This window comes from Gadus morhua, chromosome 18 (assembly GCF_902167405.1).
Source record: "Gadus morhua chromosome 18, gadMor3.0, whole genome shotgun sequence".
NCBI classification, from domain to species: domain Eukaryota; kingdom Metazoa; phylum Chordata; class Actinopteri; order Gadiformes; family Gadidae; genus Gadus; species Gadus morhua.
In genome coordinates this window covers 3572236-3637235 of record NC_044065.1, presented here as the reverse complement: position 1 = coordinate 3637235, position 65000 = coordinate 3572236, and the positions used below count along the sequence as shown (strand labels likewise).

Here is a 65000-nt window from a genome sequence, read left to right as displayed (position 1 = left end):
CCAGAATAGGGAAAGACGACTCTTCTACTCACTCCGAAATGTGTTGGCCCTGGCACCTTTGTAGTGTGTGTGTGTGTGTGTGTGTGTGTGTGTGTGTGTGTGTGTGTGTGTGTGTGTGTGTGTGTGTGTGTGTGTGTGTGTGTGTGTGTGTGTGTGTGTGTGTGTGTGTGTGTGCCTAATGTATAAAGACTGGCTGCGTAAGGGCTTTTCACATCCTGGCTTTGAGTCTCTTTTTGGGTCAAGATTAAAGGGAAGGCTCCTTCAGATTCACTGGATTCTCCCCCCCCCACCACACCACCTTGTTTCCTCCAATTATGTGTGTGTCTGTGCCTGGCGTGTGTGTTTGTTTGCGCTTCACTTAGTCCATTTTGTTGTTAGCGTTTTGCTCAGAAGCTAGCTAGCCGACTCTCTCTGCTTCGGTCTGTCTTTCCCGCTCTGTCACTCTCACTCTGTCACTCTACCTCTGTCACTCTACCTCTGTCACTCTCACTCTGTCACTCTCACTCTGTCACTCTCACTCTTTAACTCTCCCTCTGTCACTCTCCCTCTGTCACTCTCCCTCTGTCACTCTCCCTCTGTCACTCTCCCTCTGTCACTCTCCCTCTGTCACTCTCTCTGTCACTCTCCCTCTGTCACTCTCCCTCTGTCACTCTCCCTCTGTCACTCTCCCTCTGTCACTCTCCCTCTGTCACTCTCCCTCTGTCACTCTCACTCTGTCACTCTCCCTCTGTCACTCTCACTCTGTCACTCTCCCTCTGTCACTCTCCCTCTGTCACTCTCCCTCAGTAACTCTCACTCAGTCACTGGAAGCTAGCATACAGTGATCAGGAAATGACGTAGTTATTAGATGAGGGGATTGCATTTAACGTATCCATGCCTTTCCCTCTGTGTGTGTGTGTGTGTGTGTGTGTGTGTGTGTGTGTGTGTGTGTGTGTGTGTGTGTGTGTGTGTGTGTGTGTGTGTGTGTGTGTGTGTGTGTGTGTGTGTGTAGATGCGTCAGGGGGCCTTCCTGGTCAACGCGGCCCGGGGGGGTCTGGTGGATGAGAAGGCCCTCGCCCAGGCCCTGAAGGAGGGAAGGATACGAGGGGCCGCCCTGGACGTCCACGAGACGGAGCCCTTCAGGTGACACCTCTCTGTCTGTCTGTCTGTCTGTCTGTCTGTCTGTCTGTCTGTCTGTCTGTCTCTGTTGTCTCTGTTGTCTCTTTCCATTTCTCTCGCTATTGCTCTCTCTCTCTCTGTGTCTGTGTCTGTGTCTCTGTCTGCCTTTATATTTCTATTCAAGAGAGCTTTATTGGCATGAAAAAGAAGCGTTCTGACAAGATTGGAGACTCAAAGTGCTTTATTGGCATCAAAAGTGGACGTTTAAGTTACCTAAGCACAAAATGTATGGTATTATATTTCAGGTAATCTCTGTCTCTCTGTCTCTCTCTCTGTCTCTCTCCCTCTCTGTCTCTCTCCCTCTCTGTCTCTCTCTTTCTCTCATTCTTTCCCTCTCTGTTTCTCTCATTCTCTCCCTCTCTGTCTCTCTCTTTCTCTCATTTTCTCCTTCTCTGTTTCTCTCATTCTCTCCCTCTCTGTCTCTCTCTTTCTCTCATTCTCTCCCTCTGTTTCTCTCATTCTCCCCCTCTCTGTCTCTGTCCCTCTCTGTCTCTCTTTCTCTCAAACAATCATCCATTCACTTTATAGTGCCTGTTATTTTTGGTTTATTTCTTTAAGCTGAAGACAAAATCAGTTTAAAAGCGACAATAAAGAACAGAACGACCAAAGAGGGAGAAGTAGCAAGCAGGAGAAACCAACCGTTATCATTTAGTTTTTATCAGAAGATGTCTGAATCTAACCCCAGATGCCGCTGTGTTGTTTGTGTTGTTGTGTTGTTGTGTAGCTTTGCCCAGGGCCCGCTGAAGGACGCGCCCAACCTGATCTGTACCCCCCACACGGCCTGGTACAGCGAGCAGGCCTCCCTGGAGATGAGGGAGGCGGCCGCCACCGAGATACGCCGCGCCGTCACCGGTACGCACACACACACACGTGCACACGTGCACACACACACGTGCACACACACACACACAGTCGCAGACAGACGTAGACAAAAAACACGCGCGCTCGCACACAAACACATTCTCTATCTCATTCACTCAGACACACACACACACACACACACACACACACACACACACACACACACACACACACACACACACACACACACTACATGATCAGCGATATGAAGACTGTGAGCCTTACAGGCCTCACACCTGCAGACGACCACACGCACGCACACACACACACACACACTGGTTAAACGGCCTGACTCTGTGCTGTGCCTTGGATGTGCGTTTGTCTAGGGACGCTCATTAAGGCACCGCCCCCTTAAACGCCATGGCAACAAGTCGAGAGGGACTTTAGTTCCACTTGATTTATGACCAGGTACTCCTTCTTTAACTCTGTGTGTGTGTGTGTCTGTGTGTGTATGTGTGTCTGCTTCCGTGTGTATGTGTGTGTGTGTCTGCTTCCATCTGTGTGTGTGTGCGTGTGTGTCTCTATCCTAGGCCGTATTCCTGACAGCTTAAGGAACTGTGTGAACAAGGAGTTCTTCGTGTCTTCGACGCCGTGGGGCGTTATCGACCAGTCTGTCCACCCGGAGCTCAACGGCGCTTCCTACAGGTAGGCCTGGAGAACCACAGCACCGCCTACACAGACAGGGCACTCAGACGCTGAGGAAACGGCTGCAGGCAGATCGTTGCTCTTCTCTTTAGATGCTCATTTCAGTCCGTTTAATGTCAACAGTATTCTGATTTGCTCTTGTACGCCTAGCGGCCATCTTTGTTCTAACTAGCTAGGCGGGGGTAACTGCATGTGTAGTTCGCATTATATTGAGAACATTTAGCAGACGCTTTTATCCAAAGCGACTTAAAATAAGTATGTTTGTCGTAAGAAATAGCTGACAATATCGCTGTCGGTACAGTAAGGATGTTCATAGAGCCAAGCGCCAAGCCCTAACGATCGCTAGGTTAACCCGTTCCCCGTAGACAATAAAGATAGCTAGGATAAGATGCTACACAACTAAGTACTATAACTAAGTACAGCATACAATAAATGCGTTGATTGAGTGCCAGGACGTACGAAATAAGTGGGAGGGGTGGGGTGGGAGGGGCTGGCTATGCAGAGGTATTCAATTACCCTCTCCTAGCTAGCTTTAATGCTATACTGTTAGCCAATTGATTGTCATTGTTGGATTGTTTTAAGGTGTGGGAAATATTAACAAACACTAATGGAGTTTAAGTAGGAGTTTAAATCAACAGACCTCAAGTGGTATAAGTGCTATCTATTTACAGTTATGTTGTATAACTTGATGATTTCTCGTAGTAAACAACCTGCTTAATTCAAAAAAACCTTAAGCGGAAAGCTAAATTAGCTAGTAGTAGACATCCGACCCCTCCCCCAGCGTTCTCTGGCCGGCCGCCATGTTTGTAGTCCCCTCCTCCTCATCGGTCTCACCTTCATGGCCCTCATCGTCATCAACATGTCCGCCTCCATGTGCTTCTCTCATGCAGCACAGGGAACCAAACTATCGCCGCGCTCACTACCGGAAACCCCCAAGACAAAATTAAAGCCTAGGTCAGAAGCAGGTAAATGAAGCCCTCCGTCCCCCCCACCAGAGAGATGACATCGCCCCTCCCCCCCCCCCCCCCCCCCCCCCCGTCTGTGTGTACACCTGAACGCCTCCACTTCCTGTTTCACCTGTCCCCCTTCCGTCCATTTCTATTACCTCCATGTTCCCAATAGGTGATACCACTACCCCCACCCAACATCTCCCCCAGCATCACTACACCACCACCCCCATCATACACCACCACCCCCATCATACACCACCACACGCATCACACCCTACAAACACCCAACCCCATCACCACCCCCCACTACTCCACCATCACTACACCATCACTACACAACCACCACTACAGCGCCATCACTACACCTTCACCACTACACCACCAACACTACACCACCATCACTACACCACCACCACTGCACCACCACCACTACACCACCACCACTACACCATCACTACACCTTCACCACTACACCACCGTCACTACACCACCAACACTGCACCACCACCACTGCACCACCAACACTACACCACCGCCACTACACCACCGTCACTACACCACCATCACTACACCACCACCACTACACCACCATCACTACACCACCACCACTACACCACCATCACTACACCACCACCGCTACACCACCACCACTACACCACCACCACTACACCACCATCACTACACCACCACCGCTACACCACCATCACTACACCACCATCACTACACCACCATCACTACACCACCATCACTACACCACCACCGCTACACCACCACCACTACACCACCATCACTACACCACCATCACTACACCACCATCACTACACCACCATCACCAGCCAAAATCCCCTAACCCTCCTACACCATCACCATCGCCCACCAACACCTAAGACTCCCAACAACCAACCCCACCCACGCCCCCACCCAACACCGCCCGGCTGTGTGGGGGTGGTGTCCATTTGGTTTTGGGTCCCTCCCTGTAAGCATTCCCACTAGCCTTCCCACTAGCATTCCCACTAGCATTCCCACTAGCATTCCCACTAGCATTCCCACTAGCCTTCCCACTAGCATTCCCACTAGCCTTCCCACTAGCCTTCCCACTAGCATTCCCACTAGCATTCCCACTAGCATTCCCACTAGCATTGCCACTAGCATTCCCACTAGCATTGTCACTAGCATTCCCACTAGCATTCCCACTAGCATCACCACTAGCATTCCCACTAGCATTCCCACTAGCATTCCCACTAGCATTCCCACTTGCATTCCCACTAGCATTCCCACTTGCATTCCCACTAGCATTGCCACTAGCATTGCCACTAGCATCGCCACTAGCATCGCCACTAGCATTCCCACTAGCATTCCCACTAGCATTGCCACTAGCATTGCCACTAGCATTGCCACTAGCATTCCCACTAGCATCCCACTAGTATTCCCAGCGGGGGCCTTTGTTCCCCCAGACCCTCGGTATACTGGGTGGCCCTCCGCTACCCAGTTAGAACGGGGGGGCCGGTTCTGTTGAATGAGGCGGCTCTCGACCGTCGGTTCTGTCGTACTGTCTCGCTCTCCGGGTCGTTCCTGTGTGCTCCTGGTGTGTGCAGACTGCCCCATGGGCCTCGGGACTTGTGTGGTTTTTTGGGGATATATATTGAGCTATGATATCATGCATATTTAACATACGGTATATATATATATATATATATATATATATATATATATATATTAGAGCTGTCAAGCGATTAAAATATTTAATCGTGATTAATCGCATTAATGTCATAGTTAACTCACGATTAATCGCAAATTATTTTTCTATGCTAAATATCCCTTGATTTTTTTGTCCCATAATTCTTCTCATTTTAATTCTCTTATCAACATGGTGAAGTGCATCGGCTTGCCTTGTGCAAATGATTTTTTATTGATAACAACATTGGCATATACACGGATCAAAACAGGACGATACAAAAAAAGAGCCTATAGTGCAATTAAACGACTGCTTTGAACAAATGTCATTTGAACATAGCAGTCAGGCTACTGCTTCTTTGTTTTGAGCCAAAGGAAAAAAATAAATAAAAGGTATATATTTTTTTTTAATAAAATAATTGCGTTAATCGCGCGATAAAAAATTTAACGCCGTTAAATTTGGTTTGCGTTAACGCCGTTAATAACGCGTTTAACTGACAGCTCTAATATATATATTATATATGTATGTATGTGTGTGTATATATATACTGTATGCTGATGGTGATATGAAATGTTCAACCGTTTCATCTCTATTGTCTGTGTGTCTGTCGGAATGTGTCTGCACATAAACTGCGTGTTTGTGTGTTTTATTTTACAATCAATATTATCAAGTAATCCTCGACGACAAGTTCCTCGTTTGTGACGTATCGGTGCTGACACACAAACACCTCCACTCGGTGGTGCGCGCAGACGTAAAAAAATAAATAATTCTGCGTCCAACCCTAAAGCGCCCCTCGACCCCTGCAGACGGACGCTAACCTCTGACCCCTCCCCCGCCCCCCCAGGTACCCAGCGGGGGTGGTGGGCGTGGCCCCCGGCGGCATGCCCGGGGCCCTGGAGGGCATGGTGCCCGGGGGGGTGCCGATCGCCCACAGCCTGCCCTCCGGCACCCACCCGTCCCAGGCGCCGTCGCCCAACCAGCCCACCAAACACGGCGAGACGCGGGAGCACCTTACCGAGCAATAGCCCCGCCCCCTGACCTCCCCCCCCCCCCCCCCCCCCCCCTCCTCTCCCCCCCCTCCTCCATCCCCCCCCCCACCCTCCCTCCTGAAACAACGACGGACATCGACAGCGTTGTCGAACACGATTCCGGAAGCGGTCCGACGCTTTGGAAGCGGAACGCCGGAGTCAGAAGCCCCCAAGCCCCCCCGCACCCCAGGGGTCAAGACTTGAGACACGCGCGCACCTTCTCCGCCGCACATGCCACCAGCCGGAGGGGGGGGGGGGGGGGAGGTGTGGCGGGATGGGCGCAAAGTTTATACTTTGACCCTTTCCTTTTTTGTGGAGTTTTTTCCTTTAGTTTCTATCTGTCGTCGTCTCTGGACTTTGGGTGTCGGACTCCGTGTTTCGTTTTAGTTTGTTCTGTTTTCTTTGGGGCCTGCCGGTCGCTCTGGAAGATCGCTCCGGTGTTTTGTTTTTTTTTGCTTTTGTCAAAGCGATTCTGGAGACTTGCGAAAGCCGCGCATTGATGGACATCTGCACACACACACACACACACACACACACACACACACACACACACACACACACACACACACACACCCCTCTCTTCCTCTACATCTAGGACTGCACCGCAAAGCTTCTGAGAAAGAGGAAATACAAACTGTTGCATTTTGTGCTACTGGACTTCAGCCAAACATATACACACACACTCTCTCACATTCTCACACACACACACACACACCTCAAAACCTGCCCCTGAAAAGTTACCACTCATACAAAACACACACACATACCCACACGCTCTTTTCCTTTATAATTTTTGTTCTCACTGCCTCCCCACTAAATCTGTTTCCGTATTGTCGCCTTTTCTCGTTTCCTTTGAGCTTTCGTTTGACAGGAGCAAATGAGACCCGGAATAGATTTTGAACATGTATGCGCGTACCCAAATATATATTTACCTCATCAAATTCAAACAAAGGAAAAGGCTAGATCTCTTTCCATTAATGGTAATCTCAAGAGCGCGTTTTAACCCTTTCCTACGATGGAGTTTCAATTGCCGAGATAGTTTGCTGTTCTGGGGGATATTACGTTTATAACAGCGGTTATGAATAATATCAAAATGATAATTGAAAGCTCTGTATATTACCCAGCACTAAAACAGACAAAGAAATATATAGATAAATATATATTTACCTGCTAGGTACTACCGGACTATTTGTGATTGCTTTTTTTCGTTGAGTTTGATACCAAGTAGTTACTTGTATGTTGTTTTTGTTGATGAAGTGTACGTCACAAATGATGCGAAAACGCGAAGGACCGCTCTTCTACGCCCTTCTTAACGTGGAGGCTGTTCCCCATGTCAACATAATGACGACCAGCAGGTGGCGCCACATCTCACCCTTTGTTGACCGCAATCATTACAAAATTATTTTCTTTCCCCCCCCCCCCAAGGGCTCCCAAGAGACTCGGTTCTCGCGTTGGACTGCTCCGCAGGCAGGAAAGGGTTAAACAAATAAACTCCATTCCTTAATGACTCAGGAAACACTTTTTTGCGAATTCTACTTTTTTTTTCTTGATCTCCAAAAGTTATGTTTTGTGGAGAAAAAAAAAAGAATGACTTATGAGTAGTATGGCTATTTCTCTCCCCTCTTCTTCATTGTGGTATTTTTATATACAAGACATACGACACATCCTATGTTTTGGTGTTGAAAGAGTTTTAAAGAGTCCTGTTAGATTTGTATTGCCTAGTTAAATGTACCTATAACCATAGTCCTATGTGGTCCACTCTTTTCTATTATTCTATTTTGCTTCTATTGAAGGCCAGGTTCATTGGGGCCATCCAGTACTCTGAGAGCAATAGCAGAAACTCATACGTAGTGTCGAGACGATAGAAGAGGCAGCCAGCAGTATGGTTTACTTTTTTTTTGTTTCTTTTTTTTAGTTTGAGTGTTTGTATTCGTTTCTTGTACAAGGTGAACATTAAGCATTCAGTGCAGTTCAAATAAAATACTCAAACATGAGGAACAAAACGGTTTGTCTGTCTCCTCCAGTAGGGCCGAGCTCTCTGAGTGGCCAACGACGTGCGTCGCGACGTAGGTCGCATTGGTCTCGACGTAGGTCGCTGCGTTGGTCGCTCGTCTGGCTGCTTTCAGTCGATGTGGTCGCTGGCTGGCTCACTCAAAGTCTACATGATCAGTTGATTTGCATGGTATTAACGTTTTTTTTGCGACAGTTGAAGTACCAGAAAGCCATGCTCTCTGGCGAAAGCTACCTACAGCTCTTTATTGCTAATATTGTTTTAATATTTTTCTATTGAAGTACAGTTTAAAATGATGAAATCGTTGGTCTATCAGTATCAATAAAATATATTAGTCGTAATTTGGGGCGTATTCAAATAATGTATTTTATATATTATATATAGCCTATTTGTTTTGTTAAATGTCATTAAGCCTAATAACGTATATTATGCACAAAGTTCTTCGTTATAGAGTGATAGACTTAAATATATGTGCAATAATATGAAGCCAATGCCACAGTTGTACAAGCGGTAGTCACGCTGGGTTAGTAATCATGAAGGCCGGTGTTTGATTCTCTCCACGGACGGGTATATTTTTGCTCTTTTAGTCAAACTTATTGACGCAATCGGCCTCTTTCATTTAACATTTTTGTATGTTTTGGTACGATGGTATGATAATTATACGACGTAATGACGGGCTGCGACGCCTCGCTGGTATCGGCTGGCGGGCTGCGACGACAGGCCAGCCACGGCTGGCCGCTGTCTGCCGCCGGCCACTGGCCGCTGTCTGCCGCCGGCCACTGGCCGCTGCTGGCAGCTGGCCACTGGCAGGCTGACCGACTAGGTTGCGACCATAAATGCGTCGCAACCCTTTTGGCGGCAAATAGGTCGCAACCAACCAGAGGTATGACTGAATGAGCGACCTGTGGCAGCCAGCCATTGTCACCATGGCTGCTACCACAACCAAAAGCCTATAGTTATCAGCTAACATCTCATTGAACAGAATAAATACACGTGCGTCAGTGTAATAAAAACGTACATACAATAATATATAGCTTAGATATTGATAGACCAATAAGCCTTTTTAAAATATAGACAAGTAGGCCTCTTGGTCTATCCATCTATCTTTAATTTTAAATTAACTTTGTAATACAGTGATGTGTACGAATTTGTATTGATTAGGCTATATTGTACGCTATAGCCTATTGGTTTGTTAAATGACCAAGACTAATAAAATATCCTATGAGGAAAGATATAGTATAATATACTTTGATATAGGCCTAAGTGTAGCAATACTCAACACAAAAGCCACAGTGCGTCAGCAAGTGGTATTAATGCTAGGTTAGTAATCAAGGGGTGTGTTTGATTCTCTCCAAGGTCAAATAGATCTTTGCTCTTTTAGTCAAACTTACTGACGCAATCGGCCTCTTTCATTTTAACATTTTAGTAGGATTTAGTACGATGGTTTGATAATTATACGACGTAATGACGGGCTGCGACACTGGCTGGTGTCGGTTGGCTGGCTGCGACGACAGGCCAGCCGCTGGCTGCCGCTGGCCGCTGGCTGCGGCTGGCAGCTGGCTCTGGCAGGCTGACCGACTAGGTCGCGACCATAAAAGCGTCGCGACCCTTTTGGCGGCAAATAGGTCGCAACCAACCAGAGGTATGGCTGAATGAGCGACCTGTGGCAGCCAGCCATTGTCACCATGGCTGCTACCATAACCAAAAGCCTATATGTTATCAGTTAACATCTCATTGAACAGAATAAATATACGTGCGTCAATATAATAAAAAATAATAATATATACCTAGCTTAGATATTGATAGACCAATAGGCCTTTTGGTCTATCCATCTATATTTAATTAATTTTGAATTAACTTTGTAATACAGTGATGTTTACGATATTTATATTGATTAAATTGTATAGCCTATTGGTTTGTTGAATGTCAAAGACTAATAAAATATCCTATGAAGAAAGTTATAGTGTAATATATTTTGATATAAGTGTAACAAAACAAATAAAAACTCTAATTCACAGACACAATACCGTAAAAAAAAAAGTAAAAATAAATATATAATGTGTCACGAATCATGATAGTCAAGTATTCAAATGTATAAACCAAAGAACAAAATATAAAAATTGAAATTAGAGTTAGAGTTTTCTAAAAAAAAGTGTCAATAATATTTTGCACAATTTAAAGGGGGCCAGTGACAATACAAATCTATAGTAGGCCTATATAAAAAGTGTGTGTAAAGTGGCCCAATCATCAAGTATGTATGCTAACTCTAAGAATGTTTTGCAGCCAACAGACCAAAAACAAAAACTGTAATGTACAGCATATGATAAAATCCAACCGCTTTCCATATTATAGGCACTATGTATTCCTGGGACCAGGGAGCACAATTCAGGAAGGTGGAATGAATAAATACGCACATTTTTCCAATTCAGATCACTCGTGGAGTTGCTTTTATTCATTATAAACATTATAAACATTATTAAAACATTCTAAAAACATTATAAAAACTATCCCTCATTCGCCCCCTCCCTCAGAAATTGGGGCGTGAAGGTGCCTTCAACTTTGGCTGGCTCAACTGGGACAATTGCTGGGTCAATTGAGGGGAGGGGGCTGATTTGTCAGGCATTGAAATGCTCATTATGTGGGAGTGGCCAATTCTATCAGTGGCCACATCAACACAGATGACAAAACAACTGTAAACGGTCATACAATTGTTAATCAACTATTAATATATAATCCATCACTGTATTACTAATTATAATACACACGCCTATCGTGGCCTTTACCAATATATTATTTTAGGAAGGCCTATGTTTTTATAGCACTGACGGACGTATATTTATTCTGTTCAATGAGATGTTAGCTGATAACATAGGCTTTTGGTTGTGGTAGCAGCCATGGTGACAATGGCTGGCTGCCACAGGTCGCTCTTTCAGCCATATGGTTGGTTGCGACCTATTTGCTACAAAAAGGGTTGCAACGCTTTTATGGTCGCGACCTGGTCGGTCAGCCTGCCAGAGCCAGCGGTCAGTGGCCAGCGGCAGCCAGTGGCCAGCCAGCTGGCCTGTCGTCGCAGCCAGCCAACAGACACAGCCAGCGTCGCAGCCCGTCATTACGTCGTAATTATCATACCATCGTACTACTAAATCATACTAAAATGAAAGAGGCCGAAGTTTGACTAAAAGAGCAACAATAGATCTGACCGTGGATCAACCCCTTGATTACTACCATAGCATCACTACCACTAACACCACTGTGGATTTTATGTTAAATACACTGTTACACTGACGACCAATAAAAAAGAAACAGTGTTACCCCTTTTTTTCATGACGACCAATCAGGGCCGTGGCACCAAATCCTGGGCCCTGTATACAAGAGATACTGATTGCCCCCCCCCCCCCCCCCCCCCCGAATTCCCCATACGAGCCTCCTGCGCTGAGTTGTTGAGGGGGGGGGGGGGGGGGTAGAGAACAGTTGTTGACGGGAGGGGACGTGGCCGTGTGCGACTCCTAACAATATGGGCTAGTGGATAATTCAATTGAAATAAAATGCTTTTATTTTTTTATTATTTTTTTGCCATGGGCCCCCCCTCTGCCTTGGGCCCCCCCACAACTGTCCACCTTTCCCCCGCAGTCCGACGGCCCTGCGACCAAAAAAAAACGACAGTGTTACCCCTTATATTTTATTTGACAAAGACAACAGTGTTACCCTTTATGTTTTTTTTCATGACGACCAATAAAAAACGACAGTGTTACCCCTTATGTTTTTTTTCATGACGACCAATAAAAAACGACAGTGTTACCCCTTACATTTTATTTGACAAAGACATCAGTGTTACCCTTTATGTTTTTTTTCACGACCACCAATAAAATAAACAGTGTTACCCCTTATGTTTTTTTTCATGACGACCAATAAAAAACAACAGTGTTACCCCTTATGTTTTTTTTCATGACGACCAATAAAAAACGACAGTGTTACCCCTTATGTTTTTTTTCATGACGACCAATAAAAAAACAACAGTGTTACCCCTTATGTTTTTTTTCATGACGACCAAAGAAAAACAACAGTGTTACCCCTTATGTTTTTTTCATGACGACCAATAAAAAACAACAGTGTTACGTTTTTTTTCATGACGACCAATAAAAAACAACACTGTTTCCCCTTATGTTTTTTTTCATGACGACCAATAAAAAACAACAGTGTTACCCCTTATGTTTTTTTTCATGACTACCAAAAAAAAACAGTGTTACCCTTTATGGTTTTTTTCATGACGACCAAAGAAAAACGACAGTTTCACCCCTCATGCTTCATTTGATAAAAATGACAGTGTTACCCCCTATGTTTTAATTAATATATATTGACAGTGTTACCCCTTACGTTTTTTTTCATGACGACCAATAAAAAATCATGACCAATAAAAAATGACAGTGTTACCCCTCATGTTTTTTTTCATGACTACCAAAGAAAAACAGTGTTACCCTTTATGGTTTTTTTCATGACGACCAATGAAAAATGACAGTTTCACCCCTCATGTTTCATTTGATAAAAACGACAGTGTTACCCCCTATGTTTTAATTGATATATATTGACATCAATAAAAAAACAACAGTGTTACCCCTTATGTTTTTTTTCATGATGACCAATAAAAAAACGACAGTGTTACCCCTTATGTTTTTTTTCATGACGACCAATAAAATACAACAGTGTTACCCCTTATGTTTTTTTTCATGACGACCAATAAAAAAACAACAGTGTTACCCCTTATGTTTTTTTTCATGACGACCAATAAAAAACAACAGTGTTACACCTTATGTTTTTTTTATGACAACCAATAAAAACCGACAGTGTTACCCCTTATGTTTTTTTTATGACAACCGATAAAAAACAACAGTGTTACCCCTTATGTTTTTATTTCATGATGACCAATAAAAAAACAACAGTGTTACCCCTTATGTTTTATTTCATGACGACCAATAAAAAACAACAGTGTTACCCCTTATATTTATTTCATGACGGCCGATAAAAAACAACAGACTTATGTTTTTTTTCATGACGACCAATAAAAAAAAGACAGTGGGGAGAAAGACAACTGATAAAAAACAACAGTGTTACCCTTTATGTTTTTTTTCATGACGACCAATAAAAAACAACAGAGTTACCCCTTATGTTTTTTTTCATGACGACCAAAGAAAAACAACTGTGTTACCCCTTATGTTTTTTTTCATGACGACCAATAAAAAACAACAGTGTTACACCTTATGTTTTTTTTATGACAACCAATAAAAACCGACAGTGTTACCCCTTATGTTTTTTTTATGACAACTGATAAAAAACAACAGTGTTACCCCTTATGTTTTTTTTCATGACGACCAATAAAAAAACAACAGTGTTACCCCTTATGTTTTTTTTCATGACGACCAATAAAAAACAACAGTGTTACCCCTTATATTTATTTCATGACGGCCGATAAAAAACAACAGTGTTACCCCTTATGTTTTTTTTATGACAACCGATAAAAACCGACAGTGTTACCCCTTATGTTTTTTTTATGACAACTGATAAAAAACAACAGTGTTACCCCTTATGTTTTTTTTCATGACGACCAATAAAAAACAACAGTGTTACCCCTTATGTTTTTTTCATGACGACCAATAAAAAACAACAGTGTTACCCCTTATGTTTTTTTTTCATGACGACCAATAACATTTTTGCAGGGATCCGAACATGAACTGTTTAGAGTGTTAACCTCCGAACTTATCAATGCACCATCAAGACACCGGCTAAAGTCATCGGAAAGGTTATACTTGACTTTATAATTCGCATGAAATAGAGATATGAGTGTTCCAACAGAGGTCATCAACCGGACTTGAACCCCGGTCTCCAGGGGGTTAGCTCACAGCTCTCTCCACTTCCCACTAAGATTTATAATTTAAATGTGTCTGAGGTTATATATGACAATAATCAATCATCAATAAAGAGGATATACAGGCCATTAAAATGTATGTGTGTGTTTCTATTATTTGCCTTATGTTTTTTTCAATGATGACCAATAAAAAACAACAGTGTTACCCCTTATGTTTTTTTTCATGACGACCAATAAAAAACAACAGTGTTACCCCTTATGTTTTTTTTCATGACGACCAATAAAAAACAACAGTGTTACCCCTTATATTTATTTCATGACGGCCGATAAAAAACAACAGACTTATGTTTTTTTTCATGACGACCAATAAAAAAAAGACAGTGTTACCCCTTATGTTTTCTTTATGACAACCGATAAAAACCGACAGTGTTACCCCTTATGTTTTTTTTATGACAACTGATAAAAAACAACAGTGTTACCCCTTATGTTTTTTTTCATGACGACCAATAAAAAACAACAGTGTTACCCCTTATGTTTTTTTTATGACAACTGATAAAAAACAACAGTGTTACCCTTTATGTTTTTTTTCATGACGACCAATAAAAAACAACAGAGTTACCCCTTATGTTTTTTTTCATGACGACCAAAGAAAAACAACTGTGTTACCCCTTATGTTTTTTTTCATGACGACCAATAAAAAACAACAGTGTTACACCTTATGTTTTTTTTATGACAACCAATAAAAACCGACAGTGTTACCCCTTATGTTTTTTTTATGACAACTGATAAAAAACAACAGTGTTACCCCTTATGTTTTTTTTCATGACGACCAATAAAAAAACAACAGTGTTACCCCGTATGTTTTTTTTCATGACGACCAATAAAAAACAACAGTGTTACCCCTTATATTTATTTCATGACGGCCGATAAAAAACAACAGTGTTACCCCTTATGTTTTTTTTATGACAACCGATAAAAACCGACAGTGTTACCCCTTATGTTTTTTTTATGACAACTGATAAAAAACAACAGTGTTACCCCTTATGTTTTTTTTCATGACGACCAATAAAAAACAACAGTGTTACCCCTTATGTTTTTTTCATGACGACCAATAAAAAAACAGCAGTGTTACCCCTTATGTTTTTTTTTCATGACGACCAATAACATTTTTGCAGGGATCCGAACATGAACTGTTTAGAGTGTTAACCTCCGAACTTATCAATGCACCATCAAGACACCGGCTAAAGTCATCGGAAAGGTTATACTTGACTTTATAATTCGCATGAAATAGAGATATGAGTGTTCCAACAGAGGTCATCAACCGGACTTGAACCCCGGTCTCCAGGGGGTTAGCTCACAGCTCTCTCCACTTCCCACTAAGATTTATAATTTAAATGTGTCTGAGGTTATATATGACAATAATCAATCATCAATAAAGAGGATATACAGGCCATTAAAATGTATGTGTGTGTTTCTATTATTTGCCTTATGTTTTTTTCAATGATGACCAATAAAAAACAACAGTGTTACCCCTTATGTTTTTTTTCATGACGACCAATAAAAAACAACAGTGTTACCCCTTATGTTTTTTTTCATGACGACCAATAAAAAACAACAGTGTTACCCCTTATGTTTTTTTTCATGACGACCAATAAAATACAACAGTGTTACCCCTTATGTTTTTTTTTATGACGACCAATAAAAAACAACAGTGTTACCCCTTATGTTTTTATTTCATGATGACCAATAAAAAAACAACAGTGTTACCCCTCATGTTTTTTTTCATGACGACCAATAAAAAAACAACAGTGTTACCCCTTATGTTTTTTTTCATGACGACCGATAAAAAACAACAGTGTTACCCCTTATGTTTTTTTTATGACAACCGATAAATACCGACAGTGTTACCCCTTATGTTTTTTTTATGACAACCGATAAAAAACAACAGTGTTACCCCTTATGTTTTTTTTCATGACGGCCGATAAAAAACGACAGAGTTACCCTTCAAGTTTTCCAATATATAATGACCGTGACCCCCCTGTCGACATTTTTGCAGGGATCCGAACATGAACTGTTTAGAGTGTTAACCTCCGAACTTATCAATGCACCATCAAGACACCGGATAAAGTCATCGCAAAGATTATGCTTGACTTTATAATTTGCATGAAATAGAGATATGAGTCTTCCAACAGAGGACATCAACCGGACTTGAACCCCGGTCTCCAGGTGGTTAGCTCACAGCTCTCTCCCCTTCCCACTGAGACTTGTAATTTAAATATGTCTGAGGTTATATATGACAATAATCAATCATCAATAAAGAGGATATACATGACATTAAAATGTATGTGTGTATTTCTATTATTTCCCTTATGTTTTTTTTAATGACGACCAATAAAAAACGACAGTGTTACCCCTTATATTTTATTTGACAAAGACAACAGTGTTACCCCTTATGTTTTTTTTCATGACGACCCATAAAAAACGACAGTGTTACCCCTTATGTTTATTTCATGACGACCAATAAAAAACGACAGTGTTACCCCTTATGTTTTATTTGACAAAGACAACAGTGTTACCCCTTATGTTTTTTTTCATGACGACCCATAAAAAACGACAGTGTTACCCCTTATGTTTTTTTCATGACGACCAATAAAAAAACAACAGTGTTACCCCTTATGTTTTTTTTCATGACGACCAATAAAAAACGACAGTGTTACCCCTTATTTATTTTTTAATGACGACCAATAAAAAACGACAGTGTTACCCCTTATGTTTTTTTTAATGACGACCCATAAAAAACGACAGTGTTACCCCTTATGTTTATTTCATGACGACCAATAAAAAACGACAGTGTTACCCCTTATGTTTTATTTGACAAAGACAACAGTGTTACCCCTTATGTTTTTTTTCATGACGACCCATAAAAAACGACAGTGTTACCCCTTATGTTTTTTTCATGACGACCAATAAAAAAACAACAGTGTTACCCCTTATGTTTTTTTCATGACGACCAATAAAAAAACAGCAGTGTTACCCCTTATGTTTTTTTTTCATGACGACCAATAACATTTTTGCAGGGATCCGAACATGAACTGTTTAGAGTGTTAACCTCCGAACTTATCAATGCACCATCAAGACACCGGCTAAAGTCATCGGAAAGGTTATACTTGACTTTATAATTCGCATGAAATAGAGATATGAGTGTTCCAACAGAGGTCATCAACCGGACTTGAACCCCGGTCTCCAGGGGGTTAGCTCACAGCTCTCTCCACTTCCCACTAAGATTTATAATTTAAATGTGTCTGAGGTTATATATGACAATAATCAATCATCAATAAAGAGGATATACAGGCCATTAAAATGTATGTGTGTGTTTCTATTATTTGCCTTATGTTTTTTTCAATGATGACCAATAAAAAACAACAGTGTTACCCCTTATGTTTTTTTTCATGACGACCAATAAAAAACAACAGTGTTACCCCTTATGTTTTTTTTCATGACGACCAATAAAATACAACAGTGTTACCCCTTATGTTTTTTTTTATGACGACCGATAAAAAACAACAGTGTTACCCCTTATGTTTTTTTTATGACAACCGATAAATACCGACAGTGTTACCCCTTATGTTTTTTTTATGACAACCGATAAAAAACAACAGTGTTACCCCTTATGTTTTTTTTCATGACGGCCGATAAAAAACGACAGAGTTACCCTTCAAGTTTTCCAATATATAATGACCGTGACCCCCCTGTCGACATTTTTGCAGGGATCCGAACATGAACTGTTTAGAGTGTTAACCTCCGAACTTATCAATGCACCATCAAGACACCGGATAAAGTCATCGCAAAGATTATGCTTGACTTTATAATTTGCATGAAATAGAGATATGAGTCTTCCAACAGAGGACATCAACCGGACTTGAACCCCGGTCTCCAGGTGGTTAGCTCACAGCTCTCTCCCCTTCCCACTGAGACTTGTAATTTAAATATGTCTGAGGTTATATATGACAATAATCAATCATCAATAAAGAGGATATACATGACATTAAAATGTATGTGTGTATTTCTATTATTTCCCTTATGTTTTTTTTAATGACGACCAATAAAAAACGACAGTGTTACCCCTTATATTTTATTTGACAAAGACAACAGTGTTACCCCTTATGTTTTTTTTCATGACGACCCATAAAAAACGACAGTGTTACCCCTTATGTTTATTTCATGACGACCAATAAAAAACGACAGTGTTACCCCTTATGTTTTATTTGACAAAGACAACAGTGTTACCCCTTATGTTTTTTTTCATGACGACCCATAAAAAACGACAGTGTTACCCCTTATGTTTTTTTCATGACGACCAATAAAAAAACAACAGTGTTACCCCTTATGTTTTTTTTCATGACGACCAATAAAAAACGACAGTGTTACCCCTTATTTTTTTTTTAATGACGACCAATAAAAAACGACAGTGTTACCCCTTATGTTTTTTATAATGACGACCAATAAAAAACGACAGTGTTACCCCTTATATTTTATTTGACAAAGACAACAGTGTTACCCCTTATGTTTTTTTTCATGACGACCCATAAAAAACGACAGTGTTACCCCTTATGTTTTTTTTCATGACGACCAATAAAAAAACAACAGTGTTACCCTTTATGTTTTTTTTCATGACGACCAACAAAAAAACAACAGTGTTACCCCTTATGTTTTTTTTCATGACGACCCATAAAAAACGACAGTGTTACCCCTTATTTATTTTTTAATGACGACCAATAAAAAACGACAGTGTTACCCCTTATGTTTTTTTTAATGACGACCAATAAAAAACGACAGTGTTACCCCTTATATTTTATTTGACAAAGACAACAGTGTTACCCCTTATGTTTTTTTTCATGACGACCCATAAAAAACGACAGTGTTACCCCTTATGTTTTTTTTCATGAGGACCAATAAAAAAACAACAGTGTTACCCCTTATGTTTTTTTTCATGACGACCAACAAAAAAACAACAGTGTTACCCCTTATGTTTTTTTTCATGACGACCAATAAAAAACGACAGTGTTACCCCTTATGTTTTTTTTAATGACGACCAATAAAGAACGACAGTGTTACCCCTTATATTTTATTTGACAAAGACAACAGTGTTACCCTTTGTTTTTTTTCATGACGACCAATAAAAAACGACAGTGTTACCCCTTATTTTTTTATTTCATGATGACCAATAAAAAACAACAGTGTTACCCCTTTTGGTTTTTTTCATGACGACCAAAGAAAAAACAACAGTGTCACCCCTCATGTTTCATTTGATAAAAACGACAGTGTTACCCCTTGTGTTTTTTTTCATGACGACCAAAGAAAAACAACAGTGTTACCCCCTATGTTGTAATTTATAAATTTCGACAGTGTTACCCCTTATGTTTATTTCATGTTGACCAATAGAAAACAACAGTGTTACCCCGTTGACGTTTTTGTGGGGATCCGAACCTGAGCCGTTTAGAGCGTTAACCTTCGACTTATCAATGCACCATCAAGACACCGGATAAAGTCATCACAAAGGTTATACTTGACTTTATAATTCGCATGAAATAGAGATAAGAGTCTTCCAACAGAGATTTGAAACTTAAATATGGCTGTGGTTATATATGACATGCAATAGACATGATAGTGTTACGTTAAAATTAAAGATATTGTGTTTTCCACAGAAATTGAGCCGCAGTCTCCAGTGGGTTAGGCATAATTTCCACATTGTTTACTTGCTAACGTTTGTGAATAACAGTGGCTAGTTGGCAGAACTCTTTTTACACACCAGTATAGTGTTTATCAGAGCGGAGCCCTGAATGTGACGTCACCCGTCATCTCGTCCCTGTAAACAATGGATGTTGCGCAGCATTTATTATGACGTCATTATATAGACTCTCTCTCAGCACCCCCCCCCCTCGGACTGACTTCCCGCGTCCCTGGTCTTACCCCCTATGTTTTATTCGATACATTTCGGCTTTTTAGTATTGTTAACACAATCACTGAATGGAATTTTGGACACCTTTTTATTGTTTTTAGTGTGGCTAATCTTAAATACTGATTGAAAATGTTGACAATAATTAATATATCTGGGTGCATTTCTCACTTTTTTAAGGTTTCAAAACTATGGTGTCATCATGCCTTCAGTGTGTCTTGAACAGCCACAAAGGTTGCACATATTCTATACATATTTGATCCTATTTTTCTAAATGCATACTTGACTATAGATTTGAGTGAAGTTACCAACACAATAGATTGCTGAGTTTTAGTAGCCCATATATTGATTTAACATAAATAACATGAATACCTGGTGCATGCATGTATTTATGCACCTATCTGTTCTGTTTAATGTTCATTTCATATGAAAACACATGGTTATAATTACATAAATAAATACATCTCTGTACAGGGTGGGGATTTCAACATGCAGCCTTTCTTGATGTATATTTGTAAAGAGAAATCTTGTACCTATTTTAGAACATTATTCTGTTTTTCTTAGAACCTAACAATTATTCATAAGTATGTACTGTCATACCTACATCTCCGACGTTTATAACAAACCAAACCGTTTGAAAATCGGTTGAAAATGTAGCAAGTTATGGATAGTTAAAAAGTACATGAATCACTACCAACACAATGTTATTGGTGAGCAGCTTACTGTAGTACGATGGCCGCCAGTGGTGACGGTCGACTCCATTGGCCAGCAACGCGGACGAGTTAATATCTATGTGGTCACACTAGTCACGGGTAGATTTAAATTCAGACTTTGGCCCCTGCTGCTTCCATTAACTGCCACACGGGGGCGCCACAAGGCAAGATTAGATCAAATATATCGGGCATCGACCGATATCGGTAAGTGGTCCAACTTAATTCAAACTATGCGTTTTTATTAACTGTTTAAGCTAAAGTATGGAAGGGTCACCTGAGAATAAACTACCTTACCATCAAAAGATCGTTGGGACCCAAGGCTGAAGTTCCTTCCGTTCAGAGTGAGAGGTTATTGGTTCCTTCTCGGTAAGAGCTGGAAAAGGGGCGGAGCCTCAACAGGTTGAACGATCAAGGAGCAATTAAACAATTATGCGCACCTTGTTGAACAAGTATCAACTGTATCGTTTTGTGCCAGTTCTTTTTTTTGTTTATTTCTCATAACATCCCTCTAAAGCGGTTCCACATATCATGGCTGAAGAGTTTACAGAAAACCTTATTCTGTAATATATAACCTCAGAACCCTTTACCAAAACTCAGCCCTTGAGACACAGGTTAGCATCTCATAGGTCACTTTAAGGGAAGCCTCTTTTCTAAAACCTATATGCACACGATTATAAACCATATACATCCCAGGAAACATGGCGCTGCGGGCCCGCTGTGGGTTTACTGTAGGGCAGTTTGAGCAGGGCTAACCCACACTGGCCTCTATGGGTTAGCCCTTTCGGGGCCCACAGCAATCTCTCTTTGGGGCTCCTTTGTCAGCTTTCTGTGTGCAATATAAATCAAGAGACTTTCATTGTTCATGTGAGTGAAAATTCAGCACAGCGAAAAAAATGTAATCCAATCCAAAAAATTAAATCCATGCAACAATAACGGACCCTCACTTCTATTGCACATAGTATTTTTCAACATTTCCCCATATTTCCATTCAAAGGCCATAAAGGCTGCAGTGACCCAAATGCACAGGGAACACTCAACTAAGAGCAGGACGACCGGGAGCTCAGCTCGATGTTAACCAGCTCCTTAGAAAGGAGCATTTGGACGTTCATTTCCCCGCACTTCAACGCCAAATACCGTCAACCACTCCTCAAAATGTAACGTTCTACTTCACAGAAGTATGCTAATATTAAAACCTATGACCTAGCTATTGATGGAACTTCCTTTTTAATCTTGTGGTATCGTTTCGGGCTAGGTTTGACTCGGCGAGTGGTAAATGTTCAACACTTGCTTTATTCAGAGACACAAGGTAGAGGAGCAGGCAATCTGGAGCTGGTTCATGAAGCTCCAGTCTCTCACAAACACACGTAAACATTGCGTTTATATCGAGTGGAAAATAAGCCACGCCTACCCGGGTCAGACTTCGGTCTGTCTAGGCTAGGGCACAGTGGCAAAGAGGTTTGTAGTGTCCGACTTATCTCAAACCCATAAGACTGTATATGGTGGTGTAGGGTTGACCACTCAATGTGTAGATGTGTGGTCCAATGAGGTCCTGATGCAAGGGTCAATCATGTGGTCTAAATAAAGCATAGGAGAAATTAATTTACATCGTTAGCCTAGCTAGCCATGACACAGCCCATCCATGACATAGCCTAGCTTATGACGTAGGCTAGCCATGACGTAGCCTAGCTTATGACATAGCACGGCAGAAGCAAACAACCACAACGACGGTAAACATGGCCGCGGCCTTCCCAGGAGCACGCCGTTTATTCTGGTTTCAACAGGTTCCTCAGTACAAAGGCGTCAAACAGAAAGAAGAAGCGAGGGGCCAGCAGGTGTAGATGATACAGCAGTCCTCTCCTCACACACGGCCCTACGTCATTAAATACAACCCGGCCGCCGACGGCTCTGAAACAAGGCTCAAACGAAAAGGGAGTTCACAATCGGAAAAATAGATGATCTTTAAGCCTTAATAAAACACACACTGAGCGCACACACACACACACACACACACACACACACACACACACACACACACACACACACACACACACACACGGATACATGGTTCACACACACACACACACACGCACACACTTTCTTAATTAAGTTTTGCCACCAAGTGCCGTTTTCGGAATATCCTTAAATATATATATTGATATATGTCCTATGTGGGCTAGTAGCTACCTGTGACCTAGCATTGCAACTGTAGTTATTGTCCTAACATCAAGTATGGCTGAAGTGTGAAGACTTTATGGGAAGAGGGGGAGGGGGGTGGGGGGGGGGGGCAGCAGGTACCTGCTGTGGGGTATAGGGCGGGGGGGGGGGGGGGGGGGGGGGGGAAGGGTGTGAGAGGGTGAAGTCACCGTTTGCTTTCTCCTGATGTCCCGGATCCACACATGCAGCATCACAACTTTTACAGAATCGGGGGGAAAAAGGATGAAAAAAACAACAAAAAAAAAAAAACGAAAGCCACTCCGTCTTTACCCGGCAACAGTTTCAAGTCTCATGGAGTTCCGCCGACCCCATCACCCCCCAATCCCCCCCCCCCCCCCAACATCACCCCCATCCCCACCACCCCCATCCCCATCACCCCCACCGCCCCACCACTAAGCAGCTGTCTCTGTTGACGTGGCAGGAGGTGGGAGTGGCCAGTCCTTTACGCAAGTCCTCGATCTCTCCGTCTCCTTAGTGCTCGTGGAGACCCCCACAGAGGAGGGGGTGGTGCGGCGGGGGGGGGGGGGGGGGAGGGGTACGGCCGGGAGCCGACCCACATGGGGAGGGGGGGGTACGGCTGGGAGGAGCCAAACACCGGCAGCAGGTCTCTGGAAAACACTCGTCGTCCTCGTCGCCTCTCTCCTGGTTTTCCGTTATGACAGCTTATCTCTCTCCCTCCATCTCCCTCTCTCCCCCCCCCCCCCCCCCCCCCCCCCCCCCCTCCCTCTCTATCCGGGCCCCTCACTCGTCCTCGTCGTCCTCGTCCTCCCCGTCGGAGAGGGGGGTGCGGGGGTGGGCGTGGCGGTAGCGGTCCAGCCAGCGCTCCACCATCTGGGTGACGAGCGGCGGGCTGCGGCGGCGGGAGCTCTTCTGCAGCGCGGCCAGCAGCCCGCCCTCCGTCACGCAGCAGTCCAGCCACTGCCGCAGCAGCTTCTCCTGCTGCTCCTCGTTGCCCATCTGACGGACGGACACACGGACACACAGACACACGGACGGACAGACACAGACACACGGACAGACACACGGACACACAGACACACAGACACACGGACAGACACACGGACACACAGACACAGACACACGGACACACAGACACACAGACACAGCTGGTTAGGGATCGCATTGAAGCACTGAGGACATGTGTTACAGAAGGTCAATGGTACAATTATACTAATTTACTTTATAGATTATTATACTAACTATTGACAGTTTTTTTTCCTTTTCTTTAAAAACAAACGACACAAAATGCTGACGGAGAAAAATAAGAGAACAAAATTTGAATTAGTGCAGCCTAAACCAATATTTCCGCAAAATGGTCAGAATTGTTTTCGTAGCACTAAATGTTCTATACTAAATCCTACAATCATCAAAATATAAAAAATGAATTTATATTTAAACAAGGCACAATTCACTAAACTAAAATCATATTCAGAGGCGTGTTCCCGACCTCTTGCGCCGACAGGAAGTGGACGTGCAGCAGCTTCCTGTCGCTGTCCACCAGCGGCAGGAAGGTGACGGTGACGTCGTCGTCCGTGTCCAAGTTGGCGCCGGCGCCGCGGTTGTCGTAGCCGTCGTTCTCGGCGGCCACCAGGGCGGAGAAGTGGCCCCGCGTGTAGCCCAGCGCGATGGGGCTCTTCCAGCAGAATGACTGCTCCCACAGCAGCGGCAGGTACACACCTGGGGGGGCGGGGCCGGCCACAGCCAATCAGACACAGGGCCGGGGGGTTTGGACCAATGGGAAGGCAGGATGACATGGCAGGGGGCAGGGGAGAGACTGCTAAAACGATGTAATAAGCTAATCCTACAGGAGTCATAAAGTATTTTAGAAGAGTAATAAAGTATTTTTTGAGGAGTAATAAGCTATTCCTACAGGTGTATTTGAAGAAGGGCATTGAAGGGTTTGAAGAACAGTAATAAAGTATTTGTAGAGGAGTAATATGCTATTCATACAGGAATAATAAAGTATTTTAGAAGAGTAATACAGTATTTGTAGAGGAGTAATAAAGTATTGTTAGAGGAGTAATAAATAATTTCTACAAAGGAGTTACAAATGAGACAGACAGAGAATTAGGGTTCATAATGCAAGAAAGCGGTCAGTAAAGCTGCTACAATACTGCTACAGTACGTGCTAAAAAAAAACGATGCTAATCCTATAACGAAGGTCAATCACAAGTATGACTATTTACAATATGTGCGTTAGAATACCGTTCAGGAAGACAAACTCCTAGAGTCTGTCCAACACCGAGCGACAGCGCTGCAGTAAGTAAAACATCCTACTCACTCTGCAGCCCGCTGACAGCTTGCTGGGCCCAAGATGTGACAAGTCAAAAATAGGACTGAATTACTGCCCTAAAAATTTCATTTAAAAAAAAATGAAATCCTGCAGTGCGGTGACCGTGAAGCCGGCCAAAGACACTCACAAACGGTCACGGCGGTGCCATTTCTACAACGGCTCCTCCTCCGACACCCCAAGTAGGCGGCCGACCTTGAAGCCCAGACCACTGACCTTGAAACGACAGACTACTGACCTTGGAAGCGGGTGTAGCCCAGCGTTTCCCCGCGGAAGCTCTTGTAGTACTTGATGCCGTACACGATGATGGGCCGTCGCAGGATGTGGGCCAGGACGAAGATGTGCGTCTGCTCGAGGCTGGCCCCTGGCTGCAAGAGACACACACACACACACACACACACACACACACACACACACACACGGTCAGTATACAGATGGACATGGGGTGGAGTTAAAGGGGGGGATGTTACGCCAACGGGTGTGATTGCGATTAGTCGTTGCAAGCCATTTTGAAAATCAGCCTTTTCCTGTGTTTTAGTGACATCCCAAGTGGGCGTGGTCCATAGATGCACGCTGGATTGATCGGTCTACCAGCCGTCCCAGTGGACTGTAGCAGACGCTGCTAATCTATCCGTCATACATCCAGGTGGACACTCGCACTTGTGATGTCACTAAAACACAGGTGTGGGCAGATGTTCAAACAGCCTGGACGAACGCATTTCGCCATAGGATTCTACGATAATTAGTCCAATATTTGTGGTCATTCGAATCCGCCAACTGCGTTTTATTAAACCCATGGCCTCACTGACTCATGACATCTGCGATTCATTGCGAGAGTGTCGTCGTCTACACCCGAGTCGTTGGGCAACGACAACGTCTCACGGTTGAGTGGCGTTCACGTGACACGTGACAACGCTTCGCGATCTCTGTATGGTTTTATCATCTGCCGTTTTATCGTCTTTAAGCAGAAGTGACAACATGCGGTAGAGGGGTGTTGGAAAGAGGAACTTAAAGTACACACACACACAATTGCGTAATGCAATCATCCAGTCAAAGGGCTGATATTATGCCATATATATTTTAGGGACATCCCAGTGGGCGTGTCAGGGCTGCCCTGTGTGCCCACTGGGCAGTAGTTGGCCCAGTGTGTCTAATGGGTGCCTGGCTCTGGCCCTGACCCTGGCTGTGTGTTTATGTTGCGCGTGGTGCGTCTGACCGCTGGCTACACTTCTGTAATCCCCGGTCACGGGTCGGACGGGCTAATGCTGCAACAGTCGGCCTTGAGACTCGAGATTATGCAATACGCCCCCGACACCACAGTCTGCCTTGAGACTTGAGATTATGCAATACGCCCCCGACACCACGATGACCCCAGCCCCCCCCCCCGTGTCTCCACCCACAACACTCCAACCATCCCCATGCTAATCCTCCAGTGGTTCTCACACGCCCCATCGGCCTGTAATGCATCTGGGGTGTCCTTTGAGTCAGTCAGGTGTATCTTTGAGTTCTCTCCCTCGTCGTGGTTCTCCTAGCCGCCACGTCTTCATTTAACGAATTATTTATTTATTTTTTTACATATCGTCCCCGGGTTCTGTCAGTACCCCATACTCCGTCAATAAAACACCTTCAATCCTGGACCCTGGACCCCCCCCCCACCCCCAAGACCTTCTCAGCTCTGCCGCCCTTGAGCTGACTTTGTCCCCTGTTCACGTGCAAGGCATTATCCCTCGTCTCGGGTGATCCGGTCCCAAGCACGCGGCTAAAAATACCGGTGTGTGTGTGTGTGTGTGTGTGTGTGTGTGTGTGTGTGTGTGTGTGTGTGTGTGTGTGTGTGTGTGTGTGTGTGTGTGTGTGTGTGTGTGTGTGTGTGTGTGTGTGTGTGTGTGTGTGTGTGTGTGTGTGTGTGTGTGTGTGTGTCCCCCTGACTCTGCATAAACCTGACTGAAGCAGGGGCAGGTTCCGTGCGTCAGTGGTCGTGGTGGAAAAGGAACGGCGCATGTCGTGTGCTTCGCACCGCTACCCTTCACCCTCCGAGCCCCGGAATAACCGAGCAACCAGTGTTGGTAGTTCTGACTCTAATGGTTGGAAAAAACACCTCGATGGCCACGTTGGATTAGTGTGTTCCGTAACACACTTGTTTGAGTGCGTGAGTGAATGAATGTACGAATTACTGAGTGAGATTTAATGCGCGCGCGCACATGCGCGCGCGAGAGCGAGAGCGCGAGAGAGAGAGAGAGAGATTTGAATGTGTGTGTTTGAGAGGGAGGGTGCGTGTTTGAATGTGAAGGTTTGAGAGAGAGAGAGAGTGCGTGTGTGGGGGTTTGAGAGACAGTGTGTAAGAGAGTATGCGTGTTAGGAGTGTTCCCCCCCCCCCCCCCTATTGTCCCGGATCTAGTCCCCAACCCCCCCCCCAGGGTACCTGGCTGGCCAGGGAGAGGATGAAGGCCCAGTCCTCCTGCCACTGCTCCTCCTGCAGGGAGAAGTGGAGCCCGAAGCTCTGGGAGTACCACGACTCCCACTCCTTCCAGCGCGTGTAGAACCTGCACACACACACACACACACACACACACACACACACACACACACACACACACACACACACACACACACACACACACACACACACACACACACACACACACACACGGGGAACCCCAGCTTAGAATCACAGACTGTGCAGAATTGGTTGGAAACGCTCAGACAGTGGTTTCCAACTCCCACTCATCTACATGGAATGAAGTACGATAGCGAGAGAGTCACGTATGAATCACACACGCATGATCCTTAAATAGACATCGATCACGGGGCACGGCCCGAAGAGTCCCCTGGCAGTGGTTTGATCAGGAAGCGTAACCCCTCCGTCTCCCAGCCAGCGCCCCCCCGTGTCTGACTGGTTCGCTGGCCCGCCACTCTCACCCGGGGCGAACAAGAGGCGGGACATACAGGTCATGTCCTCGGACAGCGCGACCCCGGCGGCGGCGGCGGGCTCACCAGTGGGAGCAGTCGTGCAGGCAGTCGTGCAGCGTCTTGCGCAGCACCGAGTCCTTGTCGTAGATGCCCCAGGTGGCCTGCAGCACAGAGTCCAGCAGGCAGTCCCCGGCCGAGCGGTTCCACAGGGCGTACAGACGGCTGTCCAGGCGCGTGCTGAGCTCCAGCGACCAGTTGATGACCGGCGACTCCTCCTCCAGCTCTGGGACCGGGGAGAACACACACGGGGTGGTTCCGGTTCAACGTCGTGAATACATGAAACGTGTAATAAAATGGGTTTGCACGGCGTACCGATGAACAACTTGGTGGGTGCTCTGTAGTCAGGTGTTGCATGTTCGAAACCTTCGCTCACCAACATACTCCAAAGTACAGCCTGACCTATACATCGGTTGGCCGGTTTTATCACACAAACATCGGTGTATGTCTTTCCTGATACGAAAACTGTAGCACGGGTGTCCATTTTTCCACACCGTTATCACCCCTTTATAAATCCTCTACGGTGGTGGTTGAACCTCTGAATCCTTTCACTGAGCACATCCACGTGAAGCCGCCCCCCCCATTAACGGATTGACATCATGTTCTGTGTGACGGTTGGCAGCTCGTCCCCGTGCTACAGGTCATTGGATCGTTTAGCTCTTGGTTTTACTGTGATGTCGCTGTGGCCAGAAGCATTGCTGGAGGGGGAGCAGCAGTCCCAAGGATACCAGGATTGAGATATCTATCCATTCATCGATAATAAAGGCAGTGAATCTCTAATTTGAATATCGGCCGATATTATACACCCTAATATCAGTATGGGCTCTACCTCCAAGTGACATAAAAATACATAAGAATACATAATAATAAGAATAATAATACAGCCAGGAAATTCACAAGGGAGCCTTGATAATGATGCTTATGACAGACAAGTGGAGGAAACGGGCCGCTGTTACAACACTCAACACTGTTGCACCACATGACTTGTGTCCCAACTATTAAACAAGACACCTCGTCAAGAACGAAGGGGGTGGGGGGGGGGGCAGGCGTAGGGCTGATAAAGGGAGACATTGTCCTTCCCCCTCCCCCCATGAGAATGATCCTGTCCTCTGCAGTTCTCCATTTAGCTCCCAGCCCCCCCCCGGACCAGATTTACATAATGTTGTAAACAAACTAATGCCAGACAATGGTGCACACACATAGCAGCCCCCCCTACGCATGCTTACACCAGCAGCGTGTGACACTGGTACACGAGTAGCAGTAGTGAAACGAGCCACTTCAATTAATTCATTAATTAGACTCCACAGATGTTCTTATTCAACATCAGTGGAGCAGAACACACACACACACACACACACACACACACACACACACACACACACACACACACACACACACACACACACACACACACACACACACACACACACACACACACACACACACACACACAGCAGAGGCTGGTAGGAGTCTGCTGGCCGGGGAGCACTCTGCCGTACCTTTCTGCACGTCTCGGTCCAGCACCTCATCAAACAGCTTCTCCTGCACGGCGGGGGGCAGGTCCTCGATGTCTGGGGAGAGAGCGGAGCGCCGCGTCAGTGACCTTTCCCCTCCTCCCACCACCTCCCCGTCCGGCGGTGGCCAGCGCGCGGAGCACAGGGCGGCCACAGTCTCACAGCGGGGACGAAGGCTGCCCCGGCCGGTCAGAGGGTGACATCTCATCAATGGACAGCACTGTAAACCAGCTGTGTGTGTGTGTGTGTGTGTGTGTGTGTGTGTGTGTGTGTGTGTGTGTGTGTGTGTGTGTGTGTGTGTGTGTGTGTGTGTGTGTGTGTGTGTGTGTGTGTGTGTGTGTGTGTGTGTGTGTGTGTGCTACAGACTTTAGAAAGAGCAGCGCGAGGTTGACGGACAAGAGAGAATTATTCTCGTAAAAAGGAGTAGGAGGGAGAGAGAGAGAGAGAGAGAGGAGAAGAAGAGAAAGAAAAAGACGGACCAAAAGAGGAAGAGAAAGAGAAAGGAAAAACTAAAAATGAAAGATGAAGCGAGAACAAACTTCTGAGTTAGACTGTGGTTTTGTTCCCGAACAATAAACACACCAAAAGGATGTGTCGACGACCTACAAATGGCTACTCCGATGACAACCACGTCCCCGTTGTTAAACCGCGACATTACAATACAGTGCAGCAGAGTCTGCCTCACGTACTCAAACACGTTAGGGCTCACTCCATCAAGGGCGCCGTACTGATGTTGTTTGGAGGAAAACTATTCGATAGACACGACATGATTGGCTCATAACATTTGTAGAGATGGCGCACTGATGTCTCTCCGCGGATTTAGAGTGTGCCATAAAAAGTGACTTTGGCCACATAAAGTCAGTCCTTATCCTGACTGGCTGCTAAGAGTAAAGGGCCGCTCATTGATGCAATAACTTCTAAGTGATATGAAATATAATTCATTGTTTAAAGTGAAGATGGTTTGGGGTTTGCGGTGAGATTGCTGGAGTGGGTGGTGGTGTTGATGGAGCTGGGCGGTGGTGGTGGAGAGGGTGGTGGTGGAGAGGGTGGTGGTGATGGTGGAGGCGGTGGTGTTTGTGGAGGAGGTGAAGGAGTTGTTGGTGAGTTGTTGGTGTTGGTGGTTCAGTTGGGGGTGGAGTTGGGGGAGGAGTTGGAGGAGGAGTTGGGGGAGGAGTTGGGGGAGGAGTTGGGGGAGGAGTTGGGGGAGGAGTTGGGGTTACCTGCAGGCAGCGTGAAGGTGACCAGCTCGGACAGGAAGTAGCAGGCGAAGTCTCCCTTGCGCTGGTGCAGGGAGGAGGCGATCTCCCGGCGGATCTGCTCCGTCAGCTCGGGACACACCATGGGCGGGATGCATTTGGCCGCATGCTGGCTCACCTTGGGGGGGGGGGGGGGGGGGGCACAAGCTCATGTTAGGACAGGCCGGGTTACGGTGGCCGGTCCAGGGTGGGACGTCGATACGCGTCTTTAGCCTCATGGCATAATGGCCATAAAGTCATAGGTGGGCCATATTGTAATCTAATCTAACTCTAATCGCCCGATGATGCTGACTCACTGTGACTCATTGGCTACGTCCTAAACCAATCAGAGTGCCGTTGACATTCCGTAATCATTCTCTGCTGAAGTCATCCATTTGAGTCTGGCATTTTTTCGCGAGATACGAGATGAACCGTAAAATGTGTCTGAGGCGATAATGCCACGAGGCAAGCATTCGTAGACCAAATGGTAATGAAAACCTGTGGGAGGTTGAACTCCTGCAGCGTTCCTCAGGGGGTTACGAGATGTAAGCCGTGGTCGACTATAGCCATTTTTTGCAGCACAAAATCGGTTGACTGTTCAATCGGTGCAGATTAGAAGGTGGGAGATCAACCCCGTCTCATTGTGAGCTTATAATGGACGCATAATGCACCGTGGGAGCACTGCGGGCATGCCTGGTTCGTGGTGCGTCGCGGCCGTGGAGCATCGTGTCCATTAGGGACCCGAGGGCAAGATGTGAGCCCAGTTAATCCACGGGCTAAGCCGTAAAGCACACATCCCCTGGACGATGCAGCCACTGTTACATACTGTTTGTGCCCGGCCTTAGCAGAGATACGATCAGAGACGGGCAGAATCAATTAACTCATCCCTTCCCGTCAGAGAGGGGGGGGGGTAGTGTGTGTGTGTGTGTGTGTGTGTGTGTGTGTGTGTGTGTGTGTGTGTGTGTGTGTGTGTGTGTGTGTGTGTGTGTGTGTGTGTGTGTGTGTTACATTCAACAGTGGATATAATCAATCCTTTTTTAATCCTGTTGCCCAGGTTACACACACACGCACGCACCCCGTTTTGAGAGGAAGACGACTGATGATAAAGTGTGGTGTGTTGGTGGCGGTGTGTGTGTGTGTGTGTTTGTGTGCGCTGTGTGCACACACCTCGGTGAGCAGCACGGCCAGCATGTCCTGCCTCTGGAAGCGGATGGCGAGGTGCACCAGCGTGAAGCCGGCGCCGAAGGCCGACGAGCGGTTCAGGAGGCGGACCTCGTCGGCCGTCAGCTGCCGGGCGATGTCCCCGCCGGACGCCTTGTAGGCCTCCACCGCCGCCAGGTCGCCCTCCACCACGCCTGGACCGCCACACACACACACACACACACACACACACGAGAGAGAGAGCGAGAGACACAGAGAGAGAGACACAGAGAGAGAGAGAGAGACGGGCAGACACAGAGAAGGACAGACACAGAGAGAGATGGACAGACACAGAGAGAGAGAGAGAGACAGACACGGAGAGAGAGACCGACAGACACAGAGAGAGACGGACAGACACAGAGAGAGAGACGGACAGACACAGAGACAGACTCACACAGAGAGACATAGATAATCACAAAGAGAGAAAGACAAACACAGACAGACACAGACACAGAGGTAGTTGTATTAGTAAGATATAGGGTCGGTTTATCTGCAGGTTTACGTGTCATCATTGTGTTTGAGAGGCTGGTCTGCAATTATGTTTTGGTGACGGACTGATCTTTCATTATAATAATCCATAAGCCTTATAGAGCAAAGACAAAATGACAAATCGCATTACACAGAACATTATAATTAGCATGGACTAAAATGATATGGAATTCCTTTAGAGGAGGCAGGATTTTTAATTAACGGCAATCCATCATATGTTTTGATAATCAGTCGAAATGTGTTTTCTAATTAATTCTCACAGAATGCCAAGTCTTGTACATCAGGATTGATGCACTGCAGAGACCGGCCTCTTGTTAAGAAGCTCCAAATGTGTACCATCTAATCCAACGCTGCAATGCTGACAGAGTCAGAATACATTCATCAACCTCGGCCTTCAACTCATCAGCCTAAAGACTCCATTCCTTATTTTTCAAGACGGGGATGAGTGCTGCGGTCAAGGGAGATAAACCAAGGCTGTCTCTTGGTCCGTCTCCAGACGAGCGAGCGCGCGCGCGAGAGAGAGAGCGAGAGTGATGATAAGAAAGGACATAACAGACAGCTTGTGCGGATCGTTGAAGCCCCATGCACTGCATGTCATGAGGCTGGAAGTCAATGTCAGCAATCACTGCATCCGCTAGAATGAAAAAAGACCCCTATGACACCCAGTCAGAGACCGGGACAGAGACATCCGGAGTGACAGAGGTGCTAACTAGGGATGCACTGAATATTCGGCCACCGAAAATGTTCGGCCGAAAATGGCCCAAAACATAATTTTCGGTTTCGGCCGAAGGAGTAAAAAGGCCGAAAAAAAATCCACGGAACATTTTTATTTTTCATTAAAGAAGAAAAATACAAAAAAATGAATTGTTTTACTAATTTATTTAAAGGTACATTGTCCTTAAATTCTTGCTATAAGGTCTGCTGGATTGTTACAAAACGTTCAGTATTAAAGAAATATTTTGTATCAAATTTGTAGTTGATTTTTTTAATTGAAAAGCAAGACAAAAAAGTTTATAAAGGACATTTAATTGTTTGATTTATGCAATGGTGAAAAATTAAAGCAAAATGAATGAAAAATAGCAAAAGACACATTCGGTATTCGGTTTCGGCTTTTGGCCAACTGTTTCAGTATATTCGGTTTCCGCCAAGAATTTTCATTTCGGTGCATCCCTAGTGCTAACCATGACAGAAATGAAGGAGTGAGAGTCTAAGACCTTGGCATCGATCGCTTATTCGCTAGTGGCCCTTTACAGAGAGACAGAGAGAGACAGACAGAGAGAGAGTCAGAGAGAGAGAGAGACAGAGACCCGCGTGGGGCAAACGACAGCAGGTATTGTTGTTGTCGTCCCCAGAATGGGAGCCTAGCGTTGGAGGAGACTGGAAGGCAAGCTCAGAGCATGAGAGGCTGGGGCAAACAGCAACGCAGTGACTGACCCGCCAACTGCTCTTTCAAGCGGTTGGCGCTTTGTGCACATTAACCCCCCCCCCACACACACAAACCTCAACCTCAACCTCGACCAGTCACCACCACATCGTTCACATGTAGGGTGACGGTGGTGGGGGTGACGGTGGTGGGGGTGACGGTGGTGGGGGTAGACGGTGGTGGGGGTAGACGGTGGTGGGGGTAGACGGTGGTGGGGGTAGACGGTGGTTTCACACAGCGGTGCGGACCAGTTTCATAAACACACTCCGGCATGTCACCTTGACCATGGCAGGAGCAGGGGCCGGCCAAGAGCCCCCACCTTCTCCTTGGACCATGATTGGGGGGTGGGGGGGGATATTTTGCAATCCCCCCCCAGTCATAAAAGTTAAATATGACAGGGATTAGGGCTGCAGCAGGGAGCTTATGTTTATATAATGCTGAAGGGTTGCGTAGGGCTGAGCTCGATTTTGTATCCCTCAACTAGACGCCGACTAAATGACCTCAATTAGTTTGATCTAAGTGATGGCTGGAAAGCGGTTAAAAATAGCAGTTGGTGAAGAGTGACGACATCGCTTCTGAAGAACTGGTTGCAAAAACATTTCGCTTTCAACTGAAATTCCTAGTATTGGTCGAGTTCCTTCTTGGGATTTTGCGACCCTGGGTGGTCGAACTGAAAGTGGAACTCCGCATTCAGTTCAGTTGCACTACCAAGATAGCAGAACACAGATTGAACCAATGCCAATATGGTTGAATACGGCCCATCAGTCTTTCCCTCAATACACCTCTTGTATAGCTCTTCATGAGCATCATAAAACATGGAACGATTCAGGCAATGTTATGATCCAAACTGCCATTCTTCTCGGGAGGAGGCATTGTCTCTCAGCGCATGTGTTGCTTTAATCTAACAAAAGAACAATATTACCCAAGCAGCATCTGCTTCCTTTTGGGGAGGGAGACGGCAATCTATAGGATGCCTCTGGTCACCTGACCTCAATAAGCTGCGGTGAAAAATGTGTCTTTCTGATAAATAATACAAAGAAATATTGTGGGAAAATCTCAGTTCCCTTGGAACAGCTTACAGACGTCTGAGGAAGTACTGCTTTTGTCCATACTGAGTCATGGGATCCGACTGTCATTTCCTTCATCGACAACAACAACAAACCCACCACCATTTCACTGGGAAGCAAAGGGCCCCAGAACTTCCCAAAAGTCCTAACGGTCTCAGGTTAGACCGCAATAATAAAAAGATATTACACATAGTAAACCTATGGCGTGCGTTTGTAATAAGACATAGAAACCGCACTGTGGTAGAGGCGGTTGGAGCTATGTGGGACAAAATGTAGACCACAGGTGATTGACCGCTCTGCTGTCGCGAAGGCAACAGTATCTATTCCTCTTTAGCCCCGAGCACAGGAGACGCAGCGACGGCTGTCTGAGCTAAAGGTCAGCCTGATCTCCGACACATGCTGTTCTCAGATTCTGTTATGTTGGTTTGTTGACGTTTTTTTTTGTGTCGGTGCGTACGACTCTTCGTCACGGCTATTTTTTGCCACCACAGTGCTTGTCTCAGCATATAGGGCACTACTGTTAACAGGTCTATCCCTCTCTCCCCCTCTGTCCGTCCTCCCCTCTCTCTCTCCCTCTCTGTTGCCCAGACGGCACCCCTTCACCCTGCGAAAGGACCGCTCGGTCGCGATGACGGACTGCACACCAAAAGGCCTTTCAGTGCGTGGGGGTCTGGACGGATCGGATTCCCGCTAGAAGCCACTTAGCGGGCCGTGTGTCTTCATTAAACCCTGCTTCAGCGGGACCTACGCTGCGGTGGCCGCTGTTTTTGGTTGGTCTCGTGTAAACTGAGGCCAGCCGGGGAGACGGCGGAGAACTGCATCCCTAACGTTCATTCTACTATAGTGGAATAGGACTGCAATGTTGACCGCTTACATGTTACTGCTGGATATGAATAGAAGGCTGAAGGAATTCAAGCGTTGAACACCAAAATAGAAAAGGTGTTTACACCAATGATTAACACTGGTCACTCCAGGCCGAGTACGCTCCTCAGCTAAACAGTAACAATCCAAGCAGGAAGCCGAAGCCGTAGCCTCCGGACCCAAACAATGGAGCTATCGCCGCTAGGCTATAGGGTGTTCCACAATGCCATCAAATCAAATGACATCATGAAGGGCAATACAAACCTTCCACTGCCACAATAGACAAGATGGTTCCGGGGTCAATGAGGGACAATAACTGGAGGTTTGGGTGGTTCCACCAGCTAGTCCACCGCCAACTTCTATGGCAACTAAGCAGGCGAAAAGCACTGCAAGGCCCTGATATAACCTGTTCCTAACCAAAGCTAATTGATCATAGTTAGCATTTAGCAGACGTCCACAGTGACCTACTGTGTAAACAAACAGACTATATGGAAGATGTGGACTTCAAACTAATGATCCAAGCCAGAAGCGTTGAGCTTCAGTTTAAACACCAGAGCAGAGGGGCAAGGCAGAGCTTCAGTACTAATGTAGTGTCGTGTTCGGCGATCCCATTCATTAAATCAGCAAAATGAATTACAAGAAAGGGAATGCCGTGGCGGTTATCAAACAGGATGATTCAGAAAGGGCAGACACAACCCCTTACCCTACGTTCCGAAAGAGACTCACCGGCGCACGCGTTGAGAAACCGCCAGTCGGTTTTCCTGATGCGGTTCCTGAGCTGCTTCTGCTTCTTGAAGTCCACCTCCCGCTCGTCCCGCCTGCTCCCGCCACCCGCCGCCAGCTCTATCCTCTGGAAGTCCGTGCTGACCTCGGCCTCCCATCGCGGGGAGGGAGGGGGGGGCCGCCTCTGCCCCTGGCTGCCCCCGCTGTCCCCCCCCAGCCTCCACGTGGTCTCGTCCTGCTCGTTGATGATGGCCGGCGTCTCGTCCGCCTCACAGCGCTGTATCGACTCCAGGTTGTTGGGCCTGGGCTGGTCGCAGCCCAGACACTTGAGGGTCTTGGGCCAGTTCTGGTACGTGCACGTCGCGCAAGTCCAGTGCGACTGTCTGGTGTGGCGTCGGTTGCGGTCGTTGTACTCCTCGCAGGGGTCCAGGGTGGGGGGCTGCAGTATCGAGATCGAGTGGCAGCCCGCGTTGGAGTCCAAGATCTGGGGGGTGGAGGCCCTGCGACGCTGGGTCAAACACTGCGTGCAGCGGATAGCCCGGGGCCAGTTCAAGTAGGTGCACACCTGACACGACCACTTGTTGGTGGTCTCGGTGGTGCTGGTGGGTCTGACGCGGGGCCTGGCACTGGAGTCTGGGCAGATGAGAAGGCTACCACCTCCACCACCACCACCACCACCACTGCTACTACAGATCTCAGTTCTGGGGGGGCCCCAGCCCACAGCTGGGTCCACACTGGGGCTGCCAATGTGGGATTCCTCTGTGATGATAGGACCACTGGTCCTCTGTGCGTGACACATGGTGCACTTGATTGCAGAGGGCCAGTTCTCATAGGTGCAGTAGTCGCAGTCCCACTTCATTCTCTGTTCTGTCATGGCGGATCCTTCCAGATGGGCAGGCTGTAACAAATGTGACGATCCACAAATAGTAAGCTCACGGAAATGCCTTTGTTTGACCTTTCAACAAAAACTAGAGGCACATAATGGCAATTAATTTCTTTTTTTTGTTACTTAAGCTGGCGGGGTTGGTGGATGGACTATTGTGAACACCCAATGACATGGACTTTGTAAAACAACTTGGCTGGAGGGTTGTCGACATTTTCAAGAGTGAAGGTTTTTTTGAAAGAATGTGGATTGACGAAATGATCGCCCCACCACCACCACCACCACCACCTCCTCTGTCTTGTGGACCACATCATGGAGGGGAATGCAGTATAGCTCCTCATAGCTGCTGTGTTACGACATGGAGCAAGGCATTATAACCACCACAACAAGCCAAGACAGACAAACAGAAACAATAATTCAGACGCAATTGCAAATTTACTACAACTACAGCTATATCCACCAAAGAGAGTCGTTGGAAGGATTATCACTAGGTACAAAATGGAAACTTACTGGTTATGCTGCTGGCTGCAGTTCAGACCACAACAAACCTGCAGCTGTCTGCTCTCTTACGCATCCAGCCCAGGTTACATCCGCTCCTTTACGCGTTCACATGACTGGCTGTGCGACATATAACCCACGAATCCGAGGAATCTCGAAGAATCTCGAAGAACGGTGTTGTTGTTGACCCCAATCACTCACTGGTTTACATGGTTTCTGTTTTTAATGGCGGCGATGGAAACACAAACGAGGGGCGGAGACAAAATAGAGCCTAGCAAAGCAACGTCACGAGTCCTCTGGCGCAGCTCGCCCTGTGAGTGGCTGATCTTCTGGCTTACCTCGCACTGTGATTTGCTGATCCGCTTGCTCAGCTCGCCCCTGTGATTGGCTGACCCTCTGGATCAGCTCGAAATTTGATTGGTTGAGGCTTGGTTGGACACACGCTGCGATTAATATTATAGGGGTTATTATTATCCTGATCATATGGAAAGGCAGATGACATACTGGGGTTTAATAATACCGTTCCCTTTTTTGAATACGCGGAGGATTTGTTGTTTTGCTAAATATACTGAAGTATCTCTATTATCGACATACATATTTTGTATCACTTTATTATTATTCATTCTAATTTATTATTATTTATTATTTGAGCCTCCTATATGGGGGGGTGGGGGGGGGGGGGGGGGAGAAACAGATGGTTGTATGGGGGAACTTTTATTCAGTCCATGTTACATTTGGACGACCCCCTCTATTTACCTATCTAAAAAAATATTTCGTGATCAAATTTGTTTTTAATAAAGAAAATATTTGTATTTGAAATTACTCATAGGTATAACAAATAAGTGTGAAGATAAAAAAAGCAAGAGAGACAATCACACTGCGGAAAAAGAACCTCCGCTAAGATCTAGTCCGGAACTTAATCACTATACAGTGACGGCAATCAGCTGTCTACTAAGGAATGCCTCTGTTGCAGTGTGCGAGCAAGGCTTTAGGGAGAATGACCTTGCAACCCAAACAAAAACACTTTCTCTGCAATTACGGTAACTGTTGGGGCCCCAGCTCTGACAGGGAAAGGGAATCAGCATTATGGAACCAGATGGGGTTGTTCCAATTAAATGTATTGTGAATGTAGTTCACAATACAGTTGTGAATGTATCTTGACATTTAAAAGTCTAGACCCCGAATATAAGAGGACCCCACTTTTTCAGACGCATTTCCCGTCGTATTCTGTTCGGGTCATTACGGTACTTTATCAACACACCTCCTCCTTGCTCTGACGCGTCAGAGAAACATGGCGGCCTGCTTGAGCCGGTTGCATCACATATCACTACATGTTTCCCATGTGGGCAACATAGCAAATTATCTGGTTTCAAAGCTGAAATTTGATTTATTTGCAGCGAGACATACCGACGATGTGAGACAGTTTGCGTTCAGGAGAGGAGCGGCGGTGTTCTTGGTGAACGAGAGACCTCTTAAGAGCGGTCTGACATTGAATGGGGAAACGCGAGACCTGCAGGACCAGCCCACTGACTTGTACAACAACCTGCACAACAACAGCGAAAACGGCCATCCTCAGGGATGTCTATATGATGTCGAGACCCCCTACTCGGTCGACACTGTCTGCAATGTGTGTTTCGAGGTGCAGGACGTGGAGAGGTCATTCAAGGCTCTCCTGGACCAGGGATGCGACCTGCTGGTCCCGCCGACTGTGGTGCAGGACAGCGGGGGAGCTGTCAGCTACACCGTCGTTAAATCGATCGTGGGCAATGTCTGCCACACGCTCATTGACAGGACTAAATACGAAGGGAACTTCCTACCTGGGTTTAATCACATTACAAATTTGAGCACCAGTGTGGCTGACTCTGACAAGTCTGGTACAGTGTCACATTTTGATCACATAACGTATGCTTGTCCGACGAATACCACGTCCCAGGTCATGCAGTGGTATGATAGGTGCTTTGGTTTCAAGAGGTTTCTCCTTGACAGGTAAGGGATCTCAATGCGTCACTAAAGGTGAATCGATTTCTACGTCCTGTTCTTCCGTCATGCCACTGTTGCCTTCCCGTCTCTTCTGTAGTAATGAAGATGAGGGCGAGGGTTTTGTCTTGAATGGAGATGGCATTGGGCTGAGGCTCACTGCCATGGAATACTGGAAATGTGGCGAGGCTGGCATGAAGTTTTCCTTCACGGATAAGAAAGAACCAGAATGCAAATTTGTGGTTGCAGAATCCCTACCGGGGCAAGGTAAGACCTTGTTTCTTCTAGTGTGTGTGTGTGTTTGATCGTGTGTGTGTGTGCCTGCATGATCAGATGAGTGCGTTCGTTTTCAGGAAGCAACCAGCTGGACACCTTCTTGACGCAGCACGGGGGACCGGGGATCCAGCACATTGGCTTGTACACAGACGATATTGTTTCTACTGCGCATGCGATGGCTGAAGCCGGTGTGCAGTTCTTCTCTCCACCCCCCACCTACTACACAGAGGTTTGTAAGAGGACTGCTGCTGCTGCTGCTCATAATGTCTCACACATGGTCATTCTATCGGAGACTCTTCCCGGGCCCTCACATCCTGCTTGTACTCGGGCACAGGTCAAACGGCAGGAGATCGAGGCGGCCGGCCAACGGCCAGAGAGGCTGGCCCAGCATGGGATCCTCCTGGACACAGACATGCGCCACGACGCCCGGGACCAAACCGCGGAAAACAGGTGAGCGATACACCGACAATATCTCAAACCCAAACACACAGTGCTGTTCTCTATGTTCAGAGTGGCCGAGCTAATGACAACGAACGGTACTGCATGACCTGTGTGTGTATAGTTTGTTGATCTCTGGTGTCCTGCCTCTTCCTGCCACAGGTACCTACTCCAGTTGTTCACCAAACATGTATTTGAGGAGGAAACGTTCTTCCTGGAGCTCATAGAGCGACGGGGGGCCAGTGGCTTCGGGGAGGGGAACATCCGAGCTCTGTGGAAGGCCGTACAGGCCAACATGGAGAAGGAGAAGGAGGCGTCAGCGCAGAACAGCCCCGATGCTAAGAGCGGCCATCATTGACGACGACTCTGACCTGTACTACTGATATCGTTATTTTATTTGTATTTATCTTCACGTTTTTTTTATTTATCTAATGATGAATGTAAGGGTTTCTATGTCGTATGGTTATGAGAAATTTTTATGAAACAAATAGCACTGAAAAGTCAGCTTCTGCTGTTATTTATGGTTTCAGAAGGTAGAATACACTCCTGTTAAAGCACTTCAAATTAAATCAGAATGTAGTAACATGCATAAATGTAACATTTATGGACCATAATGTATGACTGAATCAAAATATGTGCCGTTCCACTGTTCACAAAACTTAATTATAGATATATATTAAAAAAAAATGTGAATATCAAATAACACATGCTGAAAATGTAAACATTTAAAAACTGAAATATGAAATGAAATACATTTTGCAACAACAGGCACATTTCTTCGTCCTCCCTGAAATACATCAATTGTCTTGGTCCTTGAAAAACCCCTGGGCAGTCAATGCTACTCTGACCTTGGAGCTAAATCAATACACGGGGGTTGAGACCGGTATTCCTTCTGTGAGCTCATAAACACGAGGCAAAAAGGATCATTTATATTTGATGGGTAATAGAACAATTATTAAGTCAAATCAATTATATTTGTATATCCCCTAATCTCATAGGACTTCACAGACCACTTTATACGACATCCGCTAAACCGTGGGTCTTTTAGGAGCAGGAAACAAAACTCCAGCAGGATCACAGATCAAGGGATCTGACCTTCCAGGGATTAGGGGAGATGTGCCATAATGGGCGGCCATAATGGTGGCATCACAAGCCACAGTCAAATGACTAAGCTGGTGGCCGTCATTTGGGGTGGCCAGGCATCCAGTCTTAAAGAGCCTCCAGATGCTCTCATAAGGTCATGGTGAGGAGCGTGAAGCCACAACCATTAGTTTCAGTAGTATGAAAACCAATCATAGTAGCGTTATGGAAATGATTGGCTGATGACGAGTGCTTCTCACTTTCACACATTCCCCCAGAGGTGGTTATTCACTGAACAGCTGCACCTCTTTCTAAGGCCTAGTGTTCTAAGGCTTAACTGATTCAGAGAAGAAAGATAGCATAAGACTATCTTAAAATGTATATATAATCTATTGAGACATGACCATGAACTACATTTAATTAACTGGGACGTAAACATTGGGAGTGTAGATATGGTTGGCAAAAAATGGGATGTTCTGCAACAGAAGGGTTGATTTTCAGCCTCTATGTTTTATGAATGTGAATGCTGGGAGCTACAGCAACTAAACAAATTTACTCATAAATGAAAATCCATGTACTTCTCCAGTTTGTCAAATGGTGTCACTGTTTTCCTTCCTCAGACCGGTTTTTGACATTGCCTTATGCAAACCTTTGGGTTGGGGGCGGGGGCAATTGTTGACGTGTGGATTTACATTTGGGATTCTACAGCATTTGACTTGCATATTAGGGAGTATGTGTAAAGCAACAGAAAGCGTATTGAAATAAGGAATGGCAAGTCATGTCCGCCCCTCCGGTAGCAACATGTTCCATCTCGGCCTCTGCACAAAGCACTTGCTCTTTCGCAAACCCACAGTCGGGCTCCAATTGTCATCTGTTCCCTGATGATGGAAATCATTTAAATCCCATGTAAGGATTCGTTGTGTCAATAATAGAGGTTGTGGGTCGCCCTTTAAAGTCTAGAAGGGTTGGCTTCTGTAACTAAAGTCCTTAAGCCATCTGTCAGTGGCCTCTGTTAACCACAGATGGCGTACAGAATCCAACATGGAGTCCCAGGACCCAAGGCTTGGAAGCCCTTTACTTCCATATGGTACCTGCAGGTTGCACTTGATCGGACGAGACCGCGTGTTAGAATCACTCGCACCCAACTTCAATCCCTCGTAAATTTAGAATACACTTAAAACATGTTGCTTCCTGACGTTTCTTTTCCAGAGCCCCCTTATCGTGAACTATCACAAGAATGCTCGCCATTCCCCCTCATGAAGTGAGTCCGTGAGTCGAAAAGAAGCACAGCATGAAAATAAGGCCTTCTGAGCAGAACCGACAACACAGCACACGGTGTCTTCCGCGAGACGGGTGATGGTCCTGAGAAGACAAGTGACAGCCTGTAGCTCTGACACGTCGTAGGAGACAAATCCTCGATGCCCTTTTAACACAAGGGGGGACGGACCGTCTGAACCGTTTGAGGCAGACGGGGGAAGATTAGTAGCGCACAGCAGATGTTGCTTATTGATTAACAATAGTGACAGCCAGGGTAGAGGCCCTGGCACCCAGAACTCCTGAGGGCCCCTGTCTGACTTCAATGCCAACACAGTTGTGAGCATATAGGGTGTGACAGCGAGGAAGTTATGGGTGTTGATGGGAGCAGAGGACTCGTCTGCTATATAATGCCTCCAGAGCCGACCTGAGTTATTGTAGTTATTATATGTAATATGTGCGTGTGGGGGTTTGGGTGTGTGTATGGGGGAGGGGGATTTGTGTGTGTGTGTGTGTGTGTGTGTGTGTGTGTGTGTGTGTGTGTGTGTGTGTGTGTGTGTGTGTGTGTGTGTGTGTGTGAGAGAGAGAGAGAGAGAGAGAGAGAGAGAGAGAGAGAGAGAGAGAGAGAGAGAGAGAGAGAGAGAGAGAGAGAGAGAGAGAGAGAGAGAGAGAGAGAGAGAGAGTTCAGAAACCAGTTTTATCTATCTAAATTCTTGATTTTCAAAGCATTTTCAATGATGAACTAGCATTTATAAATATACCTATAAATGACATGCTAGTCATATCATTTTTGAGCAATATGTTATAACATGAGAGACGGATGAAGTCAAAATAAGTCAGTAAAAACCTGGTAAGAAAACAGGCCTTTGGCAAAATAACCGTAAAATATCTTCCGCAAAGGACTCCACCTCATTCCATCTCTTGAACCATTTGTTAAACTAGTGTGGATGATCCAGTTTTGAATCCTTTCGTACTGTTGGCAACAGGATAATGTATTGTAACCTAAACAATTAACCTGCTTTCAGTAGCATTCTAAGAACTTGTGTAAATGTAGTTTCCACCCCTGTATAGAACACATACACACACACACACACACACACACACACACACACACACACACACACACACACACACACACACACACACACACACACACACACACACACACACACACACACACACACACACACACACACACATTGTCGAAAGTCCCTTGTCTGTGTACACAACATAAAACTATAATTACTGTCATTATGGCAGCTGAGGTCGTACCAATCCCATGAGAAAAAGGAGGGTGTGAGCGATTCCACATTCATTCTTTCTCTGTTCTTTCTCACTATAAACACGATGGGTTTACTTTTACGGAAAAAAAAACATTAAACTATCACACCGTAGCAAACTTTTCATTTTAATAAACAATAACCGAATAACTGAGAACCCCCCTACCACCGAAAGTGGTATCTTCTAATCTAGTGTATGTTGTCACAACGTCATAAGCGTGTGCAAACTTGGTCAGTAGCTGGGTTTAGAGAGGATCCTGACTTGTAGCGTTATTCCAGTCTACCGCAACGCGATTTCCGGTTTCTTACATCCTATGAGCTATGTACCAGTTAAAAGTGCCTGGAGCGAAAGAAATAAGAACATGACAAGAAATGTCAAAAATGAATAAATATGGCGTTTTACTTTACAATTTTAAAATGCAACATGGCAACATCCCAAACACGTAACATATAAATCTATCTACCAGAAGTCCCGCCCTGTTTTTCACAACTCGCCCGTAGTTCCATCGAACAGAAAGTCCGTCCCGCCCTCTTGCCAATAACGTTAATATGGAGCATCCCGTCCGGGACGTTGCGACGTGAGACGAGTACGCCTGGGAACAACGAGGTTAGGCACCGGCGCACTGGAGTGGAGTTGTAGTTGTGTGAGCAGCCTGAAGGCTGGAACAAAGCTAGAACAACTTACCCTCACATTGTATGTCTTGCTTCCTGTCTGCAAACATCTCAAAATGATCCAGCCAAACTAACTGCCAGCACTTTGTCATCCGCTGGCTCTCCGAGATGTCCACCCTGTTTCTTGTGAGTAAAAACAACAGAGGTGCTTTTTCAGCAGAATAACCTTGTTTCCTGCAGCTAAAGTTATTGCCCCAGGAGCTGTGTTATTGTCAATGTGAGGCTGCTATATTAATAACGTGTATGTGCTTTAGGCAGATGGGGACTGTGCGGGTGATGGTTTGCAGGGGTGACACCAGATAGAGCGATCATAGCGGGTTAATAGACTGCTTATAAACTTGGCTCCCACTCTCTTAGTTAGCTTAGCAACTTTTTATCATAGTTTTCCCAGCCTATGCTTTGTCCCTTTGTCCGGAACCAGTCGCCCCTACTGGTTCAGTGCGGCTCCTCTTACTGGTCCAGTTCGGCTCAGCTTACTGGTTCAAATGCTGCTCCTCTCACTGGTCCAGTTCGGCTCCGCTTACTGGTTCAATGCTGCTCTACTTACTGGTCCAGTTCGCCTACCCTTACTGGTTCAGTGCGGCTCCTCGCATGGCTTAAAGTGCGTTTGGGATTAATAACTTTTCATGGTAACCTTAATACAGTTCAATATTATTGTCTTAACATAACAATCAACCTATAATGGAAGTAGACAAAAGAGCTGTCTGGAATATTGTTTGTGTGATAGATGTTTCATCTGACATAACCACATATTAAGATGGAGACAATTATGTGTTAAGATTAGTCGAATTAGTCACAAGCATAATTCTGTTCGTTTACTGATAAGAGCTGTGAACTTGTCCTTGCCCTTAAAGAGACAGCTCCGAATTATCAATGATAAGCTCCAAATCATGTATCAATGATGATTTGGTGTGTCAGTTATATATCAATCAAGAATTACAAACAGATTTGCATACAAATATGGCAATTAGGAATATGGATGTAATTAGTGATTACAGTTGGATAATTGGGTCTGACATGGGACATGGTATGTCTGCTATGTTACAGCCGTGCTGGAAGTTGAATGTTGTCTTTATATCTGGCCCCCTTCAGCTTCGGGGGTCAGGACTAGACAGTTTTCGTTGACACAAGTCAACCGAAGTTGACAAGTTCTCAGTCAGAGTGCAAACACAGGAGCTCGCTTGACTGGAACTACTTCCATATGGGGATGTCCCTTGGCTATCGCTGAAGTAGGAGTAAGTTTAGATTACAGCACGATTTTATTGAGGTTTCTTTTCTCTGTGGTGCGCAGGTGTGTTTTACCATGTGTCTAAGAAAGTACTTTTTTTACTGCTACTTCAGGGCCTTTTTTGTTGTGTTCAAAAGCTCTGTAGCCCAAGTCGTGTGAGCACTGGCTCACAGCTCTGGTCACAGCAATTTGCTTGCCAAACTAATTTCCTTTCATGAGGGATTTCGGGGAAAAAAAATAGTTTAAGGGACTGTTTGCTCGTTACTTAGCTTTCACTGCATTCCACCTGGAGCTTGGCAATCCAACACAAAAAATTGTTGAAGCAATTAGGTTTGAAGGGTAACTTGGTGTGCATGTGAAGAACTACTCCTTCCCTGCCAGTGAGTTCTGCCATGTTTTCCACTAGTTCAAAACTTAAATCCATGTGTATCCTGACGCCAAAGTTATGACATTCGGTGAGCGCTATCTTAAAAAAGATGTGGTTCCTGTCTTCTAAAGTTCCAGTGTCTGGGCCAGTGGGAACACATTGTGGGGGGAAGGGAGGCAGTACTATGCGAGCCGTGCGGAAGGGCTCTCCTCTTCCTTCGATAGCAGAGTTAGCTCGCGTCAGCCCAGTCCTCAGTGGCCCTGACATGTTCCTCTTTCAAACCTCATTCAAGAAGTGTCTCTCTCACTCTCTCACTCACACATTCGTCTAAAACATAACTTTTTCCTCTGCTTTCAAAGTTCGCTACCATCTTTGAAAGACAGTGCTCAATGAATCGCTTTCTTCAACCACCCCTCCCCAGCCCGCCTATCCCGACACATGCATATCACACAGCGCACGTTATTATCCGTGTGATAATGAAACAGCAGACCTAGTTAGAGAGGAAAAAAAAGCAGGCCTCCTCAGTTTCCTTGTGGGGCCTCGCTGAGTCGCTGGGTCTTTGTGTTTATGGTAAGTGGGCAGCTGCATGCCCGTGGATCCAGGGCTCTGGCCCGCAGGCCCTTCACCGAGGCTGGATTAAAAACCACCACCACCACCGCCACCACGACCACCACCGCCACCACCACCACCACCACCACCACCACCACCACCACCACAGCCAGGCCTGTCGATGCTCATTTGGGACCACACTGAATGCTTTAAGGCTAGTGTACTGTACATCTCCCATTGGACACAGATGGATTATTGATTATTATCGATGATCGAAACAACTCATGGGTCTTTTTTTAGGGGGGGAGAATACAAAAAGGAGTGGTTCCTTTTTTCACTACGAATACGATATGTAAACGGTCACACCGGTTATCTCTCAGCCCCGTCTCTATATCAGGCGTTTCGTTTCATCTTCACGCTACGCTACTATGCTCTGTCAACACTGGCCGGCCCTCATTCATGACGTAGGGAGGAAGAGAAGAGCATGAAACGTGTACATTCTGTACAGCCCCCGTCTGTGCAGAGGAAGCCAGGCCACCCGAGGATGGATCAGTAACACGAGGGCTTTTCAGCACCCAGGCCATGGGAACATCTCAGTTCGGGTGGGGATCGTTTCCTTGGTAGCAGCCTGGTGACGAAGGGAGAAAAAAAAAAAAGGAAACTGTTGGATTTCAGGTAGCGTGGTTCTCAGGTGCTCAAGCTGATGCTCGAGTTACACCGAGGGGCCACAATCCTGGGCTTGTTCCGAGCCGGGGCCGACCAGTGTATCGCAGCATTGTGCGAAAATAAAACAGGAGACTTTTGACAAAAGATATTTCACATGTGTTGTGCGTCGCACGGACGCTTTGATGAGGCCGATCTTGATAAACACTTTTTCTGCAAATTTAGACGGGCATTGTTGCATTCACTGGCCTATTGATTGAGACCCGCGGGGAGCAGCGCAGGGTAACTGTGCCGAACATATTGTTTACCTCAAGCTCCCACAAGTGCCATAGGATGGATTAGCATTGGCTCTGTCAGTCAGACTCCAAGCTGCCCGCTCTTTGCATAATGTAGCTCTAACCCGCCGCGGGATTACAGTCTTAGCAATGCATAGAAGAGCTGCTCTAATTGGAAAATTGTATTTTAAAGCTTTCAGCGGTGACAACTCTGCGGGAGCTTATTGTAAAGGCTAGGCCAGGGGGGGGGGGGGGGGGGGGGGGGCTCCTTCTGTGCCTGACCCAAACCGGGGGGTGAGTGCGTCTGTGTGTGTGTGTGTGTGTCACTCTGTGTGTGTGTCTCACTGTGTGTGTCAATGTGTGTGTGTCATTGTGTGTGTCACTGTGTGTGTGTGTGTGTGTGTGTGTGTGTGTGTGTGTGTGTGTGTGACAGTGTGTGTGTGTGTGTGTATAAGGGCCAACAATGTATATTCCTACGTGTCCAATTTTGAGGTTTCCCCTTCTTCCTATCTTGCGTTCACAGCAGCTATCTAGCCCGTAGCCACCTGCTGTCGCGGTTAGCCCCCCTGTCCCCCCCCCCCCCCCTTTCTACTCACCCCCCACCCCGACCCATCATGGGCCATGGCTGTGTGTCTTGTGGGGGGTTGCACCAATAAGTTTGAGATAGGAGACGTGTTGCTATATAAGGCGGCAAGTGTCACCATGTGACCAGATGACGGATACAGATATGAAGAGCCTCCGAACTCAAGTTGACAGAAGCCCGAAATCAGTTGTGTGACGCAGACAGGATAACTCGGGGGGGGGGGGGGAGGGGGGGGGGGAACTTCACATACGGCTCCGCATCCGACATGGAGCCGATCCGAGAAAAAGTAGCATTAAGGCGGGTCATGTTAATGTAATTTGACCTACGACCCCACCACCCACTGCCGTGCCACGGGGACGTCCGGCCCTCCCCTGCCGCCGCGGCTCCCATTCAGACCCAGATAAAGAACGAGGGGATGGGCTCCTGTCTGTGACCTCCACCCCACTTCGGAGCCACCAGCCCCACCCCACCCCACCCTGCCCCAACAGCCCCCAGGAATGCTTCTCCCCAATACCAGATGATGACGATAAAACCACCGGCCCAGTCCTGTCAGAGGGGACTACACTGTTTTGCTTCGACAACAGAGCATGGCCCTGCAGAAGCCATTGCTGTTTTTTCAGAATCAGAACGGCAGTTTATTCACACAAACTATAACAGACGGGAGGAGGAGAGAGAACCCACAACCTTGGAGCCCTCTTGCGCTGCGTTTTGTCGTGTTGCAAACGGGGGTACGCTGACAGTAGTTGAACAGGAAGTGTGCAGTGCCCCACCACAACCCTCTGCTGCCTGGCACAGCGAAGACAGCTGGTGGGCGGTGGTGCCACGACCCGGCATGCCTTGGCCCCGGCGCTTTTTTCCACTTTCTACCTCAAATATGGCGCGGGCCCCTCTTGTGCCAAACGTCCATGGAGAGAGAGGGCAAGTTTTCCATTCACAAACTGCCCCTGCCATTCCTGGGTAGAGGTTGTCAAGGCTGCAGTCGGATCGGCGCAGCCTCTCCCCTCTCCTCATTTCAACGTGTCCGTTTCTCCGAAGAGCGATTCAGGGCCCGACTTACCTCATCGCCCTGCTATGAAATTATGGGAAATGATTGAGGGTTTTTCCGAACCCTGACTGATAATGCTATAAAGATATCAAACAAGCGGGCCATTCAGCCCTGCTCTCGCTCCCCGTGGCTGTGTAAACGGTTTCAGTGTGCTTAACATTAAGCACGCTATAGGCTGGCCTATGGACCGACCTCATTTGGCTCACTAGCATGCCTTGATCGCGCTCCCTTCCACTACAACACAACAAGTCCCAGTGGCCTTGAATGCTACTGGCCTTGCGCTTGTTTTTATAACAGTATTTAAAGTACTTTTTTTTTATTCAATGCAGTGTAGAGGATTAGATGTCGTAATGGGAATCATATGTTGCTGAAAGCGCAGAGTTTGGGCCGGTCTCATCAACCTTATCATCACGGTTTTGATTAGATTAGATTACATTGGATTAGATAAGATTAGCCATTATTGTCTCGTCCAGGAGACAATTTGTCTTGGGCGTTAGTGAGAAAACAGACAATATATCCGTACACATGTACAATCAACCTACAGTTACAACACACACACACACACACACAACTCCATGCACAGCAGAACAGAACATACACGTATTGTATGATCTTGTGATGCTCTGCTATATTGTCTGTCATCTCCGCACCGCTCACCACAAACACAAACACAAACACACAAACACACACACACACACACACACACACACACACACACACACACACACACACACACTGCCCCTGCCATCTCCTTCGTTCCTTTCTCTCCCACTATATCCCACTGTCCGGCTCTGACCCATCTATCAGGTGCTGGTGGTGTTGGTCAATCGTTAGTGTTTTGGGGGGTCTGAGATGCTGGTCTGAGCTAATCAGCTGTGTTTTGCTGCACTAATGAGAATAGGGTTGTTTTGACGACCGCAAGGTCACAGCTATTCTCAGCCAGCCCCCGAGGACTCAATTACACAACTTTGACTTTGCTGCGCTCACCTCTCTGGTTCCGATGCAGAACACTTTGAGGAATCTCTCTCTCTCTCTCCCTCCCTCCCTCTCCCTCTCCCTCTCCCTCTCCTTCTCAGATGGCAGATCCCGGAGCTGCTGCAGGGACTAGGGAAGGGAGGAAGAGAGAGAGATGGGAGGGAGGAAGAGAGAGAGATGGGAGAGAGTAAGAGAGAGAGATGGGAGGGAGGCAGGGAGGGAGGGATGGGAAAAAGGTTGAGGGACTGTTGTCCCCGATGCGTACTTGTGTTCTTCTAACCTTGGGTAGATTACTTATTGATGCCTCCTGTTTTGCTGAGATTGTGTCAACACACACACACGCACACAAACGGACACACACACACACAAACGGACACACACACACACACACACACACACACACACACACACACACACACACACACACACACACACACACACACACACACACACACACACACACACACACACACACACACACAACCCTATTGGGTAGGGTCTTCACACCCTGCTTTGTAACTTTCCGTTTAGGTTTGACAGTAGTCTAAGGGGCTCGGCCCCCAGCTGATAGGATGCCCCATCTGCTCCTCGTGCCCTTGATGTGTGTTTCCTGTAACCCCTGGTTACAGCAGGTGTCAGGCTCACGTTAACACGGTTACATATTGCATGCTTTCGGTTTTGTGTTCAGAAAACTGTTTCCCGTTCCACGCGGGGAATTCTGTGGAATTGAACCCCCTGCCAAACAGCTAGGCAGAATGTTAACAATGCCCTGAATTCTAACCCTTTTTGCTCATCTGTGTGTATGTGTCTCTATACGTGTGTGTGTGTGTGTGTGTGTGTGTGTGTGTGTGTGTGTGTGTGTGTGTGTGTGTGTGTGTGTGTGTGTGTCTGTGTGTGTGTGTGTGTCTGTGTGTGCGTGCGTGTGTGTGTGCGTGCAGGATTGGACAGAAGACTGAATCACATTCCTGGAGGCGTCGAGGGGACTCTCTGCCCGCTGCGCATGCTTCAGTGTCCTGCTCTTCAACATGGCTCCTGACCTCCTCGCTTCGCATCCAAGTCACCCGGGGCAAAAATGTGCGTTGTCATGGTGATCATTAGCAAAAAAACGCTGGAGAAGAAGCGCGTCGAAGATGTAACGTCCAAGTGTCTGGAAATAGGCCAGGTAAGGGTTACACATTGTTTCTCCGAAATTCTTGTACTTACACGTAACGTTTGTGGTATTCTACGAGTCTTATGGTGGCCAGCGGTCTCACAGCGATTCTATTGCCACATAGCGTTAACGTGTCAATGATACTGTTCGGTACGATTCCAGCCCTGTCTCACGAAGCCATAAACCCGCTCTAATGGACTTTGCATTCTCCGAGTCAAACTCTGAGCCGCAGCATTTTTGTGCCGTGACTCGCCCGCCGACAGGGGATATTTTTGCCCCGATTAGCCCTGATTGCACGACGATACCCCCCCCCGATGGGTCACGGGGCGGCAGCCATCTGGTGTGAATGGTGAACTGTTCCACGTGTTCGCCAACAGAACGCCAACAATAGGACAGTTGTTTACGAGCGGCGGGTGGCCCGGGTGTCTCTGGCTCACCTTCTAAGAGGAATTCAAACACCGGAGCCCGGAGTCTTTCCCTCTGTGCCGGAGCCAGCAGAAACTCCCAGTGTGTGTGCGTGTGTGTGTGTGCGCGCGCGCGCGTGCGTGCGTGCGTGCGTGCGTGCGTGCGTGCGTGCGTGCGTGTGCGCACGCGCGCGCGTGTGTGTGTGTGTGTGCGTGTGCGACGTGCGGACCGAGATTGCCCTCTCAGCCACGTGAAGTGAAGTCATCGACTCATCGTTCTCGGGGGCGTGTAGTCACTCAGGAAACCTATTATGATCCATCAGACTGAACAACAAGCTATACTCTAGTCTGCTCTCTCTCTCTCCTCCCTCAACGGCACAACACACTCCGTCTCAGCGGGCCTCAAACGGATTACTCCGCATTTCATTGTTTTTTCGGGGCCAGTTGGTTTCTATTTACGGACCGGATTTTCTCGCTACGTGGGACTGGATGCGCTTGTTTCGATGGTTGACTCCGGCGGCGCCCTGTGTTGCCTGGCGTGCGATCCACTCCCCGCCCCCTAAACGTCTGCGTGTTTCCCACAGCTGCGGGAGCCGACCATGAGCCAGGGAACGGCCCTCTTCTCTTGTGGACTGATGGGTAAGCGCCAACCCCTCCACCACCTCCACCACCTCCACCCACACACCAGCCCAAACACCACCCCCCCCAAACGTCTCTGTGCTAAACATAGACCTTCACACAGTCCTACAGCCGCTTTCTTTCTAGAGAGTTTCACCGTCGTTAATTGTGTCCCCCCCCTCCCCCCCCTCCCGATGTGTCTCCACCCCTGGCCCCACATGCGGAGGAGCTATAATTACACACCTGCAGACCGGTGCGCACCCTTGGCAGCTTGTAGAGGCTGTGTTATGTCACCCGAGGGGCTCGGTGAGGGGGGGGGGGGGGGGTCTGTTCCTCTGCGTTGGCGTCAAACGTGCCTGACCGGTGCTGCAGCCTACCAGAATGATTGCTTAGTTTATTATGCTTCATTGACACCACACCCAAACCGGGTGATTAGATCACTCCACCGTTTTCCCTTTTTCCCCAATCTTAAATGTTCCGAGTAGTCAACCGCCGTAGCCGGTTATTATACCTAACACGCCAGCGTTGAGATTCATCTCAGGGCATGTTGCTCAAGGTCTCAGTTAAACCCCGGTTTCAGCTCGGACTCAAAACACTAGGAGACTGAATAAAATGTGCTTATGGCTGAAAGTTGAAGTCGGGCGTGTTGACGTTACCCACGCCAACTCTGTAACACTTTTGTAGTACTTTCGCTGTGCAAGTGGGTTTTAATGATCGATGTCGAGAACAAAATGTGCCACACGTTGAGGCGTAATGCCCTGAGTGTCCGGGAAGCTAAACCCTCTCTCGGACACAGACATCAGCCGCAATCGCTGGTCAGACGAAGCTCCACACATCCACACACCCCTCGCTGCCTGCATCCCTTCGTCCTGACGTCAAAAAGTCTACTAAAAAGTCCTTAGACTTGTCGAAAAGTAGAGCTGAGTGGAACATTCAGACACACAAAGACTGGCAAAAACTGAGTTTTTCTCCTGTTTTCTCTTGATGAGGGCCTAACCCTTATTTTAGCATCAGTGACAAAATGGCATAGCTCACTATCTCCACGATAAAATAAGATATACCCACGTATGATAATGATGAAATGAAAGGTTTTTGGGTTCACCACCCCTTTAAACAATATCATGAGGTTATTTATTCTGAGAACTGCATTCACGAAATCGCTGACAGAAATTAGGAATTGGTTAGCTCTGGGTTCCAACCTCAAAAGGAGTGGCTGGCATTCACTTCAACATCTCTGGTTGTGATCGTAAATCAAAAGAACATTTCAGAACATTTCATAATCAACAGGCCGTCAGTTATTTGGATGACCCACTTTTCAGGACTTATGTCTGTGATTATTATTATTATTAGATAATACCTTGATAAAAATGATCCATCCTCGTAACATTCTAGTTAATAGTGTGTCAACTTAGCACGCAGCTGTTGTTGGAGTCTGTGGGTTTTCTATTATCCCAGAATGGTTCAGTCCAGTGGTTGGGTTGGAATCCGTACCACCGACGTGATTTTGTTTGCCTCTGTGGCGATTGGCAAGTATGTACAGTGCTGGCCAAGTGGTAGTTAATACATTACAGGCTGTTTGGATAGAGCCGTTCGGTTATATAGTTTAACGAGAGGAAGTCCGTCATATTGATATCCTCAGAGAGACTATAAACAAACATGGCCGACCAGCCCTAAGCCGGGAGCGTCCATGTTGCTTCACCGCTCCTTCCTCTTCATCAGATTACCAGATGGCCGTCGGCCATTGTTTTGGATGCATGCCCGTCTCCAGGTGTTGGCTCCACAACGCAATAAAAGCGATTAGCGTATGAAACACAACATGCTCCTGCCAAGAACCACGGCAGCCTGACCTTTGATAATGTGCAATTACCTCCTGTAACATGGATGAGTGCTCGACTCTATTCTCTCTTTAATGAGCGGCTTTGAAAGCTGATGGTTCTCTAAATAGTTGGATAGTACTTTTTTTTTATTGGACGATGTCGTTAGGTAAAGTTGATCCCTTCCCGGTGAAGCAATGCTCCTTCAAAATAAAGGCGTATCGACCTTAACCTTAAGTCTGTGCTTCTTTGAATGGTTTGAATACTTTTCTTTTATGCTGTTAAGCTCGCCTGATCCCTTCCCAATAAAGCAATGCTCCTTCAAAATAAAGGCGCATCGACTTTAACCGTAAGCCTGTGCTTCTCCGAATGCTTTTTAAAAAAAAAAAATTAATTGATATCGTGAAGTATATTTGATCCCTTCCCCTTTAAAGCAACGCTCCTTCAAAATAAAAGCGCTCCGTCAACCTTCACGCTCACCTTCCCTCTGTGCTGTGCTTGCAGAGGCGGGCCGGTGGCGTGAGCTGGGCCAGGGCTGCCCCTCGCGGCCGGTGGGCGCCAGCCTGGAGAACCTGTGGGACGCGGTGCCCGAGGAGTGCCAGAGCCCCACGGGGTGGCTGGGCGGCGGCGGCGGCGGCGGTGGCGGCGCCATCTCGGGGCTGCTGCGGGAGCTCAGCCTGGCGGACCCGGCGGCCTTCGCCGCGGCGCCGCCCAGCAAGCGGCAGTGCCGGTCGCTGTCCTGCTCCGACGAGCTGGCGGGGGGCTGCCGCGCGGCGTGGCGGCCCCAGGGGTCCCGCGTCTGGACGGCGGTGGAGAAGCGGCGCTGCCACAGCGGGGGCAGCGTGCACCGCGGCGCCGGGGGCGGAGCCTCGGGGGCGCCGCCCGCCGTCGTCTTCCCCGCCATGCAGCGCAGCTCCAGCTTCAGCCTGCCGGCGCGCTCCAACGCGGCGCTGGAGCTGCCGTGCTTCTCCCCGGGCCTGGTGCCCGCCTTCACCGGCCGGGCCTCCCCTTCCTCCTCCTCCTCCTCCTCCTCCTCCTCCCCCTCCTCCCCCTCCTCCTCCTCGGTGACCCTGTCGTCGGCGGCGCCCGGCGGCCTCTACCTCTCGCACGAACACATCTTCCCGGCGCTGGCGCCCCCGGGGGCGTCGCCCGACAGCTCCCCGGGCTCCACCCCCGAGCTGGAGCGGCGGAGGGGCGTGGCCGGCCCGGGCGGAGGGGGGGGGGGGCTGGCCCGCAGCCGCTCGCAGCCCTGCGCGCTCGACCACAAGAAGATGGGCGTGAAGCGCCGGAGGCCGGCCGACTCTCGGCCGTCCCTGGACCTCGCCAAGATGACCCAGGTGGGTGCTGATGGGAGGAGGCTGGGGGGGGGGGGGGGGGGGGGGGGGGGGAGGAGGTGGGGGAGGGGGGGGGGGGGGGGGGCAGCGTGTGACCACTGATGACACGGGGATCAGATGACAGCGTGCGATGCGAGCCACCGTCGTGGCGTCCTCAATAGGACATTGTGCGCCCGGACACAAAGCAGGCACTCACGGAGATACATGCAAAAAATAAAAAAGACCAGCGCTGCTCATTTCAAAGCGGAGCCAGCGGCCGCTATGCATTCTGGGAGGCATTGTGTCCGGGCCGGGTACGCAAATGTGCGACGACTCTCGAAGCATTACTGTTTTGACAAGTGTCAACGTGGTCATTTGAGGTTGAGTCTTTTCAGAATAATTTGGATGCTTTGGGATTTCGGTACAACTTATTTATTGTACATTATTTAATACGGTTATGGAGCTGACATAGGCCAACACTATTAAATAATGTACAAATGTAAACCTTAGTTCACATGAAGAGGCCATTAGTTAATGGTTAAGGAACTGTTTGTTAATTTTAGTTTAATGCCTTTTACTGCATCTACTAATGTTACACATGCACAAAGACACAAACTTAGACACGCACAGTTATACACACACACACACACACACACACACACACGCACACACACACACACACACACACACACACACACGGGAGGAGGACCTTCGTCTTCCTCTTCTCTTGTTCTGCTGAATAAACAAACAATAGGAAGGTTGTGATTCTGAGCCCTGCTCCCTACACACACACACACACACACACACACACACACACACACACACACACACACACACACACACACACACACACACACACACACACACACACACACACACACACACACACACAGTGTGTGTGACATGTACACACAAACACAGTTGCATACAGACACATTCACACTGACACATACACCTAGGGGCATACACACAGACACACACACACACACACACACACACACACACACACACACACACACACACACACACACACACACACACATACACCTAGGTGCATACACAGACACACACACACACACCTAGCTGCATAGACACACACACCGACTCCCACCAACATACAAACACACAAACACCTAGGTACATACATACACACACACACACACATGCCTCAAAGAGCTTCAGCATGCAGAACATGTCCTTTGCATTCCTCCCTGAGTCACATCCCCCAGTGGAGGCGTCTGAGCAGACGGAACGCGGGCTGGGATCTGAAACAATGAGTTGATGAGGAGGGTCCGATTCTCAGGAGAGTCACTGATAAACAAAATCAACAAACACACACGTACCTCTCAGGGAAGTTCTTCTTCTTGGTGTTCAAAGACACGTAAACAAACACACACACACACACACACACACACACACACACAGGCGCAGACACACACACAAACACACACAGGCTCCCACCAACACCACATCAACTTGTTTTTGCTACACATCCTGTCAGGCAGTCTTCTGTTCTGCTTCACCCATACAAGCATTCACACGCACACACACGCACGCACACACACGCACGCACACAGTACAGTACAGTACAATGATGGACAACGCACGGCTGGACTTGGGGCCCTGTGGAATAAGTTACAGAGTTCACGAGTGTCTTCGGAACATGCAGTGTGCATTATGAACACACACACACAGTCGCACACACATACCCACACACAAGAGGTTAGTATGCCTTGATGAATGTGAATGTTGCTACATCGGTTAGTTAGTATAATGCCTCCCCCCCCCCCCCCGAAACAAACACGCACACACACACACACACACACACACACAGTCGCACACACATACCCATATACAAGAGGTTAGTATGCCTTGATGAATGTTGCTACATGGGTTAGTATAATGCTTCCCCCCCCCCCCGAAACAAACACACACACACACACACACACACACACACACACACACAGGGGAGGTTAGCAGAATGCCTCTCCCCTTGTAAGAGCTACTACACTACACCACTCCTTTGCGTCGACGTCTGGCTTTGGTTTAGAAACGAGCCGTTCTGGTTCTCTCTGCTGAACATTATATAATCCGATTTGCTCGTGTTGATAAAACCCCTCCCCCCCCCCCCCCCTCCCCCCTCCCCCCTCCCCCTGTCCCGGCTGTAATTGCCTGTTAAACGGACTCCTCTGAGAGCCGGCCCGGAGGAGAACGACTTCCAGTTGTGTTGGCTCAGGGAGACGTGAACGAACCCAAGGCTAATCTGCTTGTCATCTGATCAGATTCGGGCCACAATGCACGCAGCCTATTCCCCCCCTCCCTCCCCCCCCCCCCCCCCCCCCCCCCCTTCCTCCACACCGCGGCCTTTTCATCTCTGTTTGCAAAGGAGGAGGATCGCTTGTAACCACGGCGATGAGCTGGCCGACTGTTACAAGGAGAGCCTCGTAACTGTGCGGCTGCTGGCTTCCTTTTCTATCAGCGTTTTTTTGTTTTTCTGCGTTTGCCCTTTTGATTCTTTTTGGTTTCGCGCACCCTTTGCAGACACCCACTCCCGAGTGACTTCCGAAATATTCGCCGCGCTCACCCCCCTCCCCCCCTCCCCCCCCTGCCCCCCTTCCCCCACGCCCCCACCATCACCATCTTGTGGCAGGCGCGGTGGCACCGCCACAAGATGGCCACAATGGTGTCACTCATGCTGGGAGCGCGGCCGGCTGTAGCCCCCCTCCCCCCCCCCCCCCTCTGGATGTCACCAAGTAGAGCAGAAGTTATAGATTGCTGCATCGGTGGTGACGGTGGTGGCAGAGAGGGCTGTGTGTGTGTGTGTGTGTGTGTGTGTGTGTGTGTGTGTGTGTGTAAAAGCAGACATTGATTCCCTGCGAGCGGTGTGCGTATCGCTGTGTGTGAGCGACCTCATGAGCTATTGATAAGGCTGTATTGATGATGGAGCGAGTCAAGGTCAGTATGGATGAGGATGCCCTTCTGCCCCCGTCTCCATTTCAGCCTCCAGGCGACGGGGGGCTGGGGTGTGTGTGTGTGTGTGTGTGTGGGGGGGGAGTTGATGTTTCAGGGCAGCTCTGTCAGCCTGAGCGCGTCGAGGAAGAGTATTCAAGGTTCGCTTGACGGCCTCTACTTTGAAGCTCTTATTGACGCTAGAAACTAAGCGAGTGAGCATAGATAAGACCTCCTCTGATTGGCCCGCTCTCTGAGGAACCCAAACTAAAGACCAGGGCCGGTCTTCATGGGGGGGGGGGGGGGGGGGGGGGGTTCCTCAGGGTGGTTCTCATGGGGGCCAATCAGACTGGCGGGAGGGGGGGGGGGGGGACCCCTCACCTGGAACCCCCCCCCCAGACCATCAACACTATCCAAGTAGAAGATGGTACTAAGAGATGTGCAGATTCACAGCGCGGTCGATTCACACACATGACTGTTAACCGCCCCCCCCCGCCCCCCCCGCCTCCCCCCCCGCCACCCCGCCCCCCCGCCTGCCCCCCAATAACGCAGAAACCGCAACCGACGGGGGCCTCACAGAAACCCCATTCTGCCGTGTCCCTTTAACCCATCACCACCGCAGAGGTCGCTCAGGACAAGACAGCTGGTGTGTTTTGTCGTCAGGGCCGAGCTCGTTGGGGGGGGGGGGTGTGTGTGTGTGTGTGTGTGTGTGTGTGTGTGTGTGTGTGTGTGGGGGGGGGGGGGGGTTACTGTAAGAGAGACGGTCCTTCCTACCCAACCCAGGCCAGCCCAGCTGTCGTGGGGGGCCTACAGCGGTGCTTCTGGCACATGTGGACGGGGCCAGGGGAATGTTCCGACGCTCCCCAGATGTATGCGTCCATTGTGCCGTTTCCCAGTAGCAGGGAGGGGGGGGGGGGGGGGGTGGCGTGGCGGCCTGGCTGACAGTGATGCCGGCCCCCCCTGTTGCGTAGAGCAGCGGCTGCCTCCCCCCCCCCCCCCCTGGACCGGCCAGTTGCTCCGGCGTGTAGCGGAACACGATTTATAGCCGTTGAGGGGATCCGTCGCGCATTCTGCTGCTCCGAGGACGCCAGTCCTAGTCTTGGGTTTAGGGTGATGTGCGAACGTTGGACGGCGCCCAAACCAGGGGGGGTTCAACCCTGGAGAGCGTGAGGTGAAACTGAAACTAGACAACTGACGGGCCGGAGAGAGGTCCGCCCCAGCTGTCCCGGCGCTAAACCACCGCTGTCTCCGTCTTGTTCCCCCCTCCTCTGCAGAAACTGCGCAGCTTCCACAGCCTCAGCTGTCCTGGGATCCCCGGCGAGGACGGCCGCCAATCAACCCAGGCCCCGCCCACCCTCAGAAGCCCCGCCCCCTGGGAGAGCAGCGACTTCCTCCGGGACCCCACGTCCAGGTCTAAGGAGGGCGAGGGGGAGGGCATGAGCGTGGGCTCGGACCCCGCCATCGAGGAGCTGGGCTGGGGGGCCCCGGACTACGGCGACGCCACGGGGGGCGGGGATACGACCGGCGGCGGCGGCGGCGGCGGCGGCGAGTACCTGTGGGCGGGGCTGTGCAGCCCCAGGAAGGACATGTATCAGCTGGGGGGCATGCTCGACATCGAGCAGATCGAGAGGAACTGAGCCCCCCCCCCCATGCCCCCCCCCCCCCCCACCTCGTCCACACACTCCTTCCTGAACCCCTTTCTCCGCTCCTCCCTCCTTCACGCTACGATCCCAACCCCCCTCTTTTTGGAGGGGTGTGAACTGTGACCCCGGGGGCTGGATCGCCATGCGGCCCAGCGGGGCGGGGGGGGGAGGGGGGTCGAACCTCACTCATAAGTCTTAAGAAAGGACGTAGGTGTCGGGACGTGGCCCCCACACCTGCTCGCTTTGGCCCGGGTCTGGCCGACGACGACGGGGGGGGGGTGTCTGTGGGCGGTCCCACAGAGGGGGGGGGCGGCGTCCGCGCTGGAAGCCATTGTGCTTCGTTTCGCTGACGTGGGTATCAGGAGGACCCGGGGGGGAGGGTGGGGGAGTTTAAAGGAAGTGCTGCTGCACAACAAGGGGGGGGGGGGGGGGGGGGGGGTAGGAGGGTCCGTCTGTGAGTGGCCGGACGGACTGTCGCCGTGCCGACCGAGGCGGGAACGCACCACAGGGGCTCTCTGAACCTTTTGCTGCACTAGACGAAACAAGAAGAGGAGGAGAGGAAGATGGTGGCGGCTTCCCGGACGTTGTTTGACACGGGTACATGATGGACGCGCGCTGAGAGACTTCGCCTTTCGGGGACCGCGGATGTCGGAAATGGCCGGTCTGACGAGTTGCGCGGCGCACACATTCGCACATGGACACGCACACACACACACACACACACACACACACACACACACACACACACAAACACACATATACAGGCCACAAAATGACAAGCTTAATAATTCGCACAATAACATGAGGCTACTCTCTGAGATTGTATTTTCCTTTTTTGTCGGAGAGAAACTTGGTGAAGCTAATAGCGTTAATGTTCTTCCTTTTTATAATTTGTAACTACAGAGCTATGTAAAAAAAAAACATGGACATATTTCTATACAAATAAAACACAGTTTTAAATGTGCTCGCTGAAGTCCTTCCTATTTTGTGTGTGTGTGTGTGTGTGTGTGTGTGTGTGTGTGTGTGTGTGTGTGTGTGTGTGTGTGTGCTTGCGCGCGCGCGCGGAAGCTTGTATGCATGGGGAAGAGTTCATGCAGATAATCAGTATTGACAGAGTCCAGGCGAGGAGTCGAGGCTATTGTTCAAGTCCAGCTTACTCCAAACATTAAGGCCTTACTACTACAACACTACTGTCTAACTATGAAAATACTACTGTCTTACTACGACAACAATGCTACAATGTTACTGTCTTACTTTGGAAATACTACTTTCCTACTATGTCAATAGTACTGTCCTATGTCAATAGTACTGTCTTACTACAATACCACTGCCTCACTACTACAATACTAAAGCAATATTACCTCTCTTACTATGACAGTACTACTGTTTAACCAAAATACTACTGCCTTTCTACTACAGTACAACTGTCTTACTTCAATACTGCGGCCTTACTATAACAATACTACCACAAGACTACTGTCTGACCACAATGCTACGGCCTTACTACGGCCTTACTACTAAAACACTCCTGCCATACTACTACTATTAACACCACTGCCTCCCTCCTCTGCTCCTACCCCTCGGGTGGGAGTGAGTGTTATCACAAGGCCGCGCGGCGGAGCGTGTGTTTACGTTCTGAAGCGTCGGCCGCGGTGCCCGGGGCGCCAGCAGGCAGAACACCCAGCGTGCCGAGGGGCTCCAGCGGCAACCCACTGGCCCCCCCCCACTGCCCCCCCCCCACTGCCCCCCCCCCGCAGCCCCCCCAGCTTCTCTTCCTTCTTCTCGGGCTTTTTCAGTTTTTTTTTTTCCACGGTTGAGCCGAATGTTGGTTCACCCCGGGGAGCGCTCTCCCTCCGCAGCCCGCGGAACAAAAGAACCTTCTCTGCTCCGAGAGGCACTCGGTGACGGGGGGGGGGGGGGGGGGCTGTGAATGTGGGCCGTGTGACGAGGACTGCTGCTGCTGCGGTTGCTGCTGCTGCCTGTGTACTCTGAACTCTGACCTCTGACCTCTGGGCCCCCAGCCCGTCTTGTGGTCCGGCGTGCGTTTGTGTGTTTTTAATTTCTCCAAATTGTTCCTGTGTTCTTCCTTTCTTTCTCTGTCTGTCTCTCTCTCCTCCAGTCTGTCTGTCTCTCCCCCTGTCCGTCTGTCTGTCTCTCATTCTCTCCCCCTATATGTGTCTGTCTCTCTCCCCCTTTCTTTCTGTCTGTTTCTCCCCCTGTCTGTTTCTCTCTCCACCTGTCTGTCTGTCTATCCGTCTCTCCCCTATCTGTCTGTCTCTCATTCTCTCCCCCTTTCTGTCTATCTGTCTGTCTCTCTCCCCCTTTCTTTCTGTCTGTTTCACTCTCCACCTGTCTGTCTGTCTATCTGTCTCTCCCCTATCTGTCTGTCTCCCTGTCTCTTCTCCTGTCTCTCTGTCACTCTCTCCCCCTGTCTGTTTGTCTATCTGTCTGTCTCTCCCCCTATCTGTCTGTCTCTCATTCTCTCCCCCTATCTGTCTGTCTCTCATTCTCTCCCCCATCTGTCTGTCTGTCTGTCTCTCCCCCTATCTGTCTGTCTCTCCCCCTATCTGTCTGTCTCTCCCCCTATCTGTCCGTCTCTCCCCCTATCTGTCTGTCTCTCCCCCTATCTGTCCGTCTCTCATTCTCTCCCCCTATCTGTCTGTCTGTCTGTCTCTCCCCCTTTCTTTCTGTGTTATTCCCCCTGTCTGTCTGTCTCTCCCCCTGTCTGTCTGTCTGTCTGGCTCTTCCCCTGTCCGTCTCTCTCTCCACCTGTCTGTCTGTCTCTCCCCCAGCTGTCTGTCTCCCTGTCTCTCCCCCTGTCTCTCCGTCGGTATGTGTGTCAAGCTTTCAGTTTAGCTCGTTCTTAATGGGTCCATTTCTCTTTTAACCTGAAGCTGACGATATGGAAAAAGTGATTCATAAATTATTACCAAACAGACAAAATGCAAATCACAACCAACAACAACCAGGAGACAAGACGAGACAGCCTGTGTGTGGATCCCAGCGCTGCTGCAGGGGTGACGGCAGACTAGTCTGTGCATCGCCCCCTTAAGGTCAGCCCTACCTCCCTGAGCGCACGCCAGCCCGCTTCAAGGGCCCCTGAAAGGTTACTGGGCTGTGTGTGTGTGTGTGTGTGTGTGTGTGTGTGTGTGTGTGTGTGTGTGTGTGTGTGTGTGTGTGTGTGTGTGTGTGTGTGAGAGGTCACAAATGTACCCCGGGCTCAAATACCAAATGCTGCATATTTGTCGACACAAAACCGTCAATGTCTCTTTGTGACGGACCGGCTTATGTTGATGAGCAGGGAACAAGTGTGTTTGTGTGTGCTTCTGCACGTATGTGTGTACGTTTACCCGTGTGTGTGTGTGTGTGTGTGTGTACGTGTGTCTGTTTGCATTATTGTACACATGTGTGTGTACAAGTGTGCGCGCTTGCGTGCGCGTGTTCTTGTGCACGTGTATGTGTGTGCATGTGCATGTGTGTGCGTGCGCGGCTGTGGTCCGTGCGCGGCCGCTGCGTGCGCCTCGCGGGGTAATGAGCCGTGAAGGATACGGGTAAACAGAAACTCTTGTAAAACGCACATAATGGCTGAAAGGGGGACAGAGGGTCTCACCCTCACCCTCACACCCATCACCCCCCCCCCCCCACCCCCTCCCAGCCCTCCCACCCCTCCCACCCCATCTCTCCAAACCTTTTTAATGATTTGCGCGACCCAGAGGAGAAAGGAGCCTGTGTTCCGAGTGAAGATGAGGAGCTGGGCAGTGGGGGGGGGGGGGGGGAATATGGGTTGAAGGGTGGAGGCGTGTGGGTGCTGGGGTGCGGGGGGGGGGGGGGGCGAGATAGGCCTTGCAGTGTGACTGTCTGGGACCCCGACCAGCTCCCATTAAACGCTGAGCGGGTCGGACTTGCGTCATTGTCCTAGACTTTGTTTTTCCCTATTGTGTGTGTGTGTGTGTGTGTGTGTGTGTGTGTGTGTGTGTGTGTGTGTGTGTGTGTGTGTGTGTGTGTGTGTGTGTGTGTGTGTGTGTGTGTGTGTGTGTGTGTGTGTGTGTGTGTGTGTGTGTACGCTCGCTAGCTCGCTCTCAGTCTTGGAGGCCTTCTCCTGTTTATAACAAGCGGTTCCTTTGGGTTCTGGTAACTGCATCTCGTTGCCTTTCAACGCGGTTCTCTCAACACGATGGAGAAACACAATCTTGTATGGCATTGTTTCATCGGACATAAATCTGATTTAT

The 65000-nt window shown here is 47.9% G+C and overlaps 4 protein-coding genes across 4 annotated transcripts in view; 3 read left to right on the top strand and 1 right to left on the bottom strand.

Moving 5' to 3' along the window:
- The window catches only part of LOC115531246 (uncharacterized), a 36899-nt gene extending 30564 nt beyond the window's left edge, over positions 1–6335 (top strand). The window contains 4 exon segments of the mRNA XM_030340380.1: positions 992–1122; positions 1883–2010; positions 2550–2664; positions 6134–6335. Of these exon segments, the coding sequence (XP_030196240.1) occupies positions 992–1122; positions 1883–2010; positions 2550–2664; positions 6134–6314 (555 nt within the window). The 3' untranslated portion in view covers positions 6315–6335.
- A 16961-nt stretch (positions 6336–23296) lies between these two features.
- On the bottom strand, positions 23297–38485 carry zranb1a (zinc finger, RAN-binding domain containing 1a). The gene is made up of 10 exons (XM_030340191.1): positions 38231–38485; positions 36841–37735; positions 32242–32429; positions 31060–31213; positions 29825–29896; positions 28353–28551; positions 27781–27901; positions 25600–25729; positions 24519–24748; positions 23297–24028 (listed from the first exon to the last, which is right to left on the bottom strand). The coding sequence occupies exons 2-10, from the start codon at positions 37709–37711 to the stop codon at positions 23813–23815; spliced, it is 2181 nt and encodes a 726-aa protein (XP_030196051.1). The 5' UTR covers positions 37712–37735; positions 38231–38485; the 3' UTR covers positions 23297–23812.
- Positions 38486–38928: 443 nt separating this feature from the next.
- hpdl (4-hydroxyphenylpyruvate dioxygenase-like) lies at positions 38929–41682 on the top strand. The gene is made up of 5 exons (XM_030340192.1): positions 38929–40204; positions 40296–40462; positions 40549–40700; positions 40806–40921; positions 41072–41682. The coding sequence occupies exons 1-5, from the start codon at positions 39510–39512 to the stop codon at positions 41265–41267; spliced, it is 1326 nt and encodes a 441-aa protein (XP_030196052.1). The 5' UTR covers positions 38929–39509; the 3' UTR covers positions 41268–41682.
- A 3343-nt stretch (positions 41683–45025) lies between these two features.
- Positions 45026–61735, top strand: fam53b (family with sequence similarity 53 member B). The gene is made up of 5 exons (XM_030340344.1): positions 45026–45321; positions 51819–52042; positions 53019–53073; positions 55371–56203; positions 60403–61735. The coding sequence occupies exons 2-5, from the start codon at positions 51953–51955 to the stop codon at positions 60763–60765; spliced, it is 1341 nt and encodes a 446-aa protein (XP_030196204.1). The 5' UTR covers positions 45026–45321; positions 51819–51952; the 3' UTR covers positions 60766–61735.
- The last annotated feature ends 3265 nt before the right edge of the window (positions 61736–65000 follow it).

Coding starts and splice junctions, on each gene's coding strand:
- zranb1a (XM_030340191.1), bottom strand. CDS start 37,711: ATGACAGAACAGAGAATGAAGTGGGACTGCGACTACTGCACCTATGAG. Junction 28,552..29,824: donor GGACCGAGACGTGCAGAAAG/GTACGGCAGAGT, acceptor CCCCGGTCCCAG/AGCTGGAGGAGGAGTCGCCG. Junction 25,730..27,780: donor TCCTCTCCCTGGCCAGCCAG/GTACCCTGGGGG, acceptor TGTCTCTTGCAG/CCAGGGGCCAGCCTCGAGCA.
- hpdl (XM_030340192.1), top strand. CDS start 39,510: ATGGCGGCCTGCTTGAGCCGGTTGCATCACATATCACTACATGTTTCC. Junction 40,205..40,295: donor AAGAGGTTTCTCCTTGACAG/GTAAGGGATCTC, acceptor TCTCTTCTGTAG/TAATGAAGATGAGGGCGAGG. Junction 40,922..41,071: donor GACCAAACCGCGGAAAACAG/GTGAGCGATACA, acceptor TTCCTGCCACAG/GTACCTACTCCAGTTGTTCA.
- fam53b (XM_030340344.1), top strand. CDS start 51,953: ATGTGCGTTGTCATGGTGATCATTAGCAAAAAAACGCTGGAGAAGAAG. Junction 52,043..53,018: donor AGTGTCTGGAAATAGGCCAG/GTAAGGGTTACA, acceptor TGTTTCCCACAG/CTGCGGGAGCCGACCATGAG. Junction 53,074..55,370: donor CTTCTCTTGTGGACTGATGG/GTAAGCGCCAAC, acceptor CTGTGCTTGCAG/AGGCGGGCCGGTGGCGTGAG.